This window comes from Leiobunum rupestre, chromosome 10 (assembly GCF_980474605.1).
Source record: "Leiobunum rupestre chromosome 10, qqLeiRupe1.1.hap1, whole genome shotgun sequence".
Classification (NCBI taxonomy): Eukaryota; Metazoa; Arthropoda; class Arachnida; order Opiliones; family Sclerosomatidae; genus Leiobunum; species Leiobunum rupestre.
In genome coordinates this window covers 5326751-5398839 of record NC_143393.1, presented here as the reverse complement: position 1 = coordinate 5398839, position 72089 = coordinate 5326751, and the positions used below count along the sequence as shown (strand labels likewise).

Below are 72089 nucleotides of genomic sequence, written 5' to 3'. Positions count from 1 at the left end.
ATAATATTAATATAAAGCCATATAAATTTAAAACTAAAGCAACGATGAGTTATTGCTTACTTTTAGTCTTTCATCATTAACAGAAGTGTATGCGGAAGTATCTTTGTTTCTTGAAGTTTTGCCCTCCAACAGGTGTTTCGTATTAATAGGTCAAAAAATTTATTGAATGTTCTTATAAACAAAATTGTTTCTGAAAGTGCTGGATCTTTCTCTAGTTCTAAACCAGCAGCCGTCGAAGAACTCAAAATTTGGGCTGCCAATTTCACAGACATGAGGGAATAAGAATTTGGAAAAACATGACTAAACGTGATTTTATGCGCTACACGAAAAACAATTTGACGCTTGTAAAGGTTAATTATATGTTGCCATTTAATTTCCTTTCCATTCTTCCATAGTTTTCTGGTGCAATGATAGTATCCACTATTTAAGAAACAGTTCCTTGTAGTCTTAATTAAGTGTGGGGGATCTGGGGGCCTATTCTTGTCTCGGTTCAGATTTATCGCCTCCGCCTTATCGCCTCGCCATAACGACATGACGGATAACGACATTGGCCAAAAACCCTATTCTTGTCCACCTGTCGTTATCCGTCATGTCGTTATGCCGGGAATATCGCCAAGCGAGTTTTCGAACGTCCTTCCTGTTTAGTTAGCCAATGAGAAGCCGAATTTTAGAGATTGCGTCATTACATTTTTGCGTCGGATTCGTCTGCTGTTGTTTTGAGTTTGACAGCTTCATTTGTTTTTTTACGTTCAACTTCATTGTAAGTTTTTTTCAAAATAACAATGAGTCGTACAGCTAAAGTAACAGGTGAGCAAAAGTTAATCATCGTAGAATTTATGGAAACAAACGAACGGTTTGTAACCAGAAAATTTGACGCGTCATTTACAAATGACTCTTACGAGGCTTTGTGGGTAAGCCTTGTAGAAAAGCTCAACTCTTGTGGTGGGGGAGCGGCCAAAGAAGTAAAACAGTGGAAGAAAGTAAGTTTTAATTTTAAAAATAGTCATTTTTATTACATATATAATATTTTCAGAGTTTGACAGACTGGAAGTCTGCAACTAGAGCCAAGGCTCTCAAAATCCAGAAGGCAATTGAGGAAGGTGTTGCGAATCATGGACAGCTTTCTCCGATTGAGCAGCGATTAGTTAATGTTTTGGGTTTAGGTGGAACATTTGGCCACAGAGAAGCGGGTTTTGGTGACATAGTTGCAGTAATGGATGCAACTTTAGCTTCACTTACCTATAGTCCCACAGTTTCTTCTATTTTGGCCCCTGCGTATTCAGTCCCTTCTGCCAATACTTCTCCGTTACAACCACGTCGATCTCCACGACTGAATCAGTCTCTCCAACCAAATAATTCTCGGGGAGATAGGCAATCCCCAGCTGCATCTGTCAGGCAATCCCCAGCTACATCAGTAAGGAATGCAAATTTTACAGCAGCTGCACAAAGTAAGTAAACACTCTTATTTAATCATATTTCAATAAATTGTAATACTTATGTTGTTTAAAGGGCGTAATCAACAGCGGCAGCAAAGGGTTTGTGCAACTGGACCTTATGCTAGGGCTCAAGAGATGTTTGAGAAAATAAATGGTAATCTTGAGAAGCAGATGGAAATTATGGAGAACTAAAGTGAAATTTGGTACCACATTGCTAATTCTCAAAAGAAAATTGCCAAAGCTGAGGCTGAAAAAGCTAAAGCTGCTATGATGCAGGCAATGGCTTTGAGAACAATAGCTACCACCTTCAAAAGATTATATGGCCCGTCCAATGATGATCAAGAAGAAGAAGAGGAGGAGGAGGAGTGAGCAGATTCTACTTTCTGGTTCAGGAGTAGTGGAGAGAAAGGCCCTTTTAAGGGCCACAGGGCAGAGGTATCTGAATAATAAGATGAAATGGTTTCTTCTAAAGTAAAGTATGGTAAGGGTGTATGACAGTGCCTTACGGCACTTGATATTTTTGCCCTTCCATTCTTTGATTTAGAAGTTTTACCATTCATTTTGTTATTCCTATATTTCTGCCTTGTGACGCTAGAAGTTCGGTTTGTTTCGGGTTTCAATATGAAACGTGTTGCAACGCGAACATGTTCGGAGTACCGGCCTCCCCGTTTGGCTAGCGTTGGTAACTTAAGTCTAAGTACTAGATTTATTGAAATTTGGGACTAGATATCAAAATTACCTTAATAATTTAAAAGTTCGTGACTTAAGGCTAACAGGTACACGGTTATCTAAGCAATAAATATAATCAAAATGAAATTAACTCTCAATAGTAAGTGAATAAAGCATGTTTATTTCTTACTTATATTAAGATGGAAATATGCACATAGAAGGAGAAAAATTCAAATAGGATGGTGTTAAAAATTACTGTGGAATAAACACTAATGTGATCAAATTAGGTAAGAAATAAGAGTTTTAAATCAGGTTGGAGAACAAACAAAAACTGTTTGTTCTCTATCCACATTTAAAACTTGCTTTTTACTTGCCCAAAACACAAGATAGGTTCAATTATATAAGAACCGCAGAGAGGTCTAAATAGTAAATCTAATTTAATGTTTGATTTAGAGGTTAAATTAGAACTCTTACTTCACATTAGTGTTTATTCCACAGTAATTTTTAACACCATCCTATTTGAATTTTTCTCTGTGCACCCTTTTAATCGCCTAATGTTGTGAAGAACACAGCAAGCGTTCACAATACACCCAGCAAAACTTGGTTCGTAATGCAGAGTTCGGTCTTTAAGCAGGCATCTAAAGGTCTGTTTCAAGACCCCATTGCACCTCTCTATTACATTACGAGCCTTCTTTTGTCGTCTTGTGTACTTTTCTTCAGCTGAACCACTTGGTGGTCTTGAAATGGGTGTCATGACCCACGGTAGTTGGGGATAGCCTCTGTCTCCTACCATATTGGATTTTAAGAACTATTTTGATTCATATACTTAAGTTTAAAACAAGGTAAGTATTAAATTTTTTTATTTTAATTTGTAGATATAATACATTTTCACTAATAAAATATTTAAAGAAATAAATTAGTGTTTTTTCTTGTAACTCATACATCCATTTATACTTTATGTTATATTAAAAAATAACACCCAAACTCATGAAGTTAACTTACCAAGCAGCCAAGAATTTCGTAGGTTGTTGTTCATGAAATTCCTTTCAAGGTACTTTGACACAAAAGAAGCCTTGAAAATATGGGCATCATGAGCACCTCCACCAAACTGTGCATTGACATTTGATATTATTAAATCGTAATCGCATATCTAAAGAATAATATTTTTTACCTTTATAGATTTATATAGTTGTGTATATATATAAGCTTACCAACTGCACGTTCAAAGAATGGTATCCTTTGCGATTCACGTACAAATATTCCTTGAAGTTGGGGTCTTTGGACGTTGGAGCTACGATGGCAATGTGGGTACAATCCACCACACCCAAAATACCGGGGAAGTTGGTCTTCTCCATGAACCTAGTTTCAATTTTTAATTATTCATTGTTAGGCCAATCGTTACCATTCAAAATTTTTATAATTACCTCAACTTAACAGCTTCCCTATCAACAGGGGTCTGTGGAAACTTAATCCACTTGGGCATTAACACTTGGTTAATAGCTGTTGTTACTTGATGTAAGCAACGACTGACCGATGGCTGACTAACATCTAAATACAAATCCTGCCCAATAGCCTTTTGATAGCAGCCTACTGCTAAAAACCGTACAGCCACTAACACCTATAAGGTACAAAATGGTTAACTTATTTTATTATTAATATTATTTAATACTCAGCTTAACTTTGAGTCTACAGGGAGATCCGTTCCTCTTTGGCCAGAGGCATTAGACTCCAATGAGTCCCTCAGCTCTTCGCAAATCTCCATGATTAGAAACTTATCTAACCTAAACAATCCCCTAAAGTGATGTTCAGAAAGCTCAAAAGCTTTAGAACGGTCCCTAATAACTCGTTCTCTCCTTAAACTCTTATTTTCTTCAATCTCAGCGAGACGCAAAAACTCAAAACACCCGAGCTGTAAAGCTGCCATTTTGAAAATACCGCGATTCGAAGCGAAAAATGACGTCATAACGACAAGAAAACGCGATTCCGACACCTCATACCCTGTCGTTATAATTCGGTGGCGATACGGCGATGTCGAAGTGAATTTTGGAGACAAGAATAAGGTTTTCGCCGGTCGATGTCGTTATGGCGATATTTTATCGATTCCGCCATAACGACATGCGTATCGCCAAGACAAGAATAGGCCCCCTGATACGAAATAAATAAATCTGGGTTCATCTCTCGCGTACCAATTTCTAGTTCTACATGGTACCTTATCTTTCTCTGACGAAAATAATTTGCGGTTTGTAGGGGCACCGTCACACACATATAGTAAAACTTTAATGCCAACTGCTTCCAATTTTTCTGTAGCCTCCCAGACATACTGGACGATTTCTTTCGCACTGAGTGTTTTTGTAGGGAAAAATGCCAATGGAAATTTGAAATGAGACGAAATTCCACGAATCATGAATTGAAACACATGCGTTGCAAAATTGTTTTCGGATAAATCATCAGTATCGTTTACAAGTCCAATAAGCTTTCCACTTTTAAAATCATAGTTAACTTGTTCTTTGGTTTTCACTTCGTCCCAGCCTAATGACACATATAAATGGTGTGGTTCTGTTCCAACTTTAGCAAGTTCCTCTTTAGCTTTCAAAAACTGATTATTATTGAAACCCTGTACTTCAGATGTTTTGGTTTTATTTACAGTGTTACGTGAAGGTAGAATTGTAAATCCAGAGCGACGCACCATTTCATAACATGAAGTAGACTTGTTTTTTAAAAATGAACAATATTCGATAATATCTGGGTGCCATTTATATCCATATTTTTTTTGTTTGATCATTTCTATTTTTTTGCTCTTGAAAAATATCCATCAATGACTTTGCATCAGACGCCCTTTTACTAAAGAATTTGGATTGCTTTTCAACTTTTGGTTTCGTATTTTTTTTTTCGGGTTACTCTAATTTTTAGCTTTTGGGCTTTCTTTCGCATATTGCTCATTGCTGTCTGCATAAAAGATCGATATGCAGTACAAGGCAAACACCTATGTTTTCTAGATTCCATATTTTTAATCGCTGTGCAATTTATGGTTCTTATACAAATTTTAGAGGATGCGAAACATTTTACACTGGCTTTAAATCTTTTTTATTCTCATCATAAAACTTAATGTAATTTTCTTCTGTACTTCCATTGCAAAGTTCATAATTACTGAGTTTTTCTAACACCACTTTTATGTCGTGTAGATTTTTTGGTTTTCCAATGTCATTCCAGACAAAGTGATTTTCTCCAACTAGATTATTTAAAATGAAAAGCTTCATAGTGAAATTTTTGTCAAATTCTATGGCCATGATGACTTTTTGAGCCTTGATTTTTGATATAGAAGTAATACCATTTTCTTCACTATACGCCCATCCAAGTCGTATGCTTTCTTCAATGATTTTTGTATCTGTTTCTAGCTCAGGGTTACACGGTATTGGATTCGGATACTCTTCAGTCGGACCATTACCTCCAACAAAGTGTTTAGAACATACGAACCAATGTTTTTTTACATTAGTAGGATCTGTGGTTTTACCACACATTTTCATCCATAAAACACACTTTGTAAACTTGGTTTTAGGTTTGGGGAAAGGGATGAACCAAACGCTTTTCATGTGGGCCAAGTAGTTCCGACGAGTGTCATTAGTACAACCAGTGTAAATGCAATGTTTGGTCGCGACCATTTTTATGGATCAAAATATTAGAGTAAAGTAATAACTAAGGCTTAACTTTTAGAGCGATTCTTTGAAAAGATATCCTACTAGTTGTACTTATGGAAGTCCGTTTTCCGCCGAAGTAGTAAATTATGTAATAAATTAAAATATAAGTTATTAATTATAAAATGAAGCATAAACTAAATCCGAAAAAGAGCGGTACGACAGAAACGAGAAACTTAAAATATTTGTGAGCGCCTAGATAAGCAGACGAACAAAACAAACCAATGAGAATAAAGAATCAGTTCAATTTGAATTTGACCAATACCAGAGGTCTACCTTCTCTCCCGTAAAGGATATATTCTAAGCTGACACTCCTGTGGTGGGGGGATGTTTTTACTACTCCTAGGCCTACTACAGTGTTTTCGCAATGTTCGCCGGATTGAAAACATAAGGTTCAGCTTCTTTACGCGTTTTGTAAAGCTTTAAAACTTGCTATTTTGTGAAATCTTGAAGAATAAAAGAAGCAGTTTCATTCCGATTCCTTTGGTAAGAGAATAATTATCCAATATATTACCGCTCGGGGATCGACGCTCGATATATTTATGACATGGGCTCGAGGTTCATTTGGCAATAAGAGAGAAAGGAAAAGGATTGACTGACAATGATTAGGATTCTCAATGGAAATTTGATGTACAACAACTCTTTATTGATGTACACAAAATATTACGCAACTTAGCTCGACATTCACGTTGGCTCCGTTTGAAGGAGGGTGACTTAATAAATAAATATCAATAAAACCATAAATAAACTAAACCAAAAAAACCCTAAAAATATATACGAAAACTTATAAACACTAAGGGCCCGTTCCAGAGACATTTTCAAAACTCTCGTAAGTTAAAAAGTTACGAGAGCAAATCTACGAGACCCGAACGCGTTCCAGAGACAACTTTTCAAGAATTCGTAAACTCCCGCTCTCGTATCTTTGGCCTTTCTTTTAATAAGCTCCGCCCCCCGCCATAGCCAATATAAACGCCGGAAAATATAGGCGGGAAGCAAGTCACTTCAAAAGATATTTTTGCGTCGTGCGTTAAATCTTACTTGTAAAAAGCGGCGACTTTCCACTTTCGACTTCCTAATCTCGGCTACTTATCAGTTATTTTATTATTTATATTATATTTTATTTTATTTATAAAATTAAATAAGTTTTTATACAGGGTGTCCACTAATAAACGATCCAGGGCGAATATCTCAGACACTGTTTTCTCTAGCAATTTAAAATTTTTATGTTACGTAGCTCGTGCAGGGGGCCAAAGAAGAATGATAAGCTCGATGACCTTGAACTGTGTCATCAAGGTCATCCAAAAACTATCTCGAGAACCGCAAGTGTTAGAAAGTTGGTTTCAATTAGAAAAGTGTTCCCCGTCACGTTTTATGCCCACATTGCGTGAACATGATCGGATTCGACCAATAGTAAGTCGAGAAAATTGGTACCAAAATCACAAAGGTCGTAAAAGGGAAAATTGCAAGGCAGCGCTAATAACTCCAAAACAAGTCGTGCTACGTTATCGAAATTTGCTAGACAATCGCATCATGGTAGGATATTTTAATATTTGTAAAATTGTATGACCTTGAACCATGTCTTCAAGGTCATACTAAAATTATCTCGAGAACCATTACGTTTAGAGCAAAAATTCCAATTAGAAAGTTGTTCTTCGTCACATTTTATGTATTAATAACTTTAAATTATAATTTCTAATTGGAATTTTTTATATATTTACATTTGTTTTTTATATATTTACATTTGTTTTTTATATATTTACATTTGTTTTTTATATATTTACATTTGTTTTTTATATATTTACATTTGTTTTTTATATATTTACATTTGTTTTTTATAAACGTAAAATTGCAAAAATGGGGAAAGCCAATAGAAAAGACAGCGAAGGTGAGCACAGGGCGAAATAATTTTGCGAAAGGGAAAAGGAAGCTACTGTTAGTGGAATTGAAGCGAGAACGGGGCTAGTGCAAAGTGAAATGGGCATAGGAAGGAGATATGAAAGTGCGGAAGAAGTGACAAAAGCTAGGGAGGAAATTGCGAAAGAAGTGTCAGCGGCGGGAATGGGCAGTATAAGGAGTGGAAGTCAAATACGAGCAAAGTGGTCCGACTATAAAAGGCCCATAAAGAATAAGGCCCAAGATATTATAAGGAACAGAAAAGCGACCGGGGGTGGACCAGTCAGTTATGATGTGCTGTCGCCACTTGAGGTTCTACCCGGGTAATGAAGCTAATTGGTGAAACTGCTACTCACGGAATAACAGGTGGTGGTATTAGAATTGATACGATGGCAATGAAGAAACAGGTACATAAAACTGCACTTCATTTACTTAAAATATAAAATTTGAATTGTTATAAATACATTACATTTGCAACGATAGAAACCAAAACCCGTACCTTCTGTAAGCACCAGTGGGTTTCACACTCCTCCAACCACAACAAGTGGTGTTTTTTTTTTAATTCACCAAGTGCCGGGCGTTTTTTCGTGCCTCCATTAAATACACCACCGAGCGTGGGTGGTAGTGTTTCCCGAAATTTAACATCGAAGAGAAGTGGTATAATATCTTAAGAAATAAAATTAGAAGGTGTCATTAGTTATTTTAAATTTAATTTAGCTTCCCAAATTGATGACAACAGAATGGCAAAAAAACAAAAATTAAACACTCAAGATATTTTTAATGAAACTGGTATGTTTAGAAATGTGCAGTTTAGATATATTACTAACTGGTGCAATAATTAAATAGTTGCAAGGGCTGAAAACCCACTTCCAGACCCACCTAGGCCAACAGTAGAAGCAAAATCCAATAGCGGTATTGTTAACGTGGCTCTTTTTGTACATTCCCTGAAAAACAGATTGATATAAATTTACATTATAAGTAATAATTTGGTATACATATTGAAGGTGATAAAAGAAGCCATAAGAGGCTGGGTACCATACCAGAGCCCTTCGAACCTACTACTAGCAGTGCTAATGCATTAGATCAGGCTGCCCATTCTGTAGTTCACTATCAGGAACGTTTGAATGGGCTTTTGGAAAAGATACTCCGAGAAATGGTCACCCAAAGAGAGCAGAATGGCCAACTTTTTAATTCCTTTTCACTTCATTTGGATAATTTAAATACAATTTTGGTTTTAATTCATAATGCTCATGTTCCAGCTGAAAAAGACAAGATCATATACGAGCAGTATGTCTACTCCTTTAAAATAAAATTAATGAATATTAATAATTACCTTTTCACTAGCTTTCAGATGTAAAAACGTCCTGCAACAGCAAAACTGTTTTTGTTTATCAAAAATATATGGTATTAACTATCTTTTGTCTAGTCAAACAGCTGACCAAAGTTTTTATTTTCAAGGGGGCTGTCTCCATCTACCTATTTTTTCCTATTTTTGGCGGTAGATTTAAATTTTTTTAAAGGGGGTTAACACCTACCTGTATTTTTTTACAATAAACATATCTTAAATATATTTGAAGATGTTTTTTTAATAGTAACTGTTGGTATATGGCCAAAGGGGCTTTTTTCTTTAAATGCAAATTACTTAAAGTATTTATTTAATATTGTAACTCTGGTTTTTATTTTAAGAATGAAAATAATTTTTAGTATAGTGGAACAAATGTGAAAAATCAAGGTGTAATACAAGGAATAACCAGATGTAACAATGAGAAAAATGTATCGTGAGAAAATTACAAGAATTTTTGGCACATAAAGTTTTGGGAATTGCAAGTAGTTGACTTGAGATCACCAAACCCTGGACCCCTGACTACATCATTGAGAATTGTTGTAAACCTCGTTATAAAGTGGGGAGGAAGCAATTTTAAAAATAAGAAAAATGTGAAAGTTATATTTAAGTTAAGTTAAAGTTAAGTAATAATAAATTAGAACACTTGCAAGTCCATGAAAATTCCATTTCAAGCCAATTGGTCTACTGATTCCTGCGATGTTCTAGGTTTTCGACCAATTGATTTAAAATGTTATTGGCACGAGCTTGCAAGCGTGGGTTGTGGGGCTCGGGGAGAACACTCGCATCATCTTGTCCATCTTCTACCATTGGCTCAGGCATTTCCACACCTTCGTCAAGGTAGAAGTTGTACAAAATGGCACAAGCGAGAACAAATTGACCAACATTTTGAGGTTTATACAACAAATTCCCTCCGTAGTCACTCAACGCGCGCCATAGAGATTTGAAGAGACCATTGCATCTTTCGATGCAACTGCGGGCTCTTCTAAGGCGACGGTCGAATCTCTCCTGCGGCTGAGTTCCCGGATGGAGAATGGGACGCATCAGAAAGGTTCCAGAGGGTAGCCACTGTCTCCAATTAGCCATGATCCCTCTGTATCCATCGAGGAGAGACGGGTCCTGAGGTCGCAATTCGCTCATATGCTTGAATCGTGAGTACTCCCAGGCCAGTCCACCACAACGTCCAGGATTCTAGTGGTGGAATCGCAAACCTAATTGTAATAAATGTAAAAAACAATGTGTAAATATTAGAAATATTGAAAAGTATCGTTAACTACACAATTTTAATATACAAAGTTATGGCTTACCAACTCGACGTTGATGGAGTACCGGCCTTTACGATTAAGATAAACATGTGAATCGGGAGTACTCGGTTTTTGGATGGGGATGTGGGTAGAGTCGATGCTCCCAAGACACCCAGGAAGACCTGCCTTCTCCATAAATCCCAGCTTCGTACGTAGGATCTTTTCCTGGGTTGATGGGAATTTGATGTAATGGTGCATACGACTGTTGATAGCCGCTGTCACACGACGAATGATGCGGCTCACACTCGATTTGACAGTTCCGTGTCGATAATCATTCGCCGTAACCCACTGAATGCTCCCCGTCGCAAAAAATGCAAGCATATGAGGATCTGTAATAAGTTAATTTCATGATACAATTGATCCAATAGTGACTTTTGAAATATATCAAAACGAAAAGACTACTGTTCAATCGATCTTCTTTTCGTTTTACATTATACGTATACTTAAATATAAAACGAAACGATTGGTCTTTCTCTTCTCTTCGTTTTGTTATTAAGTAATAATGACAAAGAAATTCTTACCTGCGTAGCAGAATCAATTGGACGACCTCTGTGTTTGGTGATCCAAATCAGGCCTAAGCATTTCCCAAAGCTTCATAAATACCGTTTTAGGTAAACGGAAATGTGCCAAAAATTCTTCATTACTCAAATCCATAGGATCGGGTCTCTCTCGATACATTCTTTCTCGCGGTACATCTGGTTCAACATTAGTTACACCTGGATTTATCGCATTTGTTCCACGGAGGGCCAAAAGAGCAACGTACTCTGCCATACTTATGCCTCTTTTGGCTACCCACCGAAGACGCAAAAAACATCTGTTATTATTTTCTTTTCCACCCCCCCCCCCGCTCCATCTACACTCTACTTTTTAATCATATTTGATTTAACAAACCTTTCAATGTTCTCAAATGTTTTTTTGGTAATTATTTATCGATCGGGAAAGGATAAATTTATCTGTTGATGACAGCTACATTTAAAAATACCAAAGCTACTTCAATAAATAAATACGTGTTGGTTAGCAATTTTAAAATATTTTATTACAAGGAGGCAAATGTAATAAAAATCAAGGGGTAATACGAAAATGAATTGACTGTTGATGTTTACACCTGGAATGATTCGACAAACAGTCAACTTGACAGATCGGTGTCGATAATAATTCGCCATCTTCCCAAAACAAATAATATATAAGAAGATTATTTTATAATACACCAAAATATCAAAACGAAAACATCGTGCTTTCTTTTCGTTTTAATATTAAATTAAAATAATGATAAAATAATTCTTACCTGCGTAGCAGAATCTATGGGGCGGCCTTCAATTCGGGCCTCGGCCATTCCCATTTGTAGCTCAATAAACGCGGTTTCAGATAAATGTTTGATTGGTAGTGCCAAAAATCCTTATTTTTTAAATCAATTCATAGTATTGGGACACTCACGATACATTATTTTCAGCGGGATGTCGGTTTCGATGTGGTTTACACCTTGATTTTTCACGTTAGCTCGAAGAACAGAGAGCCCAGAGGTCCTATAATTCCTATAAAATCCTATATTTTCAAATCTGTCCTATAATTTCGTGAAATCTTCTATAATTGTGGCGTAAATTGGAACTAAAACTATCTCTACGCTGTAAAACCTAAAGCGTTGCCTATAAACACGCTGATACTTTTATCTCGGCTTATTTTCGAAAGCCTCTAGAACGCGTTATCTGCTTTTGGTTCTGCTATAGATAGATGCTCTTTTCCCGCCAACCGCGGTTTTTCTTAATGTTGAAGCCACTTTTGGGTACGCTAATCTTTTTCATTTTTTGGTAACTTTAAATTACATTTAAACTAATATAACGTCTTTCCGGATTGGGGGGAAAAGGTAATCGTGGCAAAATAGTAACAATTTACATTACCGAAAACTTTTCCCCCTTTTCCCGCACGATAAATTCAAGGAATTCAGACATAACCCTTGTCGCTATATTGAAATTTATATTGGTTCGGATAGGAGTACTGATATCTTGTGAGATTAGGATTAAATAATGAGTAGGATAATGGTTAGTTAGGCTTTATTTCATAATAGCTCCGTTCATTCACTTGTGACACGGGGTCAAATTAACAATAAATAATATGCAACTGAAGCATCCGTTCATGTGATCTGGACTAACACATTGAACGGTTGCTTGAATAAACTTTCAAAAAAATACGTTCGTTAGCTAGCCCAGTGTTGAGGTGTAACACGTGGAACCAGGATCAGATTGTAATTAAACACTTAAAATACTAACTCGTTGGACAACCCAATTATTCGGGGGATTTACTTTCGTTTACTGTTTACCTTTCAAGGTCACCCACCGTTTATATATCATATTGATTTAATGGGGCCACAATTAACACAATAGAACCATAAAATGTCATCAGTCTGAACAAAACAATTGATTTATCACAATATAAATTAGAAAAATGTTCTCACATATCTTGTAGGTACAATATCCGTCTTCTGCACTTTCTCGCGCACACCTCACGAAACACGCGGTCGTTCGTTCAATAATAACAGTTCCGATTCAACACACAACACGCCGTTACTTATTAAAGCCAAAAAAAATTATTACAATAAAAAAATTCCTATTAGGAATTTCAAATTTTGACTGGGCTCTCTGGAAGAAACTTCACCGCCATTTTCTAAAACATTTCGCCTCCAAACGCATTTACGAGAGCTCAGTAGCTCTCGTAGAAATACTAGACTTTTTAGGTTATAGGTTAAACGTTATTTATTGCCGTATAAAAATACACTCTTTTGGAACAGAGCGGCTCCTTAGTGGAGCTCAGCAAGAACAGAACAAAAATTACACAAATAAGCGTAAACAAAGCAAAAATTAAAATGTAAAAGTAAAATTTGGTTAAAGATAATATCACAGTAATATCACGAGTATAATTGTTAAAATAGTTAATATGCCCGGTACATAGGAACTGCATATTGTGAATTAAAATTTAGTATTCTTTTGACGCTCCCACTTAAGCTTTTGCCACTTAAATAAAATATCTGAAACTATGTCAGAGTCCCAGGGTTACTCCGATAGGCCCATAACCTCAACTAAAGGGTCATTGTTGTGATGGGCACGCCAATTAATGATATCTTTGTTCAAGTCAGTGAAAGGGCAGTCAAAAAGAATGTGTTTATCTGCTTGATGAACAATTTTTACAATTTTCAGAGTTAATACCTAATTCAGCTAACCTATTCCCCGTTAAAAGAGATCCTGTCCTAGCCTGAAACAGGAGCCCCGAACAATAGCTATTGCCATAAGTTTTCTGGTTTTGGTTGCGGTTTTGCCTTATAAATCCCTAGACCTTTTTGTTCCCAACCTGACTCTTCCAGATACTAATGGCCGCGGTACACATTTCGCTATTAACGCAACTAAGCCATTCTTTATAGGTGACGGATTTCCCCCTCTTTGTACCAATTCCAAACATATGGTCAAGTTGAGCAACTCTTGGTCCAAACTACCTCAATGCCGTTTGCTCTAACAAAGTCATACGTTTGTTTCACCAATCTTTCAGAGCTCCAAATATCAGATTTTACTTCTATATTCCCGGAAGACCATAGTGGACCAGCCCATTTCACCCTGTATAGCAATATTGTCAGCAATAGGGCCAGCATTTAAAAGTGATTTGCCTACATCACGCTGAGCACGCTCCAAGCTTTCGACAGTGGCTTTGCCGAGACATAATACTTCATTGCCATAAGTGAGGGCTGGAACTGCTACGGCCTTCCAGAGACTTCTGCCGACAGAGTATCTATTGTACGAGCGGTTAGCCATGTTGGTGACGGCCCATCGCAACTTATTACCCTTTCTCTTAAGGTTCTTTTCCATTTCAGCGAGATAATGACCTTGAGAGCTTAGCAAAACCCCTAATTATACATATTGAGAAATGACTGACATAGGGTTATTACTGAGTTGCAGAGTAGCATCTATGGGCTCGTTAACATCTGTACAGCCTCTAAAGATCATAATGTTGGATTTTTCCATGCTAAAATTCAAACCTCTATTCAGGGCCAAAGTAGAGCAAACATCCAAGATACACTCCATTTTCTGGACGGAATTAGCCAAAAGGACTACGTCATCAGCATATAAAAGGCAAGTTATTTGTATATTATTTAGGGGGAGATGAGTTCCAGGGATTTCCGCTCCAACATTCAGATTCTCAACTGCCCTCACCAAATCATCAATGAAAAAAATAAACAATACAGAGGATAGAGGACAGCCTTGACGAAGTCCCACCCTACTTTCAATGGTTTGGGATAAATAGCCATTGAAATTATACACATACCCACAACTAAAATAAAGGTTAGAGCTGTCCTATTGGTATTCCCTTGTCCAAAAGCACTTGCCACAAACTATCACGATTCACACTATCGTATGCTTTTTTGAAGTCTAGGAATGCTAGATACAAAGTTCGCCCTATTTTATGAGATATTTCAATAAAGCATGTAAGGATGAATAGGTTATCTGCAATTCTACGATCTGTTCTGAAACCGCACTGAGCTTCTCTGAGTAAATTATTCGATTCAAGATAATCGACTAGGCGATTTTTGAGGAGCAATGCGTAAAGTTTGTAGAGAACTGAGGTCACCGCTATGGGACGATATGAAGTGAGGTCTGTGTCATCTTTGCCCTTTCCTTTATAAAGTAGGGTTACCCGAGTATCGGACCATGAAGCTGGGATATAATCCCCTTTTCGGATGTCATTGAATATGGAGAGTAGGACACGACGGGCCTGAGGCCCCAAGGCACGTAAACATTCACCGTGTATACTATCTAGCCCAGCAGACTTTCCATTTTTAATTCTTTTTAGAGCCACTTCTAGTTCGCCGATTGAAAAGTCTTCTAGCAACTTGTCATCTCCTCGCTGAGGCATAGGTTCTTCAGTATGAGGTACAGGTGTAGCTTTACTGCGTGTATGTGTGAGATCCACTGGGGAGGTCTGTGAAGTCGGAGGGGTGGTAGGACTTATTGCAGGGTTGGAAGGGTGGCCTGTACAATGAGTAGAGGAAGTTTGCAAAAGGTCATCTTCTAATTCTTGTATATAATCCTCAATACGTTTCGCTACTTCCATCTTTGCAAATAATACCGATCCGTCCTTGGCTTTCACTCCTTTAAATTTTGATATTATATTCTTTCCTTCTTTTCGTAGTCTTTTTATATAATTCAAAAATTTCTTTTCTTTCTCTTTCCCCGCTTCCTGGATTTATTTCTCAATCTTTCTACTGAAAGTCTTTATTTTCCTGCTCATGATATTGTTTACCTGTATTTTGTCCTGTTTATACTTTGCCCATCTGTCTTTAAGAACTTCAACATCCTGACGAGTTCTTAAGGCATGCCTATGTTGTCGATTGGCTTCTTTGCGCAGCGAAATTGCAACCGAGATTTCATTGTCCCACCATGGTTTACGGGTATAGCCATTTATTGGTGTACTAGATACTTTTACCGTAGAGAGGGTTTTGTTCATCGCTTTATGAATGGCCCCACAGAAGTTGTCAAACTTTGTATTACCAGGTCCATTACTGCTGTCAAAATTTTCCATTTCAGCTTGAAAAGCTGTCCGGCGCTCCGGTTCATCAAATTTACAAAAACGTTTAGGTGGGTCTGCAACTGCTAGTACTGTGTCGTTAAAATGTCTCTGGAACGCGTTTTTGAAAAAGTCTCGTATTTCTACTAGACACGCCCCCTTTTTCGTAACTTTACGAGAGTTTTTCGTCTCTGGAACGGGCCCTTAGTCTCCGAAAGGCTACCGATTTGCAAGAACTTTATTGAAACTACCATGTAATTCGCATTGAGGACCTAGATGGGGAAGATGGATGGAGAATCTGGAATCACGGATCTTACTAAAATGTCGCTGACACTCGAGGCTGGAAAATTAACTAGACACGAAAAAGTGGTTTATATCGCAATTGATGAGATGTCAATTAAGCTCGGTTTTCACTAGACAATAAACCACCGTGACGAAAAACTTTTCGGCGCCCGACAACGAAAACGAGATTTCGGCGAATGACTAGCCTGTTCTATTTTTTTCGGGCGTAACATTCCGTAAAATATTACGTAGCCAATCAGAACCTTGGGAAAATTGACGTCATATTTGGTGACGTCAATCTTTCAATTTTAATAATTTTGTTTAAAGGTTTAAAGGTTTTATTTTTTTGCCGTATAAAGGATACACCCTTTTGTCTGAGAGAAAATACAGAAATTGAATATTTACAAAACTTGCTCATAAAACTGTCATTGAGCCATTATGCTGACATCATCACCAGTCTTGCTTTTATATTTTATAACCATTTTTAAACTTGCCACCGTCAGGGAGCACACCGTTTAAAAAGATTTCCGTAAGCCTCGCTCGTCTTGAATATTCTGCGGCACATGCGCAGTTTCCACCTACGTCCCTGAAAACAAGGAGGGGAAAAGAATTTGGGGGAAATTATAGAACTATCCCAGCCGGTAGCTTCTACCCAACAGGACCTCTCCAGGGGTTTAGTGCTCCCTGGTTGGGTGGGCAAACCTAACTCGTCAGTCATCATGAAGTTGTGAAGGACTACAGTCACTACACAAGCTTTTATAATAGCGTCAATATTCTCGGGTTTGCCATTAATGGGTCCACGAAAAATTCTCCATCGTGCTGCCATAATACCAAGTGTTTTCAATAACACGTCTCGCACGAGACAATCTATAGTTGTAATTTTTTTAGGGAAAAGTTAGATTTCTTCCAGGGTACGGGCCCATCATATTCCTAAGCAATGGAAAAGCTTCATCTCCAATAAAAAAGTAAGGGAAATTTATTTAGTTATTTGGCAATATCGATGGTTCTGGTAATTTAAGTTTATTGCCTTCACTTTGTAGTTTGAGCAAAAATACCGCCATAACTTTGACTCCCAAATCTGCCAATATCAGCCATCGCAAACCTGTAATGTGAGTCACATAGTGCCATTAGCACGATACTAAATGTTCCCTTGTAATTGAAATATCTAGATCCACTTCTAGCCGGGCAGTCAATGACAACATGTTTACCATCTAGCGCCCCCAGGGCATGTGACATATTCCACATTTTTTCAAATCCATTACTAACGTTCTCCCACTCTGTATTAGGTTGAGGAATTTTGACATAAAGTGGTGACAACACATCCCAGATTGCTCGGAAGGTCTCACGGATTATATTGGATACTGTAGGTGTGCCTTGTCTGAACCCAAATGACAAGCTTATTTGCATATCTCCACTAGCTAGGTATCTAAGGGACAAATAGATATACAAGTTTTAATAGAACTGTTCAAAATGTAAAGTAGAATATTTCTATACCACCAAAAGTAGCATAAGACCCAAAAGTGAGTCAGAACGGTATAGTAGTTAATGAGAGTTTGTCGCAAAGTAAAACAGGGAAACGAAGAGGGGGTCGGAAAATACGTCATCAAACTCGAGCTACTTCAGCGCCGCCGAGTGAGGCGTTTTAGAACGTATGTCTACGGGCGAGTAAATCGAAGAGAGATAATCGCGCCAGACTATAGACCAAATATAATGTTGCTAGTACTATTCCAACTAGTAGGTTATGTAGTCTATAGTGTGACTAGGTCTCACTAGAAAATTTAATAGGCGCGAAGGTACAGCTGACACACTTTTGGGTCTTATGCTACTTTTGATTCTACCTTAATGTAACTGCTAGCCTCTCTTCTGGTGTGATGGCTTTCCTCATACTATCTTTCTTTGGAATATTAGCTCTAATATCTTATCAAACTGCTCAGGTGACATTCGAAAGAACCTATATAAAATCTAAGAAAGTTAAACTAGAATTTCATACAAAAGTAGACCATTTTCACAAAGGCTTACGTAAAATAGCTTTCTCTGTCTCTCATTCGCATTTCGAGGACCAAATTATTAAAGTAACCTTGTTCTTCACGTTTTTGGAAAATTTCGCGAACATCTTTTCTTATATTTTTCTCTTTTCTTTAAAATGTTTGTTGTTAACAAAATTGTGGCCAAATTGCAAATAATTAGATAAGCTCGAATCAAATCATTCCTCGTCACGGGAGCCATTTTCTTTTGCGTCGAAGGTAACGGCCGGAAATTTACTAATAAAAACTCAAGGTCGTCTCGAAACCGAAAACAAAATAATTTTGTTCCGAAAAACGAAAAATTCCGGACGAAAAATATGCCCAGTGGAAACTGAGCTTAAAGAGCCAACTGATTTACGACCGAAAACTAGACGACATATTTGGCCTGAAAGTCTGATCACGCGGTTGCAAAACCAGCTTCTCTGCTTTGTTTGTAAATGGAATTTCCACGCTTTTGTCTTTACCATGCGCTTTTTTCTTCTCGAAGCAACTAACTGGCCAAGAACTTTACGATCTCACTGTCACCGTTATTCGTGAAGTTTAGAAATGTGTTTTGTAGTTGTAAGGTTGGTGGCAGACAACGCCAAAACAAATGTCGCTCTATTTCGAAGGAGCCAACGTTCAGCCGGACAGCCTCACACCAATCTTAGGATTACCGAAAATAGAGAAAGTATTCGCGGACGAAGATATCTTCCCCGAAAAAGAGTATGAATCTTCAAAAGTCATACTTGCAATAATTGGTTGCAATACTGGACACTATTTAAAATTTTGTTGAAGCCACATTACCATACTTGCAAACATCGGGGATCCTCCTTAAGGTCAAGTCTCTGACACAACCTAAATGTCCTGTATTAATTTAAGATTGCAACAATCAACCACTGAATTGTCCCACACGTTAGTATCAAATAAATAAAAAATAAAAATATATAGCTTCAAAAAATCTCGAAACGCGTTTAAACTGTTCATTAATAATTATCTTAAGTAAATTATCACGAAATTTTATATTTGCGAAATAAGTAACGAAATACCCAAATTTCGTCATCTTTCCCCTAACATATCAGTGTAAAATTTAGTTTACATTTTTCCCGCGACGCTGTTTTGGCGCTGGCGACCCGGTCTTTCACCGGTTTTAAAGCGATTTCGATGGCGGCTATTGGCGCGAGAGGGAGCGCACGCGGAATGAGCGCCTGGAGGCGGCAGTGCCCCGACCAATCGCGGCGACTTCGCTTCAAAAAGCGACAGCCAATGATATATCGCTATTTAGAGGGAAGAGAGGAAGCCGAAAAAGTATCGAGCGCGCCACTTCAGATCGACGCTAGGCCTACTATAGCGTTTTCGCAATTTTCGCCGGATTGAAAACATTAGGTTCCGCTTCTTTACGCGTTTTATAAAGCTTTAAAACTTGCTATTTTGTGAAATCTTGAAGAATAATAGAAGCAGTTTCATTCCGATTCCTTTGGTAAGAGAATAATTATCCAATATATTACCGCTCGGGGATCGACTCTCGATATTTTTATGACATGGGCTCAAGCTTCGTTTGGCAATAAGAGAGAAAGGAAAATGATTGACCACGGCCAACTTAGATCTGTTCTCGCTGCACTCGCACAAGAAGGCCCGCCAGCTTGAAACGACTCAATGTTAACGAGCGTATGAGAAATTCACGTTTTACGCGAAAATATTCCGCTTGGGGCGCCAAAATACGGGAGTACCTTCCTAATGCTTTCCTATGGGAAAATATTTTGGAAAGTGGATCGCTTTTCCGAACCTTTTTCGTAACTTTACCGATTTACGTCATTGCCGAGTTTCTTATATGATTTCAAGTAAAGCTGGTTTCACACTCGACGGAAAATTAGCAGCGTAAAGTTGGACGTTAGCGGTATATCGAATGGGAATCAATTTTCAGCTCGGCGTTTATTATCGTCTTTCCGGCATATTTTCCGTCGAGTGTGAAACCAGCTTAAGTTTCATTAATAATTTCAAGCCTAATATCGTAATTTTCCATCATTTGGATCGTTCACAATCTATTTTTGAAATCGGCGATATTTTTAAGGCGAGGAAGCGTCCCCGCATCGGATTTTAAGCCTTGGAGTCGTCTTGCGCGCGCGAAATTTGAAAATGTAAAACTGAGAACAGTAAATAAAATAGTAAATAAAACACAGTTTTGCCTCTTTTTTCAACTTCAATTATTATGTTTCAATAAAAAACCCGTAATAAACATAATTTAAAATGGTAAAAGTTTGTTGTGTACCGTTCTGTAAATCTACAGATAAAAATAAAAGCGCTGGGTTGTCTTTCCATGAGTTTCCTAATGATCCTATCTTATGTACAGGGTTCGTACAAAATTTCCGGAATTAAATTCCCTGACATTTCCACGTTTTCCCTGACTAAATTGCCAAATTTCCCTGACCATTTTTGTAGAATAAAAGTATGTTTTGAGGTATAATCTTGAAAAATGTTTATTATGTATTTTTAATACATTTTTCAAAGATTTATTTTTGGGGTAATTTTATAATTCCCTGACTATTCCCTGACCATTGGGAATCATTTTCAAATTCCCTAACTTTTCCCTGACCTTTTGGAAACATTTTCAAATTCCCTGACTTTTCCAGGTATTCCAGGTCGTGTACGAACCCTGATGTAATGAATGGCTTAAAGCCATTGAAAGGAAAGATTTTGAGCCAAATATGCGGTCTAATTCATCAACCCTCGTTTGTGGCATTCACTTTAAAGAATTGGATTTTAAACAAGGTATTGTCAATAATTTTTTTGACATAAACAACTCGAGATTCATGATATGAATTTGTATGCTTAAACTTTCAGGGCTAAAAATTTGAAGATTATGCAAAAACGTTATTCCGTCAATATTTCCCGGTTATCCATCATATATGCAACCTCAAGTAATGCCTAAGAGATCTCTTAGAGAAACAGAAAATAGTTTACCAAAGAAAAAAATATGTCTAGAAAAAGCGAGGGAAAAAAGTCTCAAGCTCACATCTACTGAGACAACTGAAAACCAGAACACAATTAAAACCGAAGAGAGATCTGACTTATCTCTAATTATATCCGAAGAAACTACGATAAATTCAAAAGTTTATATCATTGAAAACCCAGAAGCGCACTCAATTTAAGTATTAAATAAAGAACTTGAGAAGGGTGTTCCTTATAAAAAAACCCCTGAGGAAACCATAGAATATTTAAAGAAAACTGTAAATAAACTCAATTCTACAATTTGGAGACTAAACAAGAAAATTGACCAACATAATAATGAGAAACAAATTCAACAAGAAGAAACTGATAAACTGAAAACGGAATTAGAGCAATTTAAGAATAATGTCAATATTGATTCGTTAAAAACTATTGAGACTTAATTCTAAACTTTCCCAAAAGAAGTCCTAGATGGTCATACGACACCATTAGACAATGCGTTCTGTGGAGATATTGTTCTTCGAAGGGATACAGATATGCTAGAACATTGCTAAAGCTACCATGCAATTCAACTTTAAAGACTTATATGGGCAAGATAGATGGAGAGAGTGGAATAACAGATCTAATTAAAGCAAGGTTAACTCTTAAAGCGGAAAAATTAAACCATCACGAGAAAGTGGTATCAATCGCAATTGATGAGATGTCGTTGAATAGCAAACTTATATATGACCGAAAACTGGACCGTATCTTTGGCTTAAAAGATACGACCCAGTTTTTGGATGAAAAATTGGCAAGACACAATCCCGAAACTGCAGAAGAGTTCCAAAATTCTAAAACTGATCAAGTGGCTGCGAATCAACTTCTCTGTTTTCTCGTAAATGGTATTTCTACATCTCTGTCTCTACCATGCGCCCTTTTTTTCTCCAAACAACTGACTGGAAAAGAACTTTATAATCTCTCCATTTCTGTTATTCGAGAAGTTGAGAAATGTGCCTTTATTGTTCTAAGGTTTGTGGCTGACAATGCCAAAACGAATGTCGCTTTATTAAGAAGGTTTGCTGAAGGTGCCCGAATTTTGAAAGCAGAGGTTTTGCATCCAAATGATAGTAGCAGGAAACTATTCCTTAGTTTTGACCCAAGTCACAATTAAAAATGTCAGATCGCAATTGTTGGAGGCAAAAGCAAGCGAAGAACAACCAGATGACATTTTCGGGTCATATATTAAAGAACTGTTTGAGCTGCAGAAAAATATGAGATTCAAAACAAGTAAAAAATTGACGCGAAAGCATGTATATCCCACAAATTTAGAAAAAATTAATGTTGGTCGGGCTCTAGATATTTTTTCTGTCGAAGTAATAACTGCATTAGATTTTTTAAAAGAAAACCGCTTTTCACATCCACAATCTATCAAATTCAAAAACTGTCAGCCCACCATTGAATATTTAAAAATTATGAAAAAATGGTTCGACATGCATAATGTCAGAAATCGATGTCATTACCTCCAAAACCAAAATAGTGACAAAATGCCCTTTTTTTCAATAACTGATGAAAGATTAGATTGGCTTGAAAACACTTTTATTAAATATATTCGCGTGCAAAAAGACAACCAAATTAATATACTAACCAAAGAAACTTTAGAATACCTAATTTTAACATCTAAATCCACCACTGCATCTGTCAAATATCTCCTTGAGAATGGCTTCCATTTCATACTTACCAGTAAGTTAACGAGCGATTGCATTGAAATGTTTTTCTGCAACATCAGGCAATCTTCCGGTGGAAATGATTTAATGGATGCAAGGGCAGTAGTAGAAAACATTTTGAGATGTGGCTCGAAAAAACTAAATAAATTTGTTGGAGCTAATGTGCGACAAGACAGCCTCACACCAATATTGGGATTGCCTGAAACTGAAAGAATTTTCAATGATTATGACATCTTTCCCGAAGACGAATATGACTACACAAAAATCGTACCAGATAACATTTTGATGTTGCTTGATCAATTGAATGATTTTCCTGAAAACAGACCAGTTTCCATCAAACAAGCCACCCTGGCGTACATTGGAGGAGTAATTCTCCGCTACTGCGAAAAAGATGGTGCTTTTGAAATATGTAGTTTCAAGGAAATCAGTATACCGGCTTCAGACTCAACTATTTGGACTCATCAGTAGATCTGATCTTGGAAATCTTCAGTACCCTAGTAGAGCATTTGTTGCTACACAAGAGACCATTCAAAATTTTGTAGAAGCTGCACTACCACACTTGCCAACATCAGGGATACTTAAAAAATTGAAGTCTCTGCTACAACCTAAAATGATAAACCGTCCTGTATTAGTTTGTGATTGTGCAGATCACCAACACACCGAAATATTGGCTAGAAATATTGTAAATCGGTTAGTTCCCCCTCTTTTGGACAATTTGATGCACAACATCTCTCAAAAATTTTAAAAGGTTAAACAACTCAAATACAAACCAATTAGTCGAAAAGTCTTGAAACTTTAAATATAATATATATTAGGTGAAATTTAATATATAACATAAGGAGATTTAGTATTTAACCCAACAAGGAGATTTAATTTTTAATACAACAAGGAGATTTAACATATAACATAACTAGGAGATTTTATGTGAAAGTTTAAATTACTTGGTCGAATTAATTCCAAAGTTCAAGCTGCGAGGCACCGTATATCCTTGGATAATACCTTGGCCGTGATAATACGCGCGAGACGACTGCAAGGCTTAAAATCCGATGCGGGATTGCGGGGACGCTTCCTCGCCTTAAAAATATCGCCGATTTAAAAAATAGATTGTGAACGAACCAAATGATGGAAAATTACGATATTAGGCTGGGAATCATATACGAAACTCGGCAATGACGTAAATCGGTAAAGTTACGAAAAAGATTCGGAAAAGCGATCCACTTTACAAAATATTTTCCCATAGGAAAGCATTAGGAAGGTACTCCCGTATTTTGGCGCCCCAAGCGGAATATTTTCGCGTAAAACGTGAATTTCTCATACGCTCGTTAACATTGAGTCGTTTCAAGCTGGCGGGCCTTCTTGTGCGAGTGCAGCGAGAACATAGATCTAAGTTGGCCGTGGATTGACTGACAATTATTAGGATTCTCAATGGAAATTTGATGTACAACACCTCTTTATTGCTATACACAAAATATTACGCAACTTAGCTCATTCACGTTGGCTCCGTTTGAAGGAGGGTGACTTAATAAATAAATATCAATAGAACCACAAATAAACTAAACCAAAAAAAAACCCAAAAAATATAAACGAAAATTTATAAACACTAAGGGCCCGTTCCAGGGGGCCTATTCTTGTCTTGGCGATAGCCATGTCGTTATGGCGAAATCGATAAAATATCGCCATAACGACATCGACCGGTGAAAACCTTATTCTTGTCCCCAAAATTCACTTGGACATCGCCGTATCGCCACCGAATTATAACGACAGGGGGTGTCGGAATCGCGTTTTGTTATCGTTATGACGTCATTTTCAGCTGGGAATCGCGGTATTTTCAAAATGGCAGCTTTGCAGCTCGGGTGTTTTTGCGTCTGGTGGAGATGGAGGAAAGGAAGAGTTATTAAGGACCGTTCTAAAGCTTTTGAGCTTTCTGAACCTTAGTTTAGGGGATTGTTTATAGGTTAGATAAGTTTCTAATCTGGAGATTTGCGAAGAGCTGAGGGACTCATTGGAGTCTAATGACTCTGGCCAAAGAGGAACGGATCTCCCTGTAGACTCAAAGTTAAGCTGAGTATTAAATAATATTAATAATAAAATAAGTTAACCATTTTGTACCTTATAGGTGTTAGTGGCTGTACGGTTTTTAGCAGTAGGCTGCTATCAAAAGGCTATTGGGCAGGATTTGTTTTTAGATGTTAGTCAGCCATCGGTCAGTCGTTGCTTACGTCAAGTAACAACAGCTATTAACCAAGTGTTAATGCCCAAGTGGATTAAGTTTCCACAGACCCCTGTTGATAGGGAAGCTATTAAGTTGAGGTAATTATAAAATTTTTGAATGGTAACGATTGGCCTAACAATGAATAATTAAAAATTGAAACTAGGTTCATGGAGAAGACCAACTTCCCCGGTATTTTGGGTGTGGTGGATTTATGAGTTACAAAAAAAAACCACTAATTTATTTCTTTAAATATTTTATTAGTGTAAATGTATTATATCTACAAACTAAAATAATATATCTACAAACTAAAATATAAAAATTTAATACTTACCTTGTTATAAACTTAAGCATACACTGTTATTCTAAAAGGTTCATTCGAAGGTTCATTTTTTAAAAAGGTTCAGTATTGAACCAATTAAGGTTCATTGTACACTCTGTTTGAAAAGTCTTCGACAGCTGAAATTTTTGCCCTCTTTTTAATTCTGCTAGAAAACTATAATAGATAGATCGATGAAACCAATTGCAACTTTTATTTATTTTCCAATATCTTTCGTTATTTATCGGTTTCGTCCGCCGAAAAATTAATAGTTTGGCGGGAACCTTCAAAACTCATTTTTGACAACTTTTTAAATATTGGTTCTACGGCACTGACTCGCGCGTTTTTGAATTCACAAAGGTCGGTTCATATTTAGAAAGTGGAAACATTATCCGTCTACAACCAACGGTTGAGAAGTTATCGCGTTTCCAAATTTTCGTCGAAGTTGCGTTATTTATAATCGCTTGATGCATTTTAGGTGTTTCCTAGTTTCGACGAAAGTTTGTAAACGCGATAACTTCTCAACCGTTGGTTGTAGAGGGATAATTTTTCCACTTTCTAAATATGAACCGACCACTGTGAATTCAAAAACGGGCGAGTCAGTGCCGTAGAACCAATATTTAAAAAGGTGTCAAAAATGAGTTTTGAGGGTTCCCGCCAAACTATTAATTTTTGGCGGACGAAACCGATAAATAACGAAAGATATTGGAAAATAGATAAAAGTTGCAATTGGTTTCATCGATCAATCTATTATAGTTTTCTAGCAGAATTAAAAAGAGGGCAAAAATTTCACCTGTCGAAGACTTTTCAAACAGAGTGTACATACAATGAACCATCGGAGGTTCATTGTACGAAAAAGTTTCAATAGTCGTTCAAAAATGAACCATTTGAGGATCATTGTTCAAAAAAGGTGCAATTATAGTTCAATAATGAATCATCGGAGGTTAATTCTACGAAAAAGGTTCAATAGTAGTTCCAAAATGAACCATTTGAGGATCATTGTTCAAAAAAGGTGCAATTATAGTTCAATAATGAATCATCGGAGGTTCATTCTACGAAAAAGGTTCAATAGTAGTTCAAAAATGAACCATTTGAGGGTTATTGTTCAAAAAAGGTGCAATTATAGTTCAATAATGAATCATCGGAGGTTCATTCTACGAAAAAGGTTCAATAGTAGTTCAAAAATGAACCATTTGAGGGTCATTGTTCAAAAAAGGTGCAATTAGAGTTCAATAATGAACCATCTAACGTTCATACTCTAATTAAGGTTCACAAGAAGTTAAAAAATGAACCATATGAGGTTCAGTCTCCAAGGAAGGTTCAAAGGGAATTCCAGAATATACCAGTATAGGTTAATTCTCCAATTAAAATGTTGAACGCTAGTTCAAAATAAACCGCCGGAGGTTTTTCATCTTTCAGACCTGGCAACACAAGAAGTACCTCGTGAGTCGTGTGCAAGGTTCGTAAAAGTACTAGCCTCGTGCGTGTCTCCACGCAAGAGCCTGATGTTTTGATTTATTAAATAAAGTTTTATTAAAATTAGAAACGTTGTTTTACAGAAATAGGTATGTCTAACATGTTTAAAGTCTAAATTTGCTCTTATTTTTTAAAATATCAGTATTAAAGTATATTTATAATTGTTGATTTTCAGGGTTAGCTAAACCTCATTAGGCTTAATTCTTGACTTCACAACTGTGCACCCACGCCACCCAGCGACGCACCATTACTGTATAAGTATGCATTTCAAATACGTTTTACAATTATCAATCTAAATTATCTATACCGATATATTGTTAGTTTCCCCTATTTTAATATGTATCGGTATAATATAAGAAGAGACTGGTGCTGATCTTTAACCCGGCCGTTTAAGAGAGGATAGATCTGCGAAAGTCTACCACAACATTTTTGCTAGAATAGTATAGCAAGGTACATGACGAACACCAACCAGATTTAGACTAAAGTAGAACCGTATGTTTTATAAATAGTGAAGGATAATAAAATTGGCGAATAAGTAGATAAGTCCATAAAGAAAAGGGATAAATTTCAAATTTGTTTAGGGTTTAGCTTTATTATCCCTTTTCTTTATGGACTTATCTACTTATTCGCCAATTTTATCATCCTTTACAATGCAGTCCATAGGTGGTTCCTTTTAACTTTTATAAATAGTGTTGCGAATGTCAAAATTTACTTTAACTAAATTAATTATATTATTCAAATAAATTTTAAATTAATTTCACCACAAGTAACAAAAAATACTTTTATTTTACTATTTTAAGGATAGGGCAAGGGTTTAAGTATTCTTTACACACTACTTTAATTATATTGAAATAGAAATGATTTAAACACGATGAATTTACTGGATTTAGAAGCCTCTACATCGGCATCTCTTTTCTTTTCCGATAATAATCGCCATTCGCTTTACGTTAAGACATTTTCTCGAGGGGCAGATCACTCCGCGTAATCGGTGTACAGAGCCGTACCTTTGACTGTACTAATGGGATTACGCGTAATCTTTGAAGTCCCTGCCTTTGGCAGTGCTAATCTAAGCGTAATCCGGTGTACAGACTTTCTAAGAGTGGTTAGCCCCTCGCATTTTCTACTAAAACCCTTTTATTTAAAGTTAGGAACTGTGTCAATAATAGTCCTGTTTTTAAAAAAATTAACTTTTTTTTATAAATAGGACTATTACTGACACTGTTCCTAACTTTTACCGTTTGTTATATTTTACCAAAACTAACGTGAAAGGTTTAGTTTTTTTTCATTGCTAATATGTTAGGCACATTGAATAGTTTTGCTATCATAACTTTTATAATGAACGATAATCATGTAACAATAGCACAAATATAAACTTACTTTTCAAACGATTGCCCCAATTTGGGATTGGTTTTGATTGTTACGAACTTTGAAAATATTAAGTAACAGAAACTGACACCTAATAGATTAGTACCTATAATTATCTGCTGAATTCTTGTTAAAATTATTTATTATGACTTCTGTTAAACAACTATAAGTCTCCTTTTTTTAAAGCCGTTGTAAACTGAGAACTACACGAAGGGAATAAAGTGAAATATGCGGCCATTAATAGTTGCATACAACTGAATAAACGACGACGACGACAACCATTAGCAGTTAGACTACAGTTCTACGGGAAATTAACCTTAGTTAGTATAGTCAAATCAATATTGGTACCAGATTACGTCAAATATTATTGTATCTGCTTAAACTTTCAACTTGGCGCACATGGAAGGAAACTAATATAGTAAAGCGAGGTACACGAAAGGTAATAATATATTTTGTACAGTTGGACTGAACTAAATATAATATGTAAATAGGACATATTTTATTGATTTTGTTTACTTACTTTTCAATTTTTCTAGGGGCACAATGATATTTTTAAGGGGGCACCGATACTTTTTGAGGGGCACCATGGGGCACTCTCAGATTTTTATTGAGGGGGCACAAATTATTTTTGAGGGGGCCAGGCCCCCTCAGGCCCCCTCGCTGGCTACGGGCCTGCTGTGTTGATACTTCTGTCTGCCCTAGCTCTTTACATTATGGAACGGCCAATATTCCAATGCTCCATTTGTCGAACGAAGAGAATTACACTACAAACATACTTATCCCATGTCAGAAATCTTCACAGTCATGAACCGAATCTGAGAATACATGTTGCATGTCCCATTTAAATTGTCCCAACGTTTATAAAACGTATGCTGGTCTAAAAACTCACATATACCGTGCTCACAAAGATGAAGTTAAAAGACATAACATTCAGCGCTTTTCTAATATACAAACTATGCCCCAGGAAAGTGCAAGGGATGTTAATTTAGATAATCATGACTTAATTAACGATGTTACATCAGGTGATGTAGATTTATATGAGGCACATTCTTCATCTCTAAATCAATTGAGCAACAACGCAGTTCGGTTTCTTCTGGAATTACGGGAAGTACACAAATTGCCAATAGGTATTGCTCAAAAACTTTCAACTGGAGTAGCAAATCTTTTATCTCAAGCGCTTGAAATTGAAACTAGTGTGGTCAATGATAGTTTTACAAAAAGCATAAAAAGTCCGAAAGCCTTGCAAAAGTATTGCAAACATAATCTGCACATGATAGAACCCGTCGAATATAACCTGGGGCTTTCAAAGGAAGTTGGACGTAATGGGTTACAGAAAATCGTGACTTTTCAGTACATACCAATACTAGATCTTTTACGACTTTTGCTTAGCAAATCTGACATACTAAATGAAGTAAAGCGGGAGAGAACGTTTGTGGAAAAGGAGTATATTTCAGATGTGACATGTGGTTCCAATTTTAAACATCACGAGCTGTTTTCGAAAATGCCTAATGCGCTACAATTAAATCTTTACACCGATGAAATCGAAGTGGCAAATCCGTTAGGAGCTAAAAAAGGAAAACATAAGCTCAGTATGACTTATATGACATTAGGGAACATTCCTCCCAAGTATCGCAGCAAAACTCTCAAGTATCTACTTATTAGTTGTTGTTTCAAATACAGCCCTTAATGAACATGGATACCATAAAGTGTACCAACCTTTACTAGATGACATTATCAAGCTTGAAACTGAAGGCATCAAAGTTTCAAATGAATTATTTTATGGAACGGTTCTCACTATATCCGGTGATAATCTATCAAGCCACAGTTTGGCAGATATAATGAAATCCTTTTCAAGAGGCCGTGTTTGCCGGTTTTGCATGGGGTCTCACGGCGAAATTGGAAGAAAATTTAAGGAATCGGAATATGTCTTAAGAACTGAAGTCATTTTTGATTATCATGTAAAAAAAGTTGACGAAAACCCACTAAACGCGCCTTTGTATGGAGTTAAAACAAAAAGTTGTTTCAAACAACTTTCGTATTTTAAAGTAAGTCAATCTTTCCCTCCAGACATTATGTATGATATATATGAAGGCATCATACCGAAATTTCTGCGTTCTATTTTAATAAAGTTTGTAAAGGATGGATTTCTCACATTAGAAGTGATAAATTACCGAATTAACTCTTTTCAATACGGACCCATAACCAAAACTAAAATTCCTAGTACTCTCTCAGAAAGTGTTATTCACGAGACGTCCAACATTAGTGGATCAGCTTCCCAAAAACAATGTTTTTTTTTCAAGTATTCCCGTTAATGTTTGGAGACCTAATTGATGAACGTAATAAAGAGTGGAATTGCCATTTGATTTTAGTGGATATAGTTGAAATAATTTGCGCTCCTGTAGTTGAAAATACATGGCTTGCGTATCTTAAGATATTAATTGACGACTTTCTCTTGCAAGCCGCTGAACTTGAATTAAAGATTTTTATCCCCAAACTACATTACCTTATTCACTATCCACGGCTTTTAGCAGAATTTGGACCTCTTATTAGGCTTTGGTCTATGCGATACGAAGCAAAGCATCAATACTTCAAAGAGATAGTTAGCAGATGTAGAAATTGTATTAATGTTCCAAAAACTGCGGCGAAACGACAGAAATTTCTGCAATGTTATACGAGTTGAGTGGAAATAACGGTTTAGTAGCAGATAGTATTGATGAGGGGAGGTCCATATTAATTCGTACATTGGATTTGCCGCAAGAACTTCTTTCTGACATTGAACTTTACTTACGAGAAGAAAATCCTTCGCAAGAAGTAACCGAAATTTATCAATCGCCGGTACTTCAGCTAAATGGCGTTAAGTATTTAAAAGACACAATAATTGTGTTGGATTTGCTGCAGAATGAGGATGTACAAATTACAAACCTAATTCAATGTTGCGAAATTTGGCATATTTGCGGTAGAATTTTAGTTGCAAAGAGGTATAATAGTCACTATCATGCCTATGAAGTTTATGATGCTAATAAGTGGAAGGTATTAAAACCTGGTATTGAAAAAAATGGCTATTATGCTTTAGAAGCATATTCGAAAGAAGGAAAATTGTTTGTTCCACTACGTCATGCTCTTAGCAAATGGAGTGATGTTTGAGTAAGTGTTTTAAATTTTCATCAAAGGGTCAAAGTATTTATTTAAAATTGTAAATGGGCACCAGGTTCAATTCTTGTTTATAAATCGCCACGTTAGCTCTGAAATCAGTTATCTCAAAACAAATCAAATTATTATTTAAATTTTTCATACACATACTGTTAATTTTAATTTGGTTGTTTTTATTCATTTAGATGCCTGAATACCATGTTACGTATGGGGTTTCTAAAAAACTTCTGGTGATAGCAGAAAATTCCAACTATATGGAACTATTAAAGACATCAAAGACACTTTTAAGATAACTTGTGAGAACAATCTATTATTGCAATTCTTTCAACCAAAGTATGACAACTGGATGGACATAGAAGATGACACGCTTCCGACAAATGAATCTCGTTTGAAGGTCTCCCTTATAACTGATTCGTCGGTTGAAAATACTAGTGACACGGAAAGCAAACAGAGTGACGAGAGTATAGCTTTACCAGCTTCTACTAGGTAAGTTTATTATGGGTTTTATGAAAGTTACTAGCTGCAAGCAATTAATATTGACTAAAATACTTTAGCTCTGGTCCTCCAGTTAGACCCAGTTTTCCTCTAGTTTACACTGTGCCTAGGTTGGCAACTGATATTGAGCAATTAATAAAAAAAAAGATGATAGTGTACTTCTTCGAAGGTACAGAAGCCGAATAGTCAATACCCTATTTGAAGATTTATCTCGCTACACCATGAGAGTTTAATTCTTGTGGGATGTTTTGTATATTTTTGAATTCCTTTTAAAATTATACCGGAAATTTAATAAAATTATTCATTTTAGGTATCCATCACATGATCAGTACCAAGAGGTGGTGAAAGGGCTTACAATGAAGTACAAAATGCTTAGTGATAGAGACAATGATGGCAACTTTCTTTCAAATACCAAAGCCTGTGTAAGTAAATCATTGTTGTGGTCGCCAGTATAATTTTTTATAATTGTTTTTTAAATTTCCAGGTTACATGGTTTCATGCTTTAAAAAACAAATTCAAACACCAAAGAATGCCCCTGACATCGGATCCAGAAGTAGCAAAAGAAAAGCCACCGAGTTTACCGATGCTGTAAATAATCATCAAAAACGAATTAAACGGGGGGTAAGTTAATTCTCTTTTTAATTGTGGACAATCGCCATGTAATATAATCATAAGTATATAATATTCTTCAATAAGTATGTCTCATTGGGAAATATTTTACTGAGAGCTAGTAACGGAGTGACGTCATAACTAAGAAAATCGCACCCTAACGAGGCGCTGTTAAAGGCAACGCGAGACATGGGAGCAAGCAGGCGCTAAAGTCCGCTATAGAGTCTTTTGCTACTAGCTCGCAGTAAACGTTTTGCATATGAAGTATAAGAAGTGTCATACTTATAAAAATATTATAAACTTATAATATAATGAAATGATTTTACTTTCTTTTTCAGACTCTAAAGATTGGTGATTTTGAAGGAGAAGATGAAAAAAGTATCAAAGTGCATGTAACCCAACTCCAAAAAGAGTGGATCAAAACAAAAATCGATAATGGTTTTATTGATGAGAAAATGAGTGCAACACTGTGTTATAGAGAAAGCTTGGCCCTTGATGAAAAAATCCCAATAGGCGCTTAAATAAAACATCTTCCCAGAAATTGCCAAGAAGTAATATTTCCGACAGCCAGGACTCATAAGTAATTTTTATATAGTGCTTGTTGAAATATTAGAAAGCTGGAAACTTTTCTCGAACATAACATCGGTTTTTTGCTAAGCCTTAACATGACAAAAAAGGTACCTGATTAAAAGGAAACACTTGTTGCATACCGTACTGCAAAAGTAATACGTTTAGTTCTAAAGGAATTAGTTTTCATCTTTTTCCGAAAGATAATTTTATACGAAATTAATTAACTCTGCCTCCATGAGAAGCCTTAAAATAGTTCTTTCCATGAAGTCGGGGGGCATGGAAATGGGGTGGAAGAAAGCATGTTCCTGCAGCGTCATACCCTACGTCATTTTGAAAGCGCTTAGATAAAGCGGTGAAATTTTACAGGACTCTTAAGAATTTGTAAGCGGATCTCTTTATTTTTATTATTTGTAGGTGTACATTTTTCTCAGTAGTTTGTATGCTAATAATAAACTAATCAAATCGATTGAGTTATTGAAATTTTACTAAAAGGGCTATTTGACAATTCTTTGAAGATCACCGCAAGATTTTCATAACATTTTGAACTTTAAAGGTAGGTAATAACTAATTTATACATGAACTAGTACCAGGCTTAGTTATGCCAAGTTAAATGCTCGGTACCCTTAGGCATGGTAACTAAGTACTTGGATGTAGTTTTTAAATGTTAATGTTTCTTTGGTTTAGCAGTACAGTTTATAATAGATTTATTTTTTATTTTTCAGAAAATAATCATGGTAGGTCGCCGTTGTTGTGTACCAGGGTGTACCAGTTCAAACCTCAGAAACCCAGATTTAACCTTCAATACATTCCCAAGAAATCAGGAGTTGAGAAATAAATGGATCGAAATTATTACCTTAAATGCGCATGAAGATAAGATCTCAGAGAAAAGACCATGGTGTACGCCTGTACGTCGAATGCCCATAGGGCAAAAAAGCCATTCTGTTTGCGGTTACCATTTCAACAGAAGTGGCCGTAAAGATTTTAGGGATAAAGTGCCAAAATATTTTGGTGATAATTTTAATTATCATTTTGTGGACGTTTCACATGAGGTGGAAATTAGTGACGTGAAAGAACCTATTGACCCTGTTATTTTACCCAGTTTGGAAGTAAACTCTACCGCTGAAAACAAGCGTAATGATTATGAATGTGATGACGGAGATCATAACTACAGCCTGTCATACGGTAATGCTGCGTTAACAGAAATTATTAGGTACCAACAACAGGAAATATATCATCTTTGCACAGCTTTGGGACACTACGAAGAAGTTGAGGTTCTTAATAAGTCATTGGCAGATCAAAATGAGATACTTAAAACCCAACACCAGGCTGTTGAAGAATATGTCCAAAAAATTAAAGGAATGGAATCTGAGATCAAAGCTTTATCAGAGAGTCTTTCTTCTCTACGAGTAAAATACCTAGAATACCAAAGCAAGGCCCGCAAACTGGAAATGGATCTTAAAGTGTCTCAAAAATTCTCTTTGGAAAAAGTTTCACATTCGGATTCAATACTACAATTTTACACGGGTTGCCAAAACTTGGAAAGCTTTGACGATTTATATCAATTTATTGAACCAGATTTGAATGAACTTCAACTCTATAATGGGGCTTCGGGGTATAAGCGTAAGTGAGACAGATCTGAAATGGACAATGTTGGTCGTCCAATGGCTATATCCTTTAGAGATCAACTATTCATGGTATTGTGTCGCCTAAAAGTAGGACTCCTTGAAGAAGATTTGGCTTATAGATTTCAAGTGTCAGTGGCAACGATCTCTCATATTTGCATCACGTGGTTTGATCTATTGTATCAAAGACTATCTCGAATACAGATATGGCCTTCCCGAGCTTTAGTTGACGAATATATGCCTGAAGAATTCAAGGTAAAGTATTCAAAGACCCGTCTTATTTTGGATGCTTCAGAGCTATTTATAGAAAAACCAAACGATTTCAGAACCCAAAGTGACACATGGTCATCTTATAAGACCCATAATACCGCCAAAGGTCTAATCGGTATTACTCCTAACGGTTTTATTAGCTTTGTTTCAGATTTGGTACCTGGACGAATGTCCGATAGACAGCTAACTGAACAAAGTGGTATTATAAATTTACTAGAGAGAGGAGATAGTATAATGGTGGATAGAGGGTTCGTTATTGATGAATTATTGAAGGATAAAGGAGTAATACTTAGCATGCCCCCATTTTTGAATAATAATAGAGAAATAGCTAGTGTACGGATTCACGTTGAAAGAGTCATAAGAATAGTTAAAAAATACCACTTGTTATCAACCATTTTTCCTAATACTATGCCTAACCAACTTAATAAGGTGTGGAAAATTTGTGTTTATCTTGTAAATTTTTGTAACGAGCTTCTACTTGATGTCAAACAGGGAAATAATGAAATTGTTGCTGAAAATAACGTTGATTAAAATAAACTTTGAAAATAAAAATATTCACTTAAAACATGAATCATGTTTAATTTAAAATCAAGTACTTGAAATATATGAGATACAGGTACATCAATATAATTCTCACTTTTTTGTCTTTTGGAGATACAGTAACATTAACATTTAAACTGAGATCAATATAATTTTCACTTTTTTGACTTTTGGAGATATGATATTCCATGATCAGCGTAAAATGAAATAATCTTAGGAACCATTTTTTCATAACAATATTTTGAATCAAAAGGGATTCTCTCACAATGTGGTTTATTGTCACCACAGTCGACTAGCAAGTCACACCACTCCAGGTTTGTTAAACCGAGCTGTCCCTGAATTTGAAAATAGTGATGATGGTTTCTGCTTAAGACTATTTTATCATTTTCAATTTTTAAAAAGTTTGCAGACGGTTCTTTAGTTTCTAGAGCTGTGTTAATACTCAAGCCTAATTCTTGGCATTTAGCTAATGTTTTTATTTCTAGTAGTCCATACCCTACTCCTTCTTCATTGACTAACCGATCCGGAGAAGCTCCGAGCATTGGAAATGAGGGATTGACACAGAGGCCTACTGAATATGTTGTGGTGTTCGGTCGGATTAGTTGATACTTAATAGTAGCAGCGGTTTCATTTTTTAAACCAGCTTGAACGTATTTATTCTTAGAGATATCTGCGCTGTTAAATATAGATTTCAGTAACGCTTCATTTACTTCTTTCTTCCTTTTACATAACTGTCCAAATTTTGAGGCTGTTATACACTCCTTGCGTTCCGACTTCCACAATAAACAGTTCGACTGATCACGAGTCTCCATTTCCAATGTTATTGCACTTTGTAATGTTAGTTTTAAACTATCAGGTGTTTTTGCCAAAGCATGTGAAATTAGTGTAGCTAGATTTTCACTATACAGTATTTCAAGTAACCCTTTCGGCAAAGGAATTTGTGGCACTATAGGAACAGTTATTGTTGGAAGAGTAACTTGTTTAGTACGAACAACCACTGATGCCGCAGCACGGAAACTATTTTCTTCTTGAATTTGAGATAAAAATGACCGTTTATTCCGGGGTGTAAGTCTTGTGTTTACTAATTTTTCAATTCGGGAAGAGATTTTACGCTCGTCATCACTAAGTTCATTTGCATCCAACTCTTTTAAACAGCTGTAATTTTTTTGGATCTTGGATCTGTTTTTAACGTTTGACTATCCTTCCCAGGAGTATGTCTGACAAATTCAAGGTCATTGAAAGTTTTCTAGCTTTACCAGTACAGGATTGGTCATCCGGGATGAATGCTCTTCCGTCTCTTTTGCAGTCTAAAAGAAACCACAAAACCGCTCCAACGTGTTTACATGCACCTCCGGCCCCAGCTTTGTATCCACACCAAGCAACTTCTACCAATCCAGTTTGCGTACTTAACTTAATAGCAACATCGTATTTGGAATGTACTGTGAACGATCCTTCTACTTTACTTTTGATAAATATGTGGTTGGGAGTTTGGTTTGTACCCGTAGGCGTAGATCCAGCGCTCAATAAAAGGTCAGAAACTTTACTGCTCTTGAACATTCTGTAGCCTAATGTTAAGTGCTTTTTGGCTTTGGCATTCCTATGATGTTTCGTAATCCCATTTTCCAGTTGGTAATGGAACCTTGTTGTTGATTGCAAATTTCTTCTTTCGACTAATGAAAAAATAACATCTTTAAAAATTGTATACATTACTACTTATATTTCAAAATAACTTACTTATTAACTGACGAATCCATGCCGGTAGTAAGTCAGGGCGCAAAACGCCGTGTAGGCCTAGGCCTAACTATATTGGCGAAATAAAATTTATTCCATGCTTTCCAACAGCTGGAAACCACTACTCGTCGCCTAACAGCAAAAACCACGTAAGTTATTAGTAGAGCTACGTGGTTTTTGCTTTCAGGCAACGTACTCATATCACGTGTTTCTGACGTCGCGGGACCAGTGTTAAACAAGTTGAGCAAGCATAAAAAAATTATAGAAAGAACTATTGCCCGGTGATATAAAAATATTCCGTCTAATTTTAATTATTTATACCATAAGAGGATGATAATAATAATAATATTATCTTCTTATATTTAGTTTTAGTAACATTATATATTTTACCTTAAAATATATTATCGAAAATTAACATTAGTCGACGCATTTCTTATCTGACGTAAAATTCTCATGAGGGCAAAAACGCGTCTCCATTTGGCTTAAATATGACTTTTTGGCTAGCCATTCTAACCGTTTAACCGACCGACCGGAAATAGTTCCTTCCCAGATGAATTTGGAGAGGGGAGTAAAAACCGAGTATCTTTTATTGAAGCGTCCATTTCTTGATCACTTAATTACATACTCTTGCTCACTTAATTACATACTCTTGCTCACTTAATTACATACTCTTGCTCACTTAATTAAAAACGTGGTGACCTATTTAAAAACACTAATAAACTATTTATATACCCTATTTTTACTACCAACCAATTTAAAAACAGTATAAAATAAAAACTTTATTAAAAATATTTGTTTATATGAAATTTTAGGATGATTCTAAAGCTGAACCACTGGTAAGAGTGAAAGGTGATTCTTTGTTTTTAAACCTGTGGAAGTGACCATCGGTGAAAATACAATACAGTGTACTAGTATTTTAAATGCCATTGCAGCATCCTTTTCTTGCTATTACATTTTTAATTTGCAGTATGAAAAAACGATTAAAAAACTTTAACCTTTTTTCAAATGGTAATTTTGAAAATTGACGCAGAAAAAAGGCTGCGACCTGCTTTTCAATCAATTGTTAATTTTTTGAGTAAGAAAGATTAACGGTATATTTGTATTGGTTTGCTTAAAGTCATGTATTTTGATCAAATAAATTGGATAAATATAACATTTCCGTTTTTTTTGTAAATGAAATTTGGGCGAAGTCAAGCTTCTGGTAGGTAGGCATTTATAACTTGGTAATTGAACTTCAAAAAGTTCAGTATGGAACGTACTAAAGGCGGGTAATTGAACTTCGAAAGGTTCTGTATCGAACGTACTAAATGCGGGTAATTGAACTTCGAAAGGTTCGGTATGGAACGTACTAAAGGCGGGTAATTGAACTTCAAGAGGCTCGGCAGTGATCCTACTGAAGGTGGATAATTGCACCGAAAGAGGTTCTGCGTTGATCTTATTTAGAGTTGGTAATTCGGAAGGTTCGGTATCGAACGTACTAAAGGCGGGTAATTGAACTTCGAAAGGTTCGGTATGGAACGTACTAAAGGCGGGTAATTGAACTTCAGGAGGCTCGTTATTGATCCTGCTGAAGGTGGATGAAGAGGTTTAGAGGTGCTCTTACTATGGGTGGTTATGTGAACTTAAATGGTTCCGTTTTCAGTGGCAGAATAGAACTCTAAAGTAAGGTTCAAATCCGAACCAGTTTACTAGGTTCCAATCCGAACCAGTTGACTAGGTTCAAATATGAATAGTTTATCTGAAGTTTCAAAAGTTCAATTTAGAACCGAAAAAGGTGCTGTATAGGTTTCACTGCTTTGTACCTTTTATGATTCAGTTGTCAACTTTTTGGAATAACAGTGTATGAATCAAAATAGTTCTTAAAATCCAATATGGTAGGGGACAGAGGCTATCCCCAACTACCGTGGGTCATGACACCCATTTCAAGACCACCAAGTGGTTTAGCTGAAAAAAAATACACAAGACGACAAAAGAAGGCTCGTAATGTAATAGAGGTGCAATGGGGTCTTGAAACAGACCTTTAGATCCCTGCTTAAAGACCGGACCAAGTTTTGCTGGGTGTATTGTGAACGCTTGCTGTGTTCTTCACAACATTAGGCGTTTAAAAGGGTGCACAGATGGAGATGAGGAGTTGGCCAACTTGCCATTGAATGAAGAGGACAGGGTACCTGAGCGTCCAGCTGAGTCACCAACAGTGTGTCAGAATTTATAGCCCGGTGTACCTAGTAACAGAGACCATACCACCGGAGGCCTATCATCATAGTGCCCTACGCCAGCGTTCACCTAGCCCGGACAGGTGACAAATCCAGCATGGGTAGCAGAACCCTACTGCTGATGGTATCACCTTTGACGCAAGCCACTCAACCCAGCAGAAGGTGCAGCAATGGGTGGACCAATCCCCACTTCGCACACAGCAGTGGGATTTAGAATGGATGCTCTAGCAACTCCAGCCGACACCCTACCTACGTAGGTAAGGAGCCAAACCCTTTGGAGAGAGCTCCTAAAGGGGTACGACGAGCACACAGCAGCCCAAGTAACCCGGCACAGCTGGCACCAAAGATCCCGGTGGGACCCAAAAGGCCGGAAAACAGGACCGCCGTGCCCGCATATGGAGACCCGCCGCCCCACAGCAGGCTACCCAATCCGCCGAGGCGGCCAGCTTGCCTGGACCCTCTCCGTTAGCCTGAACCGAAGTTCAGTATCCAGCCCAAACCTGACCGAAGTCGGAGGTGGAGATAGGACCATTTGATCAGAGCTAACATCTCCCAGTGCGCCACCGCCCTTATGGGTTACAAGAGCCGGACCCCGACTCCCCGGTAAAGCCACCAGTTATTGCACACTCTAACCCATTTAGGGCCGCTGAGTCACCAACAGGAGAAAATTGGAGTAGACGTGGCCAAGCTGTCCGAGATGACCTCATTAGACGCCGCTTCCGTTGAGTGTGTAGAGGAGAAAAGGCCCTTTGGCCACAGGGCAGAGGTATCAGAATAATAAGATGAAATGGTTTCTTCTAAAGTAAAGTATGGTAAGGGTGTATGACAGTGTCTTACGGCACTTGATATTTTTTCCCTTCCATTCTTTGATTTAGAAGTTTTACCATTCATTTTGTTATTCCTTTATTTCTGCCTTGTGACGCTAGAAGTTCGGTTTGTTTCGGGTTTCAATATGAAACGTGTTGCAACGCGAACATGTTTGTAGTACCGGCCTCCCCGTTTGGCTAGAGTTGGTAACTTAAGTCTTAATACTAGATTTATTGAAATTTGTAGATATCTAAATTCCTTAATAATTTAAAAGTTCGTGACTTAAGGCTAACAGGTACACGGTTATCTAAGCAATAAATATAATAAAAATGAAATTAACTCTCAATAGTAAGTGAATAAAGCATGTTTATTCCTTAGTTATATTAAGAAGATGGAATTATGCACAGAAGGAGTAAAATGCAAATAGGATGGTGTTAAAAATTACGGTGGAATAAACACTGAAGTAAGAGTTCTAATTTAACCTCAAAATCAAACATTCAATTAGATTTACTATTTAGACCTCTGCGGTTCTTATATAATTGAACCCATCTTGTGTTTTGGGTAAGTAAAAAGCAAGTTTTAAATGTGGATGGAGAACAAACAGTTTTTGTTTGTTCTCCATCCCGATTTAAAACTCTTACTTCTTAATTAATTTGATCACATTAGTGTCAAATTTTCTGGTTACAAACCGTTCGTTTGTTTCCATAAATTCTACGATGATTAACTTTTGCTCACCTGTTACTTTAGCTGTACGACTCATTGTTATTTTGAAAAAAACTTGCAATGAAGTTGAACGTAAAAAAAAAACAAATAAAGCTATTAAACTCAAAACAACAGCAGACGAATCCGACGCAAAAATGTAATGACGCAATCTCTAAAATTCGGCTTCTCATTGGCTAACTAAACAGGAAGGACGTTCGAAAACTCGCTTGGCGATATTCCCGGCATAACGAAATCTCGGATAACGACAGGTGGACAATAATAGGGTTTTTGGCCAATGTCGTTATCCGTCATGTCGTTAGGGCGAGGCGATAAGGCGGAAGCGATAAATCTGATCCGAGACAAGAATAGGCCCCCAGCTTCTTTACGCGTTTTATAAAGCTTTAAAACTTGCTATTTTGTGAAATCTTGAAGAATAATAGAAGCAGTTTCATTCCGATTCCTTTGGTAAGAGAATAATTATCCAATATATTACCGCTCGGCAGGGGCTTAGGAACGTTCTAGAAGTTGGAGGGGGCAAAGTGAAACGAACAGGGGTCTGGAGAATGGTTTTTAATTTTTAATGGAGTGTAGCTTCTCCGAATGCATGTGTACTGTTTAACACTATGTAAATTGGCGGGAAAAGACTGAAATTTAAACACAGTTGAGGTTCTATAAGCTGTATATGCTTTTAAAATGAGAATTTGAGTCTTTTGAAGATTTCAACTGACCAAAAAGTTGGAGGGGCAATAACATTAGTTGCCCCTCCTAGCAAAATTCTAGGGAGGGGCATTGCCCCCCCTGCCCCTCCCGGTTCCTACGCCCCTGCCGCTCGGGGATCGACGCTCGATATATTTATGACATGGGCTCGAGGTTCGTTTGGCAATAAGAGAGAAAGGAAAATGATTGACTGACAATGATTAGGATTCTCAATGGAAATTTGATGTACAACAACTCTTTATTGATGTACACAAAATATTACGCAACTTAGCTCATTCACGTTGGCTCCGTTTGAAGGAGGGTGACTTAATAAATAACTATCAATAAAACCATAAATAAACTAAACCAAAAAAAACCCTAAAAATATACACGAAAAATTATAAACACTTAGGGCCCGGTGCAGAGACGTTTTTAACAATCGCCAAATTGCGATTCATCGCCAAATTAACAGAAAACGCGCGTGCTATCGAACTTCGCGCCAAATCGGTATGCAGAGACATCTCGCTCGCAAAAATAACAGAAAGTCGCTCTGTTTATTTTGCGAGTGGTCTTTGGCACTCGCTAAGCGCGAAAAGACGCAAAAATGGCAGAGTTTGTTGCTCTAATTGCCTTGCAGAGAGCCCAAGAAATAAATCGAGGAATAGACATTGAACGCGAGTTTTTAGCTCATTATCGCCTTCCAAGAACAGTGTTTATTAAACTTATGGAAGAGCTAAGGCCCGACCTTGACCATGAAACACTACGAGGCCGGCCTGTAACTGCAGCATCTCAGGTAGGAATAAATTATAAGTAATCAATTGTTTTTCCTAGATTTTAACGCATTGTTTTATAGATACTCATATGCTTGCATTTTTTTGCTACTGGAAGTATTCAGTGGGTGACGGCTAATGATCATCGCCACATGGTTGACAGATCAACAGTTTCTAGAATCATTAGCCGTGTTACAAATTCCATCAACCAGCGTATGCACCGATTTATTCAATTTCCATCTACCCAGGAAGAACTGAACCAAATATCTGTAGATTTCTACAAGAAATCTAATCTTCCTGGGGTAATCGGTTGTATCGACTGCACCCACATACCTATCCAGAAGCCATCTGGTCCCCGAGCCGATGTCTATTTGAACCGAAAAAATAGATACTCAATCAACGTCCAGTTAGTAAGTTTTTAGAATTGCCAAATATTTAATGGTATAATTTTTTTGAAATGCTGAAATGATTATTCAGGTATGCGATTCCAACACCCGTATCCTGGACGTGGTTGCAGACTGGCCGGAGAGCACACACGATGCAAGCATCTGGGCAAATTGCGGCCTCAGGTCCCACCTCTCTTCAGCGAATTTGGATGGGTCGTGGCTTATAGGTGATAGTGGCTACCCCCTTGAGCCTTGGCTGATGCGACCCATACCTCATCCTGAAGATCAATCTCAAGAGAGGTTCAATCGCTGCCTCAGGAGAAGTCGAAGTTGCATTGAAAGATGTAATGGACTTTTCAAGTCTCTGTGGCGCGCATTGAGTGATTACGGAGGCAATTTATTGTATTCCCCTGAAAAGGTTTGTAAATTTGTGCACGCTTGTGCCATCTTATATAATTTCTACCTCAACGAGGGTGTGGAAATGCCCGAGCCTGAGGTAGTAGAACAAGATGACAAAGCGAAGTTGAACTCATTCGTGAACCCCCTAACTCTCAGTTGCAAGCTCGTGCAAATCACGTTTTGAATCAATTGGTTGAAAACTTGAGTAGACAAAGAAATTAGTCAATAAGTTTTCTACCAATTGATTTAATGTGATTTGCACTGACCCTATTTTAAATTTAATCAAATTTTTGTTTCAAAATATAATCAATTTTCTTATTTTAAAATTTAATTCCATTTTCTTATTTTAAAATTTAATTCCATTTGGTGATTTTAAAATTTAATTCCATTTGGTGATTTAAAAATTTAATCCATCCCTATTTTAAAATTAAACCTTGAATGGGGATACTTATATATCTAATTGCCTACGATTTAATCACGGGACCAGTGTTATGTGATCAAGGTCCGAATAAGCTGGAAACTCACTTTTATATAATTCCAAGAAAAAATTGTTCTTTCATGATAATACTCTTTTTCGTTTTACTTATTGTTCAATGTTCTATTCCCCAATTTATGTCAAATTGCTCTTTGCAAGGTTTAAATAAAAAAATTACCAACACAATATATGGTTCATTTTTCTAAGTGTAGAGTAGGTTAAAAATTTGTTACAAAGGTGGAGACATCGGTCAGTTAAGAAATGCATGAAAGAGGAACAATTAGTAAGGCTAGTGATGTAATAGGTAGGGGGTCGGAATAAAGGTTTACAAGTTTTAGGTGTATATAGCGGGGGCCTTCACACGCAGGCGCGCAATTTAATAGGTAACTATCAACATGTGACTGTGTTGTAAATAAGAAAGTAGAGGTCGCCACCGGCAGGTTAGAGAGCGGACTGAAGTGAGGGAGTGGGAAAAACCAGTTCAATATATGATGTAACTCAATGCAGTTAATAAATGTTTTAATTCTCTTGTATCCAAGCTGAGATTACTAACTTTACAACAGCTAGTAATAAAGTCACTTTATGAAAGAATAATATATGGATAATATGGTATTTTAGTACTAGGAAAATGAGGTTGAATACAATAAATGGTAATGAATATTATGTGATTTTATGTGATCAAAAAAGTTGGTTTTGGAAAAATGCAAGCTGAAGACCGAGGCTGAAAGTAAAAAGGTAATAGTTTACATATATAATATTACATATCAGATATATACTAACTTATATATCATTTTGTGCAGGAGACCTCTCTGATGTTTGAGGAATGGTCATCCTGCCTTTGGGGTCTGTAACCATCATATTGTGCATGGACAATAAAATGCCACTAATATTCTGGAAATGATCCGAGAACGACTGAGCAAGGCTGGCCTGTTGCAAATGATCTAATTGCATTTGATGAAGTATGCCTTGCAATAAATCATTTAATTTTTCTTGGTTAGAGACCACAGATTGTGCTGTCTGGTCAAAATTATCTGTTTGGTCAGCTTCAACTAAAGTTGGCTCCTTTGAAGTTTCTCGCCTATGCCTTCGTTTAGTTGGTTTAAGTTCAGGCCTCATACTGTCACCGCTTTCAGAAATTGGAGGTTGAAATTCAACCACTTCGTTGCTGTGAGGTAATATACACTCATCTAATAATTCATAGTAAGCAGTTGTCAAACATTTTAAACTATCATATTTTTAAACTCTACTTGATAGATTATTCGAAGAACACGCAGGAGGAGAAGAAAAATACTGCTTCTTCTTCAGAGGTTCTTCGTCAAAATTTGAAGCTAAATGAGGTATTTAATTGAGACTAGAGGTTACGATTACGAGGTATGCACCAATAGGAAATTGCAGATTAATTTACCTTTTCTCTTTATAGTTAAATCTACTACATCTAGGGGTAGGGGACTAACTAAAAACCGGCCAGCGTTGGGTGTTCCAACAAAGTTCTGTTACTTGGCCCAGGCGGAGGGGTACTCACAAATACATTTGATGTTTGTGGGGCAGAAGCAAGAGTCAAATTTCTCTTATTTGTCTTTAAATATTAGTCATTGTTATTTATTTTGCTATGTATTGAAAAATATTTTGGTGTATTTATAAAAACTAACCTGCTTCCTAATCTCAAAGGAGTCAATTCCACCAGCTCCTCCAGAAATCCCATACAACGAAACCTCTCCAATTAAACAAACTACTCTCATTTCAAGATCTGATAGTTCTGGTATTTGGGATTTTCCTCCTCCAGTTTTCTTTTTCTCTCTTTCCAGGGCCTGGGCATTTTTTTCACCCTACTTTTGAGGTCCACCCACTTTTTTCGAACCTGTTGGCCTGTTCTGGTAGCCCCTTTCCCAACTGCCGTGACCCCCTCCGCTATTTCGTTCCATGCAGCATCAACGTCCGCGTTGGTTTGGTACATTTTACTAATGCCCATTTCTCTTGTTATTAACTCTCGTCTCGCCTCTAAGCCGCTAACAAGGGCTTCAAGCTCCCTTGGAGAGTATTTTGTTTGACGGTCATCTCCTGCTTTAGGCTTGCCCATTTTGTAAATGAATATATAATAAAAAAATGTACTTAACGATATCAATAAAATATGTAAAACTTAACGAAATCAATAAATATATATATAAGAACACTAACAAGACCAAAGGAGAGGAAAATTGCGTTCCTCGCTGAATTAGTCTAGTATTTTTACGAGAGCTACTGAGCTATCGTAAAGCCATGCGCTATAGCGGCCGGCCCAATCGCCTGAATTTTGCGTGTTTACAGAGCTCGCATTTTACCGCTAGGTGCGCTACTTAGAGACGAATATATATTTTTGTTACGTTTGATTCTTTATAAATCTGTTGTTGATCATTAACAAACTAAGTACTTTTTTGCATATTTTTGAAATTTTTATTCAACGAAAGGGTAAATAAATTTTTACAATTATAGATTATTAATTTTTACCTTTGAATTTTTTTATATGGATATTTATATTATAAAAGTATAAAACCAAAAATCGTGCATCGCCGGTAGATGTTGGGTGTTCCCCGTATTATTGCGCAATAAGGACTTGGCAGCATGACGTCACGCCATACCTTTGGCCATAGCCGCCATGCTGGTATACCTTTTTTTCCAATTGGAAAAAGCATGGGTGACATATTATCTACGTCATGCTGCCAAGTCCCTACACATAGAAAAGTTTAAAAACCACATTTTGTGACTGTCACTCTGACAACTTGGAAAGAAAGTTATATTATTTATTTAGTATGATATTATGTGTTGATAATTAATATATTACATGAAATCATTTTACAATATGATTAAAAACCGTGGAAACCAACAACAGTTCACTTCAAACATATATACAAATTACAACAAGAGAAATACAAAGTTTCGGAAATTTAAACATTTACAACAAAGGTAAAGTTACTGAAGTTTGTATACTTTTCTAGATACAGGTTTGTATATCAGCTCTTTAACTTTTTCATATTTAGCAGAAATTATACGAGTTAATTTAAAATTTGAAAGGTTTTACCTGCCATGGCTTTAGAATTTAAAATAAAATAAAATTACGTAATAAAGACTGGATACTTCATGGCTAAAATTTATATATTTTTATTTACATGGGCGAGCTTTCGGACCGTGGTCCCTTTTCAAGCTTGAAAAGGGACCACGGTCCGAAAGCTCGCCCATGTAAATAAAAATATATAAATTTTAGCCATGAAGTATCCAGTCTTTTTATTACGTAATTTTATTTTATTTTATATACGAGTTAAATTATCAATAACGGGAGGGATTAATTTGTTACAGATTATTTCTGCAATTAATTTAGCATGATTTGGGTTATGACAAACAAATACGGGACAAAGCTCAAGTTTTGGCAAAATATGTGCCTTGATTTTGTTATATATTCCTTCAGAATTGCAAATGAAGGGGTACGCGCTTTGCATAAAAGATACGATTGTTGAAATAATACAAACAAAAGGTTGGCTTGGGTACTTGAGATTACCTCTATCCTGGTTTTTTATCAAATCTAGGAGTGGAGAGTTCTGACAAGGCTGGGAAATGTTTTCAATGCAGCAACTGCAGAAATATTTATTTTCAAATTCCTTCTAAACATATCCTGCCAAGTAAGCTATATTCGCTAATTTTAATGTAGCATTTGTATTTCGGGCTGGATTAATAGTGTTTCCAAAATGTCTAGACAATCTTCTGGGATAAAATTGCTTGATGTGTCCGTACGTCGCAAATCAACACAGTCATCTCTGTAGCCTGCCATTGAGGTAAAGCTGTCAGCCTCTACATTTGAAGAAATGGTACCCTTTTTAAGTTTTCCATGTTAATAACAATTGCTCTAGCATCTAGCATGTCATTTCCTCCAGACATTTGTCTAAGAATGCTAAAAAACATTTCTATTGGGTCACTCGTCAACTTTCGTGTCAAAAAAAATTCAAATCCATGTTCCAGTAAATATTTTATACATTAAACCGTGGATTCAGTTTGGAATCTGATTGCTTGGTAAGTTTCATTTATCAATATCAGTTGGTTTTCAACTTCTTTAATCTCATAAAGATATTCTAGGAAGCTAGTTTCCAACCAAAGAAGCCTTTCATCATCCAAAGAGAAAAATGAGAATTATTTGGATTTCTAGATTGCAGGAATTATGAAGATCAAACCACTTTTGCATGGTCTCCATATAGTCTAATGTAGGTTCCGCAGTGCTAAATGTGGTAGCCTTGACGTGGCTGAAGCTGTGGTTCTTCAAGTATCGTAGATCAGCAATAACAGGTGGTGAAACAACTGTGATTGCCCTATTAACTTTCATCTTTTCCAAGTTGGTAGGATAAACACATGCCCTTGTTAGATTTATCACTGCTTTAACAGGCTCATCTTTTTGTAATTCGGACAGTTCCATCACAAATTTTCCTGAAATATAGGGACCCTTCGTCGGTTTTAACGTCTAGCAGTCTGTTCCTAAAATTTTTTATGATATGGCTTGGGTCAAAACTGAGGAAAAGACATCTTTGTTCATTCACTGTATGTGGTATTTTTGGTTTTAACTGACCACTCCCAAGTTTTCTCATCATTTCAACATTGGTCTTGTGATTGTCTGTGACAATTCTTATTATCAGAAAACCACAATCTTCAATTTGGTGAATTACAGTGATTGTTAGCAAATACAAATCAATTCCTGTCAGTTGTTTTGAGAAAAAAAATGCTGCTGGTATTGAGAAAGATGCGAGGGGTAAGACACTCTGCGAACTCGGTGTACACTGCCGTACCTTTGACAGTGCTAAATGGAGCTCGCGAACTCTTGAAAATATGTACCTTTAACAGTGCTAAATGCACGAACTAGGTGTACAGATTATCTGAGACTGACTTACCCCTCGGAAAGATGTTGCAAGCCCATGAATAAAAAAACATAATAGTTGGTTAGCAACTACTGCTTGTTTTGGAGGCTCAGGGTCATCAACGGAGGGATCAATGTTATGTCTGTCATTTATGTGTTTTGTCGTATCTTTTAAACTAAAAACTCTATCCAACTTCTTATCATTAACTGAGGATTAATCGCCATTTCATCAATTATCAAAGACACAAAGGTTTCATGCTGGTCTAACTGGTTCGCTTTGAGCGTAAGTCTTTCCTTGATTGCTTTAGTTACTCCCGTATCACCATCTATTTTACCAATGTATCTTTTCAATGTAATTTCGTAGGAAGCTTGAGGAAACCATTTTTCCTGGGGAATTTGTATCCTTTTGTGAAGCAAAGTTCCAGATTACACAGAGGCAAACAACCATGAGGGACGTTTAGATTTATAATTATTAACAAAATCTAGTTCTTGGTCATCAGATTCTGTGGAATCTTTAAATATTTGACCTAATTTCAGGTAAGGTTTTTTTGGAAAATCCAATAATGACTCTCGTAATGAGTCTACAAGTTCCTGTTGTTTTTGTAATTTTTGATTGCAGATTGTGGATAGTTGAGTTAAGTCTTTTAATTTTCTGAATATCTTGTGGGATTTCATTTCTATGTACTTGAGGCACGGACATTTGTTCTGGCATCTCATTCGCAGTTTCAAGAAAAACATTTTCTGAACAACTTGCAGTTGTGCTTTCAATGTGCTCTATATTTGGTGGCACATAATTGCTAGATTCACGAACTAAAATTATCCTTTTCATGGGAGGCTTAGGTTGCATATAGCTAGGATACTCTATGAAAATTGTAGGTACAGTCCATTTTTCAGTTTTCGCCTCTTTAAACCTAATAAAAAATTATGTTACGATTAATAATACTTTATTCACGAAAGGTACCAGTGGTATAGTGGAGAATCTAGGTGGGTCTTTTTGTTTAGAAGTTTTTCCTTTAATTTTTAATATCTGTTAAATTTGTTAAAAAGTAATTCGTGAAAAATTGGAAAATTTTCACAGGTGTCCATAACAAATTTCCTACAAGGGGTCCATGTTTTGTTGATATGCCACAAACCTAGCAAATAATCATCATCTTTGAAATGCAGGCTACATACAACATCAGAGCGGCTTGCAGCATTCACTTGAAAGTCTTTTCGGCTAATGTTTTTTAACCACAATGTGCGAAGATGTTCATCACTTGGAAATTCATGGAAAGATAAATCTTTCCTGTTGCTAGTGTTTGACTTGTAATACGGTATACAACAAGAAGGCATTGCCACACTGTTATAGAACTTTTACCTAAATAATGAGACTTTTATAAATTATCTCACATTACGTAAAATTCATTATTAAAAACGCATTTTAATATAAACTGAAAACTGGTAGTTTATTGACATTTTAGTAAAAACACTTAAAGAAAATCTAATTGAATGACTTACAAATACAACTTCAAACGCGTTACTAATAATAATATTATACGCTCCTGGGTAAATAGATTTAATTAGAGCCTACCAATATGTTTATAACCTTGATATTTTCCTTTCTGGTACACCTTTAACATTAAAACAATCCAAAATCGTATCTTGCAACCATCTCAAATAACGCGTTCGAAAATGGCGCCCACTCGCTGATAACGCGTCTCTTCACAACGTACACCACCTAATCTTACTCGAAAAACTCATTTTGCTGAACTATTTCTTATTTCTGTAAAATTTTACTAGAATTTAATTATTAAAAATTGTATTTCAACTTATTCGAACATGTTTAGTAAGAAAAGATTCAGTAGCAACAAGAGAAATATATTTTTAACTGCGCGTTAGTTCGAATTCCCCGCCTGTGGGCTACGCTAGATTGTTGATATTTTTCGTATCTAAGTGGCGTCTCTAGCAGGATAATTTGTAACTATTTTACTCACGCTAATTAACATAGGATTTGAAACGATTAGGCGGGCCGCTATAGCGCGTGATCGAAGTTGTCCGTGGTAACACTTGCGTTTGGAGGCGAAAATAATCATTTTTTAGAAAATAGCGGTGGAGTTTCTTCGAGCTAACGTGAAAAATCAAGGTGTAAACAAGTTCGAAACAGACATCCCGCTGAAAATAAAGTATCGTGAGTGTCCCAATACTATGAATTGATTTAAAAAAAAGGATTTTTGGCACTACCAATGAAAAATTTACCTGAAACCGCGTTTATTGAGCTACAAATGGGAATGACCGAGGCCCGAATTGAATCATTCCAGGTGTAATCATCAACAGTCAATTCATTTTTGTATTACCCCTTGATTTGTATTACATTTGCCTCCTTGTAATAAAATATTTTAAAATTGCTTACCAACACGTATATATTTATTGGAGTCGCTTTGGTATTCTTAAATGTAGCTGTCATCAACAGATAAATTTATCCTTTCCCGATCGATAAATAATTACCAAAAAACACTTGAGAACATTGAAAGGTTTGTTAAAAATCAAATATGATTAAAAAGTAGAGTGTAGATGGAGCTGGGGGGGGGGGGGTGGAGAAAGAAAATAATAACAGCTGTTTTTTGCGTCTTCGGTGGGTAGCCAAAAGAGGCATAAATATGGCAAAGTACGTTGCTCTTTTGGCCCTTCGTGGAGCGAATGCGATAAATCAAGGTGTAAATAATGTTGAACCAGATGTACCGCGAGAAAGAATGTATCGAGAGAGACCCGATCCTATGGATTTGAGTAATGAAGAATTTTAGGCACATTTCCGTTTACCTAAAACGGTATTTATGAAGCTTTGGGAAATAGCCTGATTTGGATCACCAAACACAGAGAGGTCGTCCACTGGACATTGATTCTGCTACGCAGGTAAGAATTTCTTTGCCATTATTACTTAATAACAAAACGAAGAGAAAAGAAAGACCAATCGTTTCGTTTCATATTTAAGTATATATATATAATGTAAAACGAAAAGAAGATCGATTGAACAGTAGTCTTTTCGTTTTGATTTATTTCAAAAGTCACTATTGGATCAATTGTATCATGAAATTAACTTATTACAGATCCATATATGCTTGCATTTTTTTGCGACGGGGAGCATTCAGTGGGTCGCGGCGAATGATTATCGACACAGAACTGTCAAGTCGAGTGTGAGCCGCATCATTCGTCGTGACAGCGGCTATCAACAGTCGTATGCACCACTACATCAAATTCCCATCAACCCAGAAAGAGATCCTACGTACGAAGCTCGGATTTATGGAGAAGGCAGGTCTTCCTGGGTGTCTTGGGAGCATAGACTGTACCCACATCCCCATCCAAAAACCGAGTACTCCGGATTCACATGTTTATCTTAATCGTAAAGGCCGGTACTCCATCAACGTCGAGTTGGTAAGCCATAACTTTGTATATTAAAAATGTGTAGTTAACGATACTTTTCAATATTTGTAATATTTACACAATTTTTTTACATTTATTACAATTAGGTTTGCGATTCCACCACTAGAATCCTGGACGTTGTGGCGGACTGGCCTGGAAGTACTCACGATTCAAGCATATGGGCAAATTGTGACCTCAGGACCCATCTCTCCTCGATGGATAGTTGGATACAGAGGGATCATGGCTAATTGGAGACAGTGGCTACCCTCTGGAACCTTGGCTGATGCGTCCCATTCTCCATCCGGGAACTCAGCCGCAGGAGAGATTCAACCGTCGTCTTAGAAGAGCCCGCAGTTGCATCGAAAGATGCTATGGTCTCTTCAGATCTCTATGGCGTGCGTTGAGTGACTACGGAGGGAATTTGTTGTATAAACCTCAAAATGTTTGTCAATTTGTTCTCGCTTGCGCCATTTTGTACCTTGACGAAGGTGTGGAAATGCCTGAGCCAATGGTAGAAGATGGACAAGATGATGCAAGTGTTCTCCCCGAGCCCCACAACCCACGCTTGCGAGCTCGTGCCAATAACATTTTAAACCAATTGGTCGAAAACCTAGAACATCGCAGGAATCAGTAGACCAATTGGCTTGAAATGGATTTTTCATGGACTTGCAAGTGTTCTAATTTCTTATTTTTAAAATTGCTTCCTCCCCACTTTATAACGAGGTTTACAACAATTCTCAATGATGTAGTCAGGGGTCCAGGGTTTGGTGATCTCAAGTCAACTACTTGCAATTCCCAAAACTTTGTGCCAAAAATTCTTGTACTTTTCTCACGATACATTTTTTCTCATTGTTACATCTGGTTATTTCTTGTATTACACCTTGGTTTTTCACATTTGTTCCACTATACTAAAAATTATTTTCATTCTTAAAATAAAGTATTTATTTAATATTGTAACTCTGGTTTTTAAGTAATTTGCATTTGAAGAAAAAAGCCCCTTTGGCAATATACCAACTATTAAAAAAAACATCTTCAAATATATTTAAGATATGTATATTGTAAAAATTGTTCACTCATGGGTAAAAAAATACAGGTAGGTGTTAACCACCTTTGAAAAAATTTCTATCTACCGCCAAACTTATGAAGAGGAAAAAATAGGTAGATGGAAAAAAAAACTTTGATCGGCTGTTATGAGAGGCATCTCCGAGGGGCTGATCACTCCGCGTAATCGGTGTACAGAGCCATACCTTTGACTGTACTTATGGTATTATGCGTAATCTTTGAAGTCCCTGCCTTTGGCAGTGCTAATCTAAGCGTAATCCGGTGTACAGACTTTCTAAGAGTGGTTAGCCCCTCGGGCATCCCTTCCTATTCCCGTAACGTTTAAATTTCGTACAAGATTTTGAGAGCGCGCGCCCATAGGAGAGGATACGATACAATCCGACACCCGATGTCTCTACTGGAAATTAAAAAAAAAATACAGGTAGGTGTTAACCCCCTTTGAAAAAAATTAAATCTACCGCCAAAAATAGGAAAAAATAGGTAGATGGAGAAGGCTCCCTTGGAAAAAAACTTTGGTTAGCAGTTTGACTAGACAAAAGATAGGTAATACCAAGAATGTATTTATTTATACTCAGGGATAATGAATATGTCGAGACTATCGACGGACACGTTGAGGCCCTAACCCCGTCACGCTAGGGGGGGGGGGGGGGAAGGAGGCGGTCTTATTTTTTGCGTCCTCGCAGCAGCGTTAATCTCGTCGAACAACGTAATTTTTAAGAACCAATGAAATTGCAGTATTATTTGATTTTATTAAAGCGGAGGAGCATACCGGGGGGCCCCAACAGGTGGAATGGGAGAAACGCTAAAAATAATCTCGACATATTCATTCTCCCTGAGTATCAATAAATACATTCTTGTTAATAAGATATATTTTTGATAAACAAAAACAGTTTTGCTGTTGCAGGATGTTTTTATATCTGAAAGCTATTGAAAAGGTAATTATTAATATTCATTAATTTTATTTTAAAGGAGTAGACATACTGCTCGTATATGATCTTGTCCTTTTCAGCTGGAACATGAGCATTATGAATTAAAACCAACATTTTAGTTAAATTGTTCAAATGAAGTGAAAAGGAATTAAAAAGTTGGCCATTCTGCTCTCTTTGGGTGACCATTTCTTGGAGTATCTTTTCCAAAAGCCCATTCAAACGTTCCTGATTGTTAACTATAGAATGGGCAGCCTGATCTTATGCATTAGCACTGCTAGTAGTAGGTTCGGAGGGCTCGGGCATGGTACGCAGCCTCTTATGGCTTCTTTTATCACCTTCAATATGTATACCAAATTATTACTTATAATGTAAATTTATATCAATCTGTTTTTCAGGGAATGTACAAAAAGAGTCACGTTAACAATACCGCTATTCGATTTTGCTTCTACTGTTGGCCTAGGTGGGTCTGGAAGTGGGTTTTCAGCCCTTGCAACTATTTAATTATTGCACTAGTTAGTAATATATCTAAACTGCACATTTCTAAACATACCAATCTCATTGAAAATATCTTGCGTGTTTAGTTTTTGTTTTTTTGCCATTCTGTTGTCATCAATTTGGGAAGCTAAATTAAATTTAAAATAACTAATGATACCTTCTACTTTTATTTCTTAAGATATTTTACCACTTCTCTCTGATGTTAAATTTCGGGGAACACTATCACCCACGCTCGGTGGTGTATTTAATGGAGACACGAAAAAACGCCCGGCACTTGGTGAATTAATACAAACACCACTTGTTGTGGCTGGAGGAGTGTGAAACCCACTGGTGCTTACAGAAGGTACGGGTTTTGGTTTCTATCGTTGCAAATGTAATGTATTTATAACAATTCAAATTTTATATTCTAAGAAAATGAAGTGCAGTTTTATGTACCTGTTTCTTCATTGCCATCGTATCAATTCTATTATCACCACCTGTTATTCCGTGAGTAGCAGTTTCACCAAATAGCTTCATTACCCGAACCTCAAGTGGCGACAGCTCATCATAACTGACTGGTCCACCCCCGGTCGCTTTACTGGTCCTTATACTATCTTTCGCCTTTTTCTTTATGGGCCTTTTATAGTCGGACCACTTTGCTCGTATTTGACTTCCACTCCTTACACTGCCCATTCCCACTGCTGACACTTCTTTCGCAATTTCCTCCCTAGCTTTTGTCACTTCTTCTGCACTTTCATATCTCTTTCCTATGCCCATTTATCTTTGCACTAGCCCCATTATCGCTTCAATTCCACTAACAATAGCTTCCTTTTCCCTTTCGCAAAATGTTTTCGCCCTTTGCTCACCTTCGCTGTCTTTTCTATTGGCTTTCCCCATTTTTGCAATTTCGCGTTTATAAAAAAAATAATGTAAATATATAACAAGTTGGCAAGCCAAAATATACCTCTCCACAGAACAATTGTCCCTAGTGGTATTAATTTCTTGAGATGACCCTTAAAGATAGATCTCCGCAATTCAGAGTTATTTACTAAAACCGTAATCCCAGTTTTATCCCTAGGCATTGGTCTATGAACTTTTGTATTTTTACTAAAGTAACGGGGCAATCAATGGCTCAACGGTAAGATGTCCGTTAACTAACCGTAAGACCCGGGTACTATTCCCGGGCACGGCAGAATATTACTTTAATACTTAAATAAAATAAAATAAATAATTTTACGTTTAACATCGTTTAAATCTCGTTCTATTTAAATATTAATTAAAATTTATTACTCTATTAATTAGTAATATACGCTTCCGATTAAGCTGAAAAAGGTCTCATTATCGATGAAGCGTAGTAACTTCTCGGTGGTTCCGTGGTAGAACATTCGCCTGTCATTTAGGAGGATTCGGGTTCTAATCCTGCCCGATGCTATCGCAAATTGAAACTAAGACGATTACCGTAAACAATTGGTGGAAACCCTGCCATTGGAAGTTGAGATGTTGCATAACACACAGCACTCGGTTTGTCCGAAAAGTCAAACCCGACGCAACCGCAAATTTATCCGTTAACGCTCACCGTCACACGGTGGTTTTGCCCAAGGTTCATAAATACGCTAATAAAGGTTGCCTACTTAGCGGGGTTTTCATTTTCCCGTCGTCTGCTCTTCGGTCTTCTACGCCAGCTTTGACGTCAGTGGGAAGCCTAAAGACCTGATGCAACCTTTACTGTGTGTCGACATTGCTTTCTTAAATGTTTTTTAAAGCATCGTTTTCAATTAAAATTACTTTTACATATGCTAATAAATAAACTGAATAGTCTGTTATATGATTTGCACTATTTAAAGTACAAATGCTCTGAAGTTTTCATTATTTAAAGGTGGCTAAAAGAGGAAGGTCTATTTTTGTTTTTGGGAAAAACTCAGTATTAATAATTCAATTCAATGTAAAACGAGCAATATCTCATTTATCAAAGTATTTAATTATAATTGTTTATTAAACTTATATAAAATATTTCAGTTTTAAGAATATAAAAGGAAAATTTATTCACAAAGTTATTAGAAATCACTTAATTATATAAATATTACAAATAACTATTGATCAAACTTCAATTTCAGTAGAGTTGTAACTACAAATTATATGTAGTTAAATATAAAGATTGAGATCAAAACAATAACTAAATACTTTTTTTCTCAAGAGTCCAGGTGGGGGCTAGGGTCAGAAGACCGAAGAGCCCGAGAGTTAAGATATAAATAGGAAACCACATGGGTGGTTAAATTCAATTACAAAAAGTGACATTTGACAATTTTTTCTTGAAGACATCCAGAGTACCCGCGCACACAATGTCATCTGGGAAGTAGTTCCAGGGAACAATAACCCGATGAAAAAAGGATAATTTTAACGAGTCACATTTAGAGTGCCGGAGTCATAGCTTACGACTGTTGCCTCTCGTTCTGAAGGTAGAGACCAAATATGAAAAATAAGATTGATTCGGATCATGGAGGAGCTTGTAGAGGGTAACCAGATCAAGATAGAGACGACTATCTCTTACTGGAGACTAATTAAGGGAAGTTAGTCTACCTGAACGAGAAAAATTCTTAAGCACGAATTTTGAGCTTAAGTGCTGCCTAAGTACACACTTTTACCATCATTATCTTTATTATATCTGAAATAGAGATTCACAGTAATATTTTAACATGTTTTTGTTTTAAAAATCTTGATTAAATTTTCTAATCCGTTTACTGGCTTAATTTACTTTATTTAATCGAGTCAATCACTTAATGATTAACTATTCCTAATTTCTTTAGCTCCTCGAATCGTGAAATCGTCACTGTTTTGGCCTAGGCTTACTACCGGCTAAGATCTTTAAACCAAATAAAAATATATATTGAATTTATTTAAATGAAATTTTTGGGTTACTTACTTTAGTTTACATAATTTAGTGATCATAAAATGGTCTTAATGGATACTAATTTCATTTTATTACTAAAATATGTCAAAGATACGGCGATAAGACAATACTACAGCATTGATTTCAATGCGGAAATCTGAGCTTCTGGCTTCCCACTGACGTCACCATCCCGGCATCGGCTGCTTATGCAGCTAGCCAATGACAATTTATTTCGCTCAGTAGGTCCCCTTGGGCTTTGCCAACCTTTAAATTCCGAGAAGCTGCGTACGCAGTGATTACACTTTGCTACACAAATGCGTACGCGTTCGCAGGCCAGACACACAGACACACCCACACACAGACACGGGGATTGTATAACCCCTCCAGGGTACAAAGTACCCTCGGAGAGGTAAAAACAAATGTAAATATATAGAAACTTATTTAATTTTATAAATAAAATATAATATAAATATTAAAATAACTGATAAGTAGCCGAGATTAGGAAGTCGAAAGTGGAAAGTCGCCGCTTTTTACAAGTAAGATTTAACTCGCTTCGCACCGATATTTTCCGGCGTTTCTATTGGCTATGGCGGGAGGCGGAGCTTATTAAAAAAAGGTCAAAGATAGGAGAGCGGGAGTTTACGAATTCTTGAAAAGTTGTCTCTTGAACGCGTTTAAGATACGAGAGTTCGGGTCTCGTAGATTTGCTCTCGTAACTTTTTAACTTACGAGAGTTTTGAAAATGTCTCTGGAACGGGCCCAAAAATGGCACACTCAAAAAAAGAAAAGGTGGACGTAAAATTAGCCGGAGAAAAAGTTTAACTGGGGGAACTCTGGGGGTTAATTCTTTTATCATGACTTCTAGCGGTGAGACTCAATGCGAATAAATTGTCGTGAAGATGCCTTTGCTACCTTTCGCTATTTCGACTGTGACCACTTGGGGGCCTATTCTTGTCTTTGAGATAACCATGTCGTTATGGCGAAATATACTAGGACGTCTCAAAACCCGGAGCCGGCATTCTTGACCAGTGTTGGGCACCGCCCATCTCATTTGTTATTATGAGCGAAAATGAGCGGTAAAATATCTTTTTAAAAGAGCGCAAAACAAAAATGAGAGGAGCGAAAATTTTACCGTTCAAATAAGAGCTGAAAGAGAGTAGCGAAAATTATACCGCTCAAAAAAAGAGCGGAAAGAGAGGAGCGAAAATTTATCCCTCAAAAAGAGCGGAAAGAGAGGAGCGAAAATATTACCCCTCAAAAAAAGAGCGAAAAGAGAGGAGCGAAAATTTTACCGATCAAAAAAAGAGCGAAAAGAGAGGAGCGAAAATTTTACCGATCAAAAAAAGAGCGAAAAGAGAGGAGCGAAAATTTTACCGATCAAAAAAAGAGCGAAAAGAGAGGAGCGAAAATTTTACCGATCAAAAAAAGAGCGAAAAGAGAGGAGCGAAAATTTTACCGATCAAAAAAAGAGCGAAAAGAGAGGAGCGAAAATTTTACCGATCAAAAAAAGAGCGAAAAGAGAGGAGCGAAAATTTTACCGATCAAAAAAAGAGCGAAAAGAGAGGAGCGAAAATTTTACCGATCAAAAAAAGAGCGAAAAGAGAGGAGCGAAAATTTTACCGATCAAAAAAAGAGCGAAAAGAGAGGAGCGAAAATATTACCCCTCAAAAAAAGAGCGAAAAGAGAGGAGCGAAAATTTTACCGATCAAAAAAAGAGCGAAAAGAGAGGAGCGAAAATTTTACCGATCAAAAAAAGAGCGAAAAGAGAGGAGCGAAAATTTTACCGATCAAAAAAAGAGCGAAAAGAGAGGAGCGAAAATTTTACCGATCAAAAAAAGAGCGAAAAGAGAGGAGCGAAAATTTTACCGATCAAAAAAAGAGCGAAAAGAGAGGAGCGAAAATTTTACCGATCAAAAAAAGAGCGAAAAGAGAGGAGCGAAAATTTTACCGATCAAAAAAAGAGCGAAAAGAGAGGAGCGAAAATTTTACCGATCAAAAAAAGAGCGAAAAGAGAGGAGCGAAAATTTTACCGATCAAAAAAAGAGCGAAAAAAGAGGAGCGAAAATTTTACCGATCAAAAAAAGAGCGAAAAGAGAGGAGCGAAAATTTTACCGATCAAAAAAAGAGCGAAAAGAGAGGAGCGAAAATTTTACCGATCAAAAAAAGAGCGAAAAGAGAGGAGCGAAAATTTTACCGATCAAAAAAAGAGCGAAAAGAGAGGAGCGAAAATTTTACCGATCAAAAAAAGAGCGAAAAGAGAGGAGCGAAAATTTTACCGATCAAAAAAAGAGCGAAAAGAGAGGAGCGAAAATTTTACCGATCAAAAAAAGAGCGAAAATAGAGGAGCGAAAATTTTACCGGTCAATAAGACGTGAGCGTGAGCGGCTCTTTGACGAAAATGCCCAACACAGTTCTCGACAAAGACTTGAGCGGAGCGTGGGCGCTACGATAATCGTGAATTACGGAGTTGTCGAAGAGTTGCATAACTTTAGTAATGTCGTATTTATGTTAATTGAACATTAATACCAAAAGAAAACTTAACGAATTTTATTAAGCTACAAACAGTTTATTAGTACAAATAGTACAATTACAACATTAGTATTTTAAGTCTTTCTAGTTCTTTGTTTTTGGCGGATAAGCCGCTCAAGTATTGTTTAATTTTAAAAGCCGGGCAATGTTAAAACCTAGATCAAATATTATTCCGTCTAAAGTCTCTTTTCTTATATAACAGATTAACTGGATTTATGGAGTGTTCAGAGCCTAATGATTCATCCATGACGTCAAAATACTCCCAGGATTGTTTTCCACGGCCAGTCTTGTTACCTTTGTCTTTTATCTTCTTATAACTTATAAATGGGAAAAATTGGTTACAAATTAAGTCTTTAAAAACAAAAGTGTAATTAGTTTACATACGTGACTTTCAGATTACGCCATTTATTATCGCAATCATCCGCACTGAATGAATAGCCCTTTTTCTTCAATGTGTCACTAATTTTCATCCAGACATCTTTTTTTCGTTTAGAAGTTTCAAATTATCCTTTGTAAGTTTCAAACAATTCAATTAGGAGTAGCGTATTGTTCTTAGTCCATTTGCCACTCAAACAACTAGTGTTGTTTGAGTGACTGCCAGACGGACTCTCTACAATTTCAGTGGCACTGCAATGACTAGCATTGGCTTCGTTTCTACTGGAAGGAGGACTCGCTACAATTGCATTGGTAGCGCAATTACTAGCGTCAGCCTCATAATCTATCAAGAAAATTAATCATTAAAAACCCAAAGTTATTTTACAGATTACCTTTATCACATAGATTTCCAGCGTCTTCAGTTTGAATATTTCTGGTAGGCTGCACACCTAATTCAATCGCCCTGTTCAAGCATGAAAGGGCAAATCCACGTTCTATATTAAAAAAAAAGAATTAGTGTAATGATCAGCCACATACAAGTGACATGCAAGTGTATAAAAAATATAAACAAACCACACGTGATTCAAAGGCTTAACCAAAAATTACGCTTTAAATAAATGTTAAAGCTGTGTCTTATGTAAAACAAGTTAAATAATTCTTACCAGACATTATTCTATTATAATCTTCATTTGTGACGGTTATTTCATATAAATTTCCTAAATCATCAGTCAAGCCAACGTTTTGATAGCCGTCATCCGTATTATTCATCGCCATTTTTAAATACGTTTAGAAGCTGTTGATCAACAGAAAAACCTGCTCCCTCAGCCGATGGTTCCGCTGAGTCTCCGATGAGCAACGTGACGTCAAAACCGGAAGTCAAATAACCCGTTGAGTAAAAAACCGCTGACCGTTGAGCTTTTTTAGAGTTGTTGAACGCAGCCTATGTCTTATGGCGTTTTTCTTTGGGTTGCTCCGAAACCGCTCTCAACTCCCGTTCGGATCAAAAAAATTGACCTGTGACGTCATCGATCCTTAAGAGAGCGGACGAGAGTACTTTTCCAATGATAAACGTCACTTTTTTCGGATCAGTATTTTTGGCGCGCTTTTCCCAATGAGAAACAATTGTTTCTCCAACTTTCTTGTATAGAATTCAAACGCGTTTTATTAGGCCTAGAACGCTGTAAAAATGAGTCAAAAGGTGATTTTCGGCAGAAATAGCACTACGGCCACCATGTCCTTTATTGTTTGGAAATCAAAAATTATCCCTAAACCACAATTTTTTCTTAGTCTACAGTCTACATTTACATTACAATATAGTAGAGGTAGTAATAAATTTATGTACTTCTTCATTTGAAAATCTATGCACTACATGTTCTGCTATATCCTTAAAAATATGTTCCAAAAAATCTTCCTCCTCTGAACTTGATGATGAAGATTCTAAAAATAACAAAATAATTCGTAAATCTTCTTCCCTGACCGCCGCCATTTTCCACAAAACTTGCTCCGAATCCGTTGATCCGTCACTTGTCTCGGATCAACAGTAGAGGTCGGTAACGGTTAATCATTATCCATGATTAAATTGATTTTTTTTGGGAAAAAAATGTAAACAAAGAAATTTACCGGATAATATTTCGGAAAATGGTTAAAAAACATGTATTATTCGTAAAATTTGAGCTTTTTATCGAAAAAAACGTCTTTTTTTCCGATTAATTTTACAAATTTATCGAAAAAATTAATAGGATAATACAGAAATATAAATTACTTGATCAAAACATTTTACGAATAATTTTGAATAAAAGTTAACCATCCCCGACCTCTAATCAACAGACAGCAAGAAATCAGCCACTCTCTCGCGGAGCAACGCCCCAATGGGACACGCGAATCTCTGCGGGATCTGCTCTCGAAAGCCCAATGGGACACGCAAGGACTTTCCGAGCACTCCGGAGCAGAGAGAGCAGCCCAAAGAAAAACGCCATTATTCAACTTATTAAAAATTTCCACGCGCGTCTTGATATTTTAGGGTAAACGGGCGCGTGCTCCCTGAAATATAAAAAAACGCACGAGCCTTTTACCAGAGAGTGTAAAGATTATGAGAGGCGTCTCTTCCTATTCCCGTAACGTTAAAATTTCGTACAAGATTTTGAGAGCGCGCGCCCATAGGAGAGGTTACGATACTATCCGACACACGATGTCGCTACTGGAAAATTTTTAAATTTTGTAAACATCCGGAAAGTTTTTCATCAGTCATGGCTGTTAAACATAGTTGAATTATGCTAATTTAAAATTAATAAAATTCAATTCCATGAAAAATAAAGAAACGTAAGTACAAGAAAGCGGACTATTTATAATATTTTGATACTAAAAGAATTATTTGTTTGATTAACCAAGGAAATTCATTGGAAATTTTATGAAATGGCCGAGGCTTAACGAGAACAGAGCGTTATAAATTAAAAAATACGAGGAAACATTGAAGTTGGTAAAATGAGATTAATGTTGTATTTTTAACAGTTTCCTATCTAATCTTTTCTGGGTTTTCGTGTATTCATGGTTGAGATCTTGTTTTTTAAGGGAACTATGTATGCAGAATTCTATGAAAAAAGATATCATGTTTTGGTATGCAGTTGCACATGGAGAATCTTCATTAGCTTTAAAATATTTCTTGTCAATTCTTTGAATGATGAATCTCTCCAAACGTCCTTTAATATTTGTCATGTGCGATAAAAGTTTAAAACTGGTGTCAAATACTTAATTCATTTGTCTTCGTTACAAATTTTAAGAAACTATCAGTTGGTACGATGAGGCTGCTGAGCAGCTGATAGAAGAATTCTTTGCTGTTTTGAAAGCTTTAAAGTAAAAGAGCAGATTTGTTGGGTCAACAATTGGATTGTCTTTTTTGAGTTGACTTATGCAAGAAGAGCATTGAAGGTTTGAGAAGCAGCGGTGAATTAGATATCCTGAAATGTAACTAAGAACATTTTGTTTTAGCAGGTTTGGACTTCCAATAGAATTACAAAATTCTAAGTCTTCATCGGAACATTGCCCCTGGCTTTGCGAGACTACAAGATTTTCAAAATTAGAATCCGGTGGTTTCAAGAGATTATTCACAGAGGCCGCCCTGTATGCAGCTCGAAATTGTTGTGGATTGGGATGATCACGGTCTCGCGGTTGCCTCCTTTCTGTCTTATAGATCCAAGAAAATTATCTACAAAATCTTGGCTAATCCTGTCCGTTAATAAAAACTTAATTTTGGTTTTATCCTTTAGATCTTCCCATTTCTGAAATTTCCAATGGTATAGAGTCATTAAGACTGAAAATTGTTGGCACAGCGGATGGTGTGAGCCTATTTTTAGTTCTAATATTCATGAAACTGGCATCAATGAAATTATTCGCGCAAATTATATGGTTAACGTGTAAATATTCCGTAGTTTTATTTGTAAGCCCATCATTATTTACATTTTTCAGCCACAAAATAGAACTAAACTGTATATTAAGTTAATATGCCAATAAGCCTATTTAATGAAAATGCGAATTTACCAGTCTTTTTCCTTTGGAAACTTAAAAAAAAGATGAACAAGGATTTCTTGTTTTCAATATTTTACAATTTAAAACAAAAGAATATACCCCAGACCCACTAAATTATTTAAAAACCTTGTAAAACTAGCATTAAAAATCTGGAAAGTTTTTGCGTCTCTTTTAAACCTAACATCGAAACGCACGCGCTGTGAGAACGGCGTCACTGGTGGCGCCATCGCTCTTACGGTAGTAGTGGACATTTTTGGGAAAAAAAAGTTAGTACGCTTTTTTGAAAGAGAGACGCCTCTCATAATCTTTACACTCTCTGCTTTTACGCTAAAATATGAAAGAGCGCGTGGAACATTTTAACAAGTTGAACAAGACATTAATAGGTGTTTCTATAAAATAAAATAATAAAAATTAGAAGGATAAAATGTTTTTATCTGCGTCACAAGCTCAAGTTATTTAAGTGCTTTACTTGCACGCGAGTTTTGCTCGCGGGTTTCAGATTCCGAAGGGTCTCGCGACCGCCGCGCGTGCTCTCTACCTTCAAGAGCTACAGTTAAGTGACGTAGACAAAACATTGTCACATGACCTCCCGTATTTTATTGAAACACCTATTCGCATACAAAAGTTTCAATAGGTAGCGCGCGCGCCGCGTTGGAATTTTAAAATGGGGGGGAAACAAACTGAGCACTCCGTAGAGAGACGCGGTATTTTTTTAGTCGGAAAAACGCATTTTTGGCCGGTTATTCTAGATTTTAAGAGCTAAATCGGTTGTTTAACTAATTTTATGATCGAAAGTTTGTAAATATTGAAAAATAGTTAAATATTGTTCGGTACCTGGTCGTAAAAACAACGCGACAATGGAAGGCGTAATATTTCACTTGTTTCATCTCTAGGAACATTGACAACAAAACATTCATCACTTTTTTTAGAATAAATAAGCAAGTTACATTTTTCTAAGCCTAAAACAACCTGATTTAAATCAATTTGTCCTTCAAATTTTCGGTTTTAGAATAAATTTTTAATCCTCAGTTTTCTTTATGAAATGAATATCACCTCTCATTTCATCATTTGTCTTGAAAGCACCAATTTCACTTTAATTAAAATGTCCGAAAAAACTACACCAGGAGAGCTTGCAAGATACGGGTGCTCTGGGTGTATTACTAATCCTATCTTCGTTACCTCCTGATTAAACCTTTTCTCGTAAGAATTTATCGCATTAAGTCAATTTTCAACCCCATATTTGATGTCTGCATTTCCTATGAACTTGGAATTTATTAAATTTTCTATTTTATCTGTGGGATCTTTTGGTTGGTGTAAAGTTCGTAAAATTGAAAACAAGACACAGATACGATATCGATAAAAATGTTTTAAGTTTTCGGGAAGTTCATTTAAATATCGAGCATAATTTTCTTTTAAAGTATTGCCAATTATTTCACATTTAATCATACGGGTTAGATACTCCTTAGTATAGCTATCATGATTGTTTTCGCTGCTCTGTGGTGGACTTCGAATACAAAGAGGATTGACTAGTTGCGTCAGACTTTGGGGAAAACATGTTTGTGCCGTGTGGAATTTAGATAATAGGTGATTATGAAAAATATCGGTGGTCACGTGATTTGGTTAAGTACTACCAAGTTGAAAGTATCAAAATTGGCCCTTTTTGTAAATTCGTCTGGCTAGTTGGGCAAGGGTTAGCGAGATTTCTATTATTTCATTGTTCAATTTTTCCTTTTTCGTTTTGAGAGAAGTTTGCAAAGTCGTTAAATTAAGGTAATTGATTTATTAAATGAAATATTTTTAAATTCTATCCAAATTGATTTTAATTCATTTTCAGGAATAATGGAAACATGTATGTAAATATAACCTTGTGTCTTCTATTAAAATTGGGCTTGTTTCTTTATCAATACTTGGTCTAGAACTATAAGAAATAAAAAAAATATATAATAAATTTATTAACTTTATGTATTTTAAATAATATTAAAAAATACTAACTTTTCAAACAATCAATCCATGGTTGGTGCTTTTTACTAAACGCGGACGGCCGCGGGCCTCGGTACGTGCAGACGAATTTAAGCAGCCGACGCTTTGTCAAAAATAACCAACTCCCGTGAGCCTCTGCGCGCAATTCTTTTTCATAATCACCTATTAACCCTCCTGTAGACAGTTTACTCGCTTGTCAATGAACTGAATTATTTGTGGTAGAGTCGGAGTAACTTGTACAAAACCTTAATACAGAAATTAGTTCTAATTAGCATATTTCGCTACTCTTAATATATAGATAACACACCTGATGATTCTCTCCACTTCTGCTTCTGTAATTTCTGCCATACCTTACTAATATAACGCGTAACTAATTTTAAAGTTTCAAGTTTCTTTTAACACTTGAAAAACTACCAAAAACCCAAAAAATTCAAGATAATAAGTTACATTTTGCCAAGTCTAACAACATTTCCTTCTCGAACGCTAAAAAACGGCCTTCAAGTGTCAGCTCTTGCACCCCCGGTTTGTTTCCCCTCGATTTTAGTTTAGAAAAATTCCGCTTGGTGGTACTACTGAAACTTATGTTTGCGAATAGAGTAGTTTCAGTTCGTAGCTTTGGCTATGGCGGCCATTTTGTGCGGGATTTTTTCTCTATGGGAAAAAGCATAGGTGATCACTGTATACATTTAATTTGTTCCAATCATCGATAAATTATTTATCGTCGATTGGAACAAATAAAAAGTATAATATTAATCGATAATTTCCATTAAAAATGAAATTGTTAGACTTTGGAATTTTTTTTAACCGAGCTAGATCTATGGGAAGTTGTAGCAGACGATAGAAGAAATGACCGTGTTACGTCACAAATTTTAACCGGAAAAGAGTAGGCCTAATCATCAAAATTGTATTTTCGCGTTCTGCATACTCGGCCGAGGCTTAAGTATCGCCAACTCACCCTATTTTCATGGAATTTATTAGGTGAAAATTGTTTATTCGCTTACTTAAAAATGATAATGGTTCGTTTTCCGAACATTTCTGAAGCCGTTGAACTAGTTTTCCCTATTTATTAACAATTTTGAATAAGCATAACTCATTGTTAAAACTTTACTAAAACATGCATAACGCTGTGAGAAAACCTTTTAACTGGATAATATTTACCTTTGGGAAGACGCAAAGCGCCGCCACTAGAGGTCTCTATCTTAGGCGAGATTGTCAATTTCGTCATCTTTCCCCGAACATTTCAGTGTAAAAGTTTAGTTTACATTTTTCCCGCGTTGCTGTTTTGGCGCTGGCGAACACGCCCTTCCTCTTCCGCGATTTTTAAGCGATTTCGATGGCCGCTATTGGCGCGAGGGAAGGAGCCAACGTTCAGCCAGACAGCCTCACACCATTCTTAGGATTACCTAAAATAGAGATTCGCGGACGAAGATATCTTCCCCGAAGAAGAGTATGAATCTTCAAAAGTCATACCCAAGAGAATTGGTTGCAATACTGGAAACTATTTAAAATTTTGTTGAGGCCGCATTACCGTACTTGCAAATATCGGGGATCCTCCTAAAGGTCAAGTCTCTGACACAACCTAAGTGTCCTGTATTAATTTAAGATTGCAACAATCAACCACTGAATTGTCCCACACGTTAGTATCAAATAAATAAAAAATAAAAATATATAGCTTCAAAAAATCTCGAAACGCGTTTAAACTGTTCATTAATAATTATCTTAAATTTGGTTAAGTAAATTATCACGAAATTTTATATTTGCGAAATAAGTAACGAAATACCCAAATTTCGTCATCTTTCCCCGAACATTTCAGTGTAAAAGTTTAGTTTACATTTTTCCCGCGTTGCTGTTTTGGCGCTGGCGAACACGCCCTTCCTCTTCCGCGATTTTTAAGCGATTTCGATGGCCGCTATTGGCGCGGGAGGGAGCGCACGCGGAATGAGCGCCTGGAGGCGGCAGTGCCCCGACCAATCGCGGCGACTTCGCTTCAAAAAGCGACAGCCAATGATATATCGCTATTTCGAGGGAAGAGAGGAAGCCGAAAAAGTATCGAGCGCGTCACTTCAGATCGACGCTAGGCCTACTAGTAGCTACTACAACGTTTACGCAATTTTCGCCGGATTGAAAACATTAGGTTCCGCTTCTTTACGCGTTTTATAAAGCTTTAAAACTTGCTATTTTGTGAAATCTTGAAGAATAATAGAAACAGTTTCATTCCGATTTCTTTGGTAAGAGAATAAGGGCCCGTTCCAGAGACGAAAAAGTCTCGTAAATTTACGCAAAAACGGGGCGTGTCTAGTAGAATAACGGCACCGTAATTCTCCTCGCATCGTATGTTAATTTGCGTGTGTGAATAATCCCACTAGGGTGCTACGTACGACAAAAACCTACTATCGCCCAAGGCGGGGAATACAAGTGAAATCGCTGAAAAATGTTTGTTTTTCGGTTAATAATTAATTTAATTAATAAAAAATATTACCTTAAAAAATTAAATGAAGAAAAAGAGACGCGTTTTTTTACGCGAAGGCTGTAGAGGTGTTCAGAGCATTTTGATGTGTAAATAATGTGTCTATGAAACTTTATAAATCTTTATTAATAATATATAAGAAAAGCAAACTCACGAGTTTAATATCGTTCCTAAGTTGTATTTTCCGTATATCTAATTAGTTTTAAGATCTATCTTTTCACGAGTTTCCAAGCGAAGAAAGCCTTAGAAGTTTATGGTTAAAAACCAACATTGGTCGGAATGATTTTGTACAGAAGGTCTGCAGCCTGCATTTCTAGGAGGATGATTTCTGTTCTGGTTTGTATCTTTATTATGGAAAAAAAAATCAGTCACATAAAATTACAAACCCTTACCAAGAATGTATTTATTGATACTCAGGGAGAATGAATATGTCGAGATTATTTTTAGCGTTTCTCCAATTCCAGCCGTTTGGCCCCCCGGTATGCTCCTCCGCTTTAATAAAATCAAATAATACTCCAATCTCATTGGTTCTTAAAAATTACGTTTTTCGACGCGATTAACGCTGCTGCGAGGACGCAAAAAATAAGACCGCCTCCTTTTTTCCTCCCCCCCCCCCTTAGCGTGACGGGGTTAGGGGCTCAACGTGTCCGTCGATAGTCTCGACATATTCATTCTCCCTGAGTATAAATAAATACATTCTTGCCCGTCCGTTTTTGGAAAAAGTTCCCCACGGCACCATAACCAATTTTGATGAAAATTTACAGGTTATTAACGTATATTAATTTAGTGAGAAAGCTAAAGTTTTAGCTCCAAATTCGTTGTAGTTTTTAAAATATGATTTTTTAAAAAAAGCACGTGTAAGGAACGACAATTTTCTTCATTCGAAAATGCCATATTTAGGTCTAAATAACTCGATAACAAATAAAGTCAGTCCCTTGAAGTTAAACACGGTTAAAACAAATAAACAGGTAATTAATTATAAAATTTTGAAAATAGAGATTTTCGCTCAACTTTCGTTTGGCGAGGTAAATTCAATGGTATGTTTTTTCCAAAACTATTGATAAGATATAAGATATTGGATTATATATGCGGTAAAAAATACCCAATTAACACGAAAATACCGATAAAATATATCTTAGAAGTGTAGTTTCTGGGTTATAGTTGCGTGAATCGACCCATTTTTGAGAAAAATGAGAATACATGGTACTGTTTCAAGCGAAATTGCGGTATGACGCCCAATGATATTCATATGAAACGTTCTATAATTTAAAAGCTGATAGTCCAAGCTACAAAGCTGATAAATAAAAAAGTTGAGTATGGAAGAGCGCCAACTTGAAAATTAAGATTGAATTTTACGAAACTTTGGCGCTTTAATTTCGACACTCGTGTAAGTGAGATTTACTATACCTACCTGTAGATGACGCCACGAGTCGTTCTGATGATTACTCACCTCTCCTTTTCTTTGTGTACCTCCGCTGTGATAGCCGACGAGTAGAATATCTCTCGCTTCTCTTGCAGGGTTCGTACAAAATTTCCGGAATTAAATTCCCTGACATTTCCAGGTTTTACCCGACTAAATTGCCAAATTTCCCTGACCATATTTGGGAGAATAAATGTATGTTTTGAGGTATAATCTTAAAAAATGTTAATTATGTATTTTTAATACATTATTCAAAAATTTATTTGCCGGATTTGCTTTTGGGGTCATTTTAAAATTGCCTTACTATTTCGGACCATTTTAAATTTCCCTGACTATTCCCTGACCATTGGGAATCATTTTCAAATTCCCTGACTTTTCCCTGACCTTTTGGAAACATTTTCAAATTCCCTGACTTTTCCAGGTTTTCCAGGTATTCCAGGTCGTGTACGAACCCTGTCTTGGGTTAAGGAAACTTATGAACCACAAAGTTACTTATACGCGGGGGATTATTTCCTGGGCTAGTTTCAACGAAATTTTTTACGGCGCCAAATGATCATTAAATTATACATACTATATTTTTAAAGCTTATATTTCAATCTACAATATGGATAATTTAAAAAAGTGAGTATTGAGCCTGATTCCCACTTAGCACGAAATTTAGTTCTACAATATTTCCTAAGTACCATTCTTCATCGTAAAACCCGCATTTCACGATATTTTACATCAAATACACTAAGGTAGATCCAAGGAGAGGGTTTTTGACACGAAAACACCTTGTCTACGCCACTGCTGATTTGACTACGAATACTGGCGGAAAATTTAAGACCTTGCCCATGGTTTGATTTCACTATGTTCATGGGCTGAAACATTAGGACGTTGTGTTGGGCAGAGGACCTTCCGAATTTTAACCTTAAGGTTTTTGGCCAGATCAGATTATCAATTCTCGACGAAAGTTATTTTATTCCAACCAAATAATATGGAAGGTTTAGATGGGGAAAAGTGCATGCCAGGTACATTTATTACGTGTATATACGATGAAGAATGGTACGTAGAAAATATTGTAGAACGATGCGAAGAGGAGAAAGACGTCTCCGTTAGCTTTCTTCGTAGACAACATTTAAAGCTCTATTGGCCCAGGAGTGAAGACGTATGTTGGATACCTTTGCCGAATATTATTTCAGTTGTAAAGCCTGAGCTATCTTCCGATGGAAAAACATACGTACTTAGCACATTAGATTTGAAAACAATTACCTTTTTGTCAAAAATTAATAAGTAATTGTTTTGTTTGAAGGCATTTAACTGTTCATTTAATTGTTAAGTTCAATATTCATTTTAGAGATAATTATTTTCCAAGCCTAGTTCCCACTTAACGACTTTTCGATATTTTCGCGACGAATTTAATTTTCGCCGTAGCTTTGCTCTTTAGTAAATTTTTTTCGCGACCGTCAATTGATCGTCTCACGAAAACTTAATTTCGTGCTAAGTGGGAATCAGGCTCAATACTCACTTTTTTAAATTATCCATATCTACAGGTAGGTATAGTAAATCTCACTTACACGAGTGTCGAAATTAAAACGCCAAAGTTTCATAAAATTCAATCTTAATTTTCAAGTTGGCGCTCTTCCATACTCAACTTTTTTATTTATCCGCATTGTAGCTTGGAATATCAGCTTTTAAATTATAGAACGTTTCATATGAATATCATTGGGCGCCATACCGCAATTTCGCTTGAAACAGTACCATGTATTCTCATTTTTCACAAAAATGGGTCGATTCACGCAACTATAACCCAGAAACTACACTTCTAAGATATATTTTATCGGTATTTTCGTGTTAATTGGGTATGTTTTACCCCATATATAATCCAATATCTTATATCTTATCAATAGTTTTGGAAAAACATACCATTGAATTTACCTCGCCAAACGAAAGTTGAGAGAAAATCTCTATTTTCAAAAATTTTATAATTAATTACCTGTTTATTTGTTTTGGCTCAAACTTCACACGAGAACTCTCGATCACATAGGTTTTACCCGTGTTTAACTTCAAGGGACTGACTTTATTTGTTATCGAGTTATTTATACCTAATTGTCGTTCCTTACACGTGCTTTTTTTAAAAAATCATATTTTAAAAACTACAACAAATTTGGAGCTAAAGATTTAGCTTTTTCACTAAAATTATATACGTTAATAACCTGTAAATTTTCATCAAAATTGGTTATGGTGCCGTGGGGAACTTTTTCCAAAAACAGACGATTTGACGTGGAATTACCCCCTTACTAAATACACAATATTATTCTAGGTTTAAAAAGACGAAAGCTTCAAACTTGCTGAAACCTAAAATTATAATTTATTGCGCTTATAATATATTTTAGCTTAATATTATTTATTTAAAATGTTAAAATAATATATTTACCCTGAAATTACCGTGAATCTTCTTTTCAATATTTGTTTTATTTATTAACATGTTTCAAGTATTACGCAATAATACTATGTTGTGGCAGCATCTAGAGGAAGTTCTTGGTTTCTTTTTATCTCTTTTATAATTTATAAACACCGT

General features: G+C 36.5%; 1 protein-coding gene and 1 long non-coding RNA gene across 3 annotated transcripts; one reads left to right on the top strand and one right to left on the bottom strand.

Annotated features, from left to right (window-relative positions):
• Window positions 1–22713: 22713 nt before the first annotated feature.
• On the bottom strand, window positions 22714–23798 carry LOC149923401 (uncharacterized). 2 transcript variants are annotated; one of them, XR_016477042.1, is made up of 4 exons: window positions 23756–23798; window positions 23264–23419; window positions 23086–23194; window positions 22714–23019 (listed from the first exon to the last, which is right to left on the bottom strand). It is a non-coding gene; the product is annotated as an uncharacterized LOC149923401 (long non-coding RNA). The 2 variants fall into 2 exon arrangements; XR_016477041.1 differs by having other exon boundaries at window positions 23086–23419.
• A 10849-nt stretch (window positions 23799–34647) lies between these two features.
• LOC149923400 (uncharacterized) lies at window positions 34648–35430 on the top strand. The gene has a single exon (XM_090161618.1). It carries the CDS (start codon window positions 34648–34650, stop codon window positions 35428–35430), a length of 783 nt encoding a protein of 260 aa, XP_090017744.1.
• The last annotated feature ends 36659 nt before the right edge of the window (window positions 35431–72089 follow it).

Coding starts and splice junctions, on each gene's coding strand:
- LOC149923400 (XM_090161618.1), top strand. CDS start 34,648: ATGGACAATGTTGGTCGTCCAATGGCTATATCCTTTAGAGATCAACTA.